Genomic DNA, 60,948 nt, shown 5'->3' with positions numbered 1-60,948 from the left:
TAGCCACAAAGCAGCTGCAGTGCTACCTGCAGCCCCACTTGAGGGCGGATGTGTGAAAATGCCACCCAATGACAGCTGAGCTCCATTTCCTCTCATGCTCAAGCACAGCAGTTATATGCATGCAGACCTAGTGCAATCTTCTAAGTGGCATAAAATGGCAGTGCATTAAGAAACTCTGATGCATTGAGAGCCACAGTAGCTAATTAAATAGAAAAGGTCTCTCTAAGTCTAACAACCATAAAAGATTTGCCAGAACTTCTAGCTGGTGAAAATCAATGGCAAATCAATGTCCTTCTCAAATTATATGCATGTAAAATACTTTCTCAGCTAACAAACTTAGCAAAACAAATGTTGAAGGAGCAGATCAAATAAAAAAAAAAAAGTACTAACCCTCAAGTCAAACATGTGCACTTTCTACCATGGAACTTTTTCAGTACAATGAAAGTCAGTAATGTTTTATTCATACAGGTTTAGAAAATGAGTATAAGTGAACAATGACAGAAATGTCTTTTTATTTTTTTTAAAGCTAAAGGTTGCAAAGAACTTTCTTTTACAAACTTTCAGTCTATGAGTCAAGGCTATTCACAGAAAAAAAAAGAAAAATCTATGGCATGATAAATTATTAAAAAGACTATCAGTTTCTTCATGGTCGGTTTTCTCAGTAACCATGGCAAGACCACATGCATAATTAACATGTACAGGAACACTGGTGGCGAAGCTGATGGTAACTCGCAGATCGACCTCTTTCCGGGTCTGTTCGCCGTGCATGGGCTCCAGGGGAATCATGGAGCAAAACCGGGGCTAAATATTTCCATCCACCGATGATACTGAGGGATTAAAATCACCTTTTCATTTTTGGACCATGTAAGTCGACACAATGGAGGAGGCTTTGTTGACACCGGAGGACGGAAAGAGGCAGAAGAGGGTGAGATTCCGGGTGGCCTCGGGGAACAGCGGGCGGGTTTTAAAAGAGATGTTTAAGGATGAAGGGCCGTCGGATTCCCTGGATTCAGACTGCACCAGCAGCTCCGAGGCGGACCGGGCCAGCACTCCATCCACCAGCGGGGAGGTGAACGGACACCTGTGTGGATTCTTGGGCTCGGAGTTGGATGACAGTGGAAGTGAGCCTGACGACTTGCTGATGTTTGCAGGAGGAAGAGACAAGGTGTTGAGTACCAAACGAGTGAACATCCTCAGCAAAAATGGGACGGTTCGAGGAGTCAAGCACAAAGTCAGTGCTGGCCAAATACGCTTTGATAACTTGGCTAAAAACAATGGGGTAAGTCTGAGTGTCAGTTTTTTCATCTAAAATCTTGTCAGTGGTTGACAATATTTTCAGACTTTCTTTAATATTGACAGCTGCTCAGAAGCTTTGTGTCCTTAACAGGGTCAGAGCCTCTTTCCTCAGCCGCTATTGGTTACAGAGCATGTTCTCTTCTCTCAGGCTTTGGCCAGACAAATGAGCTGTCCCGCTGAGCAAGATCACTGTACGATTAAAGATTAATGATGCATTTCTTTAAGTGTTTTGGCTAAGCTAATCATCTTAATGTATTCCCAGGACCTCTGCTTTGTAGTTGAGCACGGGAAAAGTTGCTGACAGCTTTTGTCTGATATCAGATGTAATTCTATACCTTTTTTAACAGAGGGTAAATAGGGATTAGACGGACCAATAAAAGCTACTACATATAAGGTCATTATTTAAATAATGTAATACATGATGTCTGTCAAACAACTACAGAGCCCATAATGGGCAAGGAGACTGAGACAGGAGGAATAATTATATTTCAATGCTTTGCATTCATGCGGACAACTTGCAAATGCAAAGCGAATGCAAAGTTTCATCTTCGAAACACAAATTAAGATATTTTTGATGATATCCGAGAGCTTTCTGACCCTGCATAGACAGCAACACAACTACCATGTTCAAGGTACAGAAAGATAGTAAGGACATTGTTAAAATAGTCCATATGACATCAGTGGTTCAACCGTTTTTTTATGATGCTACGAGAATACTTTTTGTGCACAAAGAAAACAAAAACAACTTTATTTAAAGCCCCCCTGTAGTTTTTTTACTACGTCACAAACTTAAGTAACCAATCACATCAAAGGATAGATTCCTTTCATTAGCATGCAAAATATACTAATAGGATTATTAGCACAAAACCAAATATTAAATAAAGCATTTAATAGAGTATATAGAGCATTAAATAGAGCACAACCGCTAGGCGCTAACCGCTAACCTGAAAAAGTAACAGTATAACGGTGCAAAATTTGCTAATTTGCATATTCATAGTTCCGCGTATAGTAAATGAGGCAGGGGGTGGAGTTACATTCAAGCTTTCTAAGGCATTAGAAAATTATTTTCACAAGAAAAAAACATTTAAATATGTCATTTTGATGTTCAGATATCAGTTTTAAGGGATAACAATTTTGACTACAGGGGGTCTTTAACAATTTCTTCTCCTTCATGTCTAATGCACACGAGAGTTTCACGATGTATGCGTGTGATGCTGCTGACGCAGGAGCCAGTGTTCTGGCGTAGAACCTCCGTTTCTCTTAGGGGCCGTTTACACTACAAAGTTTTCATCCAGAAACTGTAAACTATTTATGCTTTTGCCTGTCCGTTTACACGACAACAGCGTTTTGGGGACAGAAGTTGGGGACAGCAAGTTTTTGAAAACGTCACTGTTGTCGTTTCCACGTAAACACCCAGTATGGGAAGTTTTGAAAATGGTGATGTTATGTGTGTGCGTAGTAAGTGTTAGGTATGTAGACATGAGCAGTACGTGTAGATTTTAAAGGCAAGCGCGAACAAACAGTGCGCCAACTACTGGCTCGGCATATGCAATACAGTGTTTTTGGCAGTTTTCGCAGATGTGTGTAAACGCGAATAATTTAATATGTTGTAGTGTATACTTGGAACCTTTTTTAAAAAGGAAGGGAAAAATTCTGTTTTTGTTAAAAAAAATTGCAAGTCACGCTCTCTGTCGAAATCTTCAGACATGTTTACGAAGACTTTTATGTACACCACCTGTCTTACACTGCTTGTAAACAAGGCGCATCCGGGTTCTCCTGTACGTCAGAACACCGGCTCCTGCGTCAGCAGGATCACGGTACTCTTGTGAACATGCGTTGAAGGCTGACACAGGAGAGAAAAAATTGTTGAATTAAGTCATTATTTTTGTTTTCTTTGAGCACAAAAAGTATTCTCGTTGCTTCATGACATTCTGGTTGAACCGCTGAAGTCACATGGACTATTTTAACAATGTACTTGAACATACTTCCATTGCTGTCTATGGAGGGTCAGAAAGCTCTCGGATTTCATCAAAAATGTCTTAATTTGTGTTCCAAAGGTGAACAAAGGTAATTAATGACTGAATTTTCATTTTTGGGTCAACTATCCCTTTAAAAAATCATTTGACTAACACCAAATGAAGCACTTCTGAAAAAACATTCCATGACTGATTATAAACAACATTTTTGTGCTAACATTTTGAGAACATTATTAAAGACCAAAAGTTCTATCTGCTTGTTAACCCATGACATAACAGATGCTGTTTCCGGGTCCAAGCCCCTACTCATTTCACTGAAGTATACTACTCAACAGCTGTTTATGAGCACTATTTATTCATATTACACATTTAAGCTAAACATTTACAAACCCTACGGTGTACACTACAGTCTCCGTGCTCACAGCATCTCACCCTGCTGAAAAAAAAAACGCTAAAACCAACCTAAGCTGGTTGGCTGGTCTTAGTTGGTTTAAACTGGAAGTAGCTGGTTTTAGATGGTCTCCCAGCCTGGCTAGGCTGGTTTTAGCTGGTTGTTCCAGCTGGTCTCCTAGCCTGACCAGCTAAGGAAGTGGCCAAAACCCCTCTAAAACCAGCCTGCTGACCAGACACAAATATTTTAACGATTTATAAAAGATGAGTCATTGTCTGGCCATCTGGGATTTTGATATAGAGACAAATGTTAAAATTATAATTTTTTGGTAGTATTATATTATATGTGACCCTGGACTACAAAACCAGTCATTAGGGTGATTTATACATCCCCTAAAAGCTGAAAGCTTTCCATTGATTTATCGCTTGTTAGGATAGGATAATATTTGTCCGAGATACAACTTTTTGAAAATTAGGAATCTGAGGGTGCAAAAAAAAAAAAATCAAAATATTGAGAAAAGCTGTCCAAAAGAAGTTCTTATTAGCAATGCATATTACTAATTTATATATTTATGGTCGGAAATGGTATGGATCATGGAACATGGAATCTTATGATTTTTGGCATTAAAGAAAAATACCTGTGATGGGAGAATTTTGCCAGATTGTTAGTGAAAATCTCTGTAATCACCATTACCTGCTGAGTGGGTATCTGCAAAGGTGTCAGTTCTGAGATTGGTTCTAGCATTATTTTTTTTTTCTGAAGATGACACTTTTAGTTTGACATTTTGTTATCTAATGCAATGACATCCAAATGGTCCCAAAATGTCTCTCCAACGCCCTGTATTTTGTGCTCCTACAGTACTGAATGAGTTGTTTATCCAACGATGGCTAAACAGAACAAGCCATCACCACCTTTTGTCAGCATGGTTCAGTATGTCAATATAGGAATATATAAACTTTTTATGAGCTGATGTCAGGTGAAACTCATGAGTCTGGCAATAAGTGCACCATAACTGCATTACTGCAGGTTTTATTGGCGCTTCATAGTATAATCTTAACAGCTGACTCATGTTAATGTCTGACTTACAATGCTACAGTATTTGCACTAGACTTGCAGTTGTATTCTTACTGGAATTTGAAGATTAGTACAATTTTGCTTGTAAGACTGAATCAACCAAACCATAATGTTGCATTAGACAGTTCCAAGTCCATCCTCTAGTCTCACATCAAAATGTGTGAAGGTTGAGTCTATTTTTGTTCTTTGCAAAGAGAAACACCTTCACACTTCATGAGCGCTGCTCTTCTAAGAAAGGGTGCTGAAGGTCAAGCTCAAGAACAGTGACTCATAAAATCAATAGATGCTGCCTGCTGCCTCATGTTACCTGCGAAAGCTGCTGCAAACACAGACTTGGAAAGCTAAAATAGTTTTATTTTGCTTTTCAGTTACAGTTCAAACCATGAAGGATACTGAACTGATTTATTATTTTATTTTGTTGCCAGTTCCTTAGCTTACCCTTGGAAGCAAGCAAGATGTGTCATGGTTAGATTGAATACTGTGAAAAAGAGCCTCTCTCATCTAATGCCAGACTTCTATGTTTTCTTTGGCCCTCTCAGCCAGAACTGACTCTAGAGTTTGGGCGAATTGTAATCTACACCACCAGTTTTCGAGTGGTCAGGACTACATTTGAGCGATGTGAGTTGGTCCGGAAGATCTTTCAGAACCACAGGGTGAAGTTCATAGAGAAGAACATTGCTTTGGATAGTGAATATGGGAAGGAACTGGAGACACGCTGCAAACGAGTGTGTGAACCTCCCTCACTGCCAGTGGTCTTCATTGATGGACACTACCTAGGGGTCAGTGTTTACACTAATGCTCGACATCTGTTTTCAAAATTCATGCCATATTGAACGTTGTTATGATAATGCTTGAACTATCAATAATGATTTGCATGTTTTGCTCATTCAGGGTGCAGAGAAAATACTCGCAATGAATGAACTAGGGGAGCTTCAGGATCTCCTCACCAAAATAGAGGTAAATATTGATATTTTACACTAAAATAAAAATCCAAAGCTGGTTTTTGCAGCAGTGCCATAGAAGAACAATTCTGAGTGAACATTTCTTTAAGGAGAAGTCCACTTCCAAAACATAGATTCTCATATAATGTACTCACCCCCTTGTCATCCAAGATGTTCATGTCTTTCTTTCTTCAGTCGTAAAGAAATTATGTTTTTTGAGGAAAACATTTCTGCATTTTTCTCCATATAATGGACTGGTATGGTGCCCTGATTTTGATTTGCTTCAAACGATCCCAGCCAAAAACTTTTTAATAAAAATAATACAATTTATATACTTTTTAATGCCAAATGCTCGTCTCGTCTTACTCTGCCTGGTATGTCGAAAAACTCCCATCTCATGTTCTCCCTCAACTTCAAAGTCGCCCTATATCACTGTTTTACTTTTTTTGTTAAGTGTGTTTGATTTTCTTTGCATGTTCACTTTGCTAAGACCGGGGCAGTACTTCTACAGCAATGTAGGATGATTTTGAAATGATTTCTGAAGTTGAGGGAGAAAATACATTTACGTTTGGGATTGTTTACAACCGCATTTGGGATCGTTTGAAGCCGCATTTAAACTGCCTTTTGGAAGTTCAAAATTGGGGCACCATAGCAGCTCATTATATGGGGAAAAATGCAAAAATGTTTTCCTCAAAAAAACATAATTTCTTTACGACTGAAGAAAGAAAGACATGCACATCTTGGATGACAAGGGGGTGAGTACATTATATGAGAATCTTTGCTTTGGAAGTGGACTTCTCCTTTAAGCATTGTAGTTTATTTTTTGGTTCCAACTTCTCAAGTCAAAGTCAAATCTGGTTTATTGTCATAGTTTATTCTGTAAAAGAAAACAGAACCACTAATGAGAAGAAAGGTTTATTATTACAGTTCATTTTAGTTCTTCACACATGGACTACATTAAATTTCAGTGATTAATATTATTTACATTACATTTATGCATTTTCACACTTTGCTATACAGTGGTTTCTCATAGTGAATGTCACCAATTTCAACACAATTTAATGGCAAATTTGTAATTGTTTTATGTTTGGCAAATTCATATAAATTCATACAATCTCAAATGGTTAGAGGTGGACCTTCATACATGTTTTTCCTTAAAATCACTTTTGTACGATTCACATTGTATACCTTCATACTAAGTGTGACCCTGGACCACAAAACCAGTCATAAGCAGCACGGATGTATTTGTAGCAACAGCCAAAAATACATTGTATTGGTCAAAATTATCAAATTTTCTTTTATGCCAAAAATCATTAGGATATTAAGTAAAGATCATGTTCCATTAAGATATTTTGTAAATTTCCTACCATAAATATATCAAAACTTAATTTCTGATTAGTAATATGCATTGCTAAAACCTTCATTTGGACAACTTTAAAGGTGATTTTCTCAGTATTTTAATTTTTTTTGCACCCTCAGATTCCAGATATTCAAATATTTGTATCTCTGCCAAATATTGTTCTATTCTAACAAACTATCAATGGAAAGCCTATTTATTCAGCTTTCATATGATGTATAAATCTCAATTTAAAAAAATTGACCCTCATGACTGGTTTTGTGGTCCAGAGTTACAAATCACCACTTTGTAAAATAGTTACGTCTTCCTGTGAGACAGGGTTAACAATTTACAGATTGGGTCCCATCAATAATTGCAAATGCTTAAAATAAATAAATGTAATTTACATAACATTACATAAACAGTGTGCAGAACAGCCCAAAATAACAAAGTCAAGCTTGCATTTGTCTTTTTTATTACATAAATAAAGCATCACTCAGATTGTATATCAAAAAGAATGTGCACACAGGTAAGGTATTTCATTCAAATCCACTCACATTTCTCCTTCTCTCTCTCTCTGTCTGACGGTAGAGAGTTCAGCACCCCGACACATGCCAGACGTGTGGGGGATTTGCCTTTGTCCCGTGCCCTATGTGCCATGGCAGCAAAATGTCTGTGTTTCGCAACTGCTTCACCGACTCCTTCAAAGCCCTGAAGTGCACAGCGTGCAACGAGAACGGTCTCCAGCCCTGCTCCAGCTGTTCTCACTAAGGTCCTCTTCAAGTGCCTGCAAAACCCTTCTCAGCACCACCACCCCCATAAGCCATGTATAAAACAAAAGACGCAGAAACAACTGCTATTTGTGAATAAACCATTTTTTTTAAAAAAACTCAATTACATGTCTACAGTAGTTTGTCCCATATTTGCTATGTAACAGCAATCATTTATTACACCATTCAGCTTTTTGTCACATGCCAACAGATGTCTGGCAACATTACCCAATCGGACAGCATGGAGGCTGTCTGTCACTGTAAATAAATATAGCAATTAAGTAAATTAACTAGTAGTTCAGAGAGACATATCATCTTTCTGAACCCTGTGATCTCAGCATGAGACGAAATTCAAAGCATTATCTGGCAAACATCAAAACGGGTGACCTACCAAGAAGACTGTAGTATAAACCTCAAACAACTCATAATTTTAATATAAATAATAATAATAATACTAGATATTATGGTTGTTTATATATATAATACAACATTCAATTAATGTTTTTTTTCAAGAGTTTTATTATTTTCTACCCAGTTAAGGATTTCGTACGTACTAGTATATTTAATTATTCAAAACTTATGCTGGAATCAAATCGCTTGACATTGAAGGAAGATGACCTAATGTCTGTACACGAATGATATCCCTTTCAGTTCAATTACAGGGTTGATTAAACAAAGCTTCAATCGATTAATAATTAAAAGAAGTGTAAATCAAGTGCATGGATACAAAATAATCACATAAATATACTTGAGGCTGACAGGAATCCTTCACAAACAGCCCGGCTGATATGGAAGTGTGTCTCTGTGCTTTCATAGCCCTGTACAATGCTGCTTGATTTTGGGTCTACAAGGCAGCATTGTAAAGAGGCTCAAAGCTCAGAGTAAATCATCTGTACATGATGTCTACTGAGGGTACATAATAACACCACTGGCTGTCTCTCAAAATCTAGCGAGCAGCATTTTTGGACATCGTTGTTAATGCTGTCTAGGTAGGCAGCTCGTTAGGTTTTCCAGACGCAGCCAGTGTCACATTATGGTTAGATAAACGACAATGTTGAAAGGTAAAATAACAGATAAATTTAGCATGCTTCCATTATTACTGAATTAATAGAGGTGGAGGACGTGGCCATCAAGACAAGGCCGATAGCGCCCCCTATTGGTGTGTTTGCCATGACAAACATCAATAACAATAGGAAAATTCACACGAATATCAAATATCGACAGTCGATAAACAATTGAAATTGGCTAACATTCAGACACGGGATATATTACGGTTAAACTCAAGCAAACAAAACAACACTGACAGAATATTTAGGTATTTTAGATAACACCCTACATTAAATATCTGATATATTGTGAGCAAAGCTCAAATTTATCGTGTGTTTGTATTTTTACAAACAAAATGCTAATTTAAAAAAGTCCGCGATGTATAAAATCGAACGATTTCATTGAAACTCGCGGGTGAATGAGTGATTTATTTTGATATATAAGCGTCTCAACGACAATGTCCATTTCTGTACACTCTCTCGAGTAAATATTAATCATCAAACCAAAAGAAAAACCCCACTATACCTTCACAGAGAGATCAAACCGTCTGCCGTGAGAGGAATCCGATGTTCAGCCGCGGCGTCTCTACCTTTCTTCATGATCACCATCACAGATGCGCCACACGTTTCTCATGTCCCTCTGCGGCGGTGTCTCAAACCCTTGTGTGCTTCCTACCTAGAAAGCGTTTTGGAAAACGTAGGGCGCAATCGAGTTAAAAGCGCACAAGCGCTCAGAAAGCGTTTTCTACGTAGGCTGCTCACTAGGATTTGACACACAGCCTATGTACAATGTCCCTGCTGCCGCAGATGCATCCTGTACACCGCAATCTGAAATCACTGCTGCCTTTGACCATATAGAATCCTATATGATGCTACATATTAGGCGTGCTAAGTCTATATGGTCCCATTATCTTGAGAAACCCTTTTATGTTTGTAGACTGCAGCTCTAATGTCCAGAAATACATCTGAGCCAATCAACATAAAAGACTAAGATTATTGATATGTGCACTAGCCAATGACATTGACATTTTTGAAGAGCGATGTTAAATAAGAACCGTCGTAAAAGAATATATAAATATAAAAGATTTTTAAACGTGTTTGAAAAAGTCTAATGCTCACCAAGACTGCATGCATTTGATCAAAAAGTGAAATAATATTATTAAATATTATAAAATTACTAGAAAATAACACTAATATATTGATAATGTTTAATTAAAACTATATATAAAATATAAATGTTTTTAAGAATATATTTTTTAAAAAAAAGAAGCTTCCAAAGAACTGCATTTATTTGAAACAGAAATGTTTTTTAATTTTACATGTAATGTCAAATCGATTAATCGCTATTAATCGCATTCGAAATAAGTTTTACAAAATAAAAAAATGTGTGTGCTGTGTATATTTATGTATATATAAATAGACAAATGTACATGTATATATTAAAAAAATATGTATACATATATGATTTATATTGTATATATATATATATATATATATATATATAACATTTATTTCTTAAATAAATACATGTGTGTATATTTCTATATAAATATACACATCACATGTATTTATGTTATGCAAACACAACATTTTATTTTTGGTTGCGATTAATCAGTTTGGCAGCATTAATTTAATGTAACTTTTGATAATGCATCATCAAAAAAGAGAGAAAAATCTTATATATACTTTTCTTAACAAAACAAAACAAATAAAAAAAAACAGTAAAAAAGACAAATATGCAGCGATTTAATAAATGAATTGCAATTTATTAATACTCTTTCTTCAATAGCTCCAAACAGCTCAAAGACTCTCATTTTGGATGCGATTAATCGCAAATAATCAATGCAACAGCACTAACTTAATGTAACTTTTGATTAATGTATCATCAAAATAAGAAAAAAATATTATATTCTTTTCTTCACAAGAAAACAAGAGTAAAAATTTACAAGTACCCAATGTTTTAATAAAATAATTGCAATTTATTCATTCTTTCTTCAGTAGCTCCAAACAGCTCAAATACTTTTATTTTGGATGCGATTAATCGTAATTAATTGATTTGACAGCACTAATTTAATGTAACTTTTGATTAACGCATCATCAAAAAAAAAAAAAAAAAAAATCTTACATTAGTTTTTCTTCACAAAAAAAAAAAAAAAAAAAAAAAGTAGTACTTAGTGTTTTAATAATTTAATTGCATTTTATTAATACTCTTTCTTCAGTAGCTCCAATCAGCTCAAAGACTTTCATTTTGGATGCGATTAATCGCAAATAATCGATTCAACAGCACTAACTGAATGTAACTTTTGATTAATGCATCATCAAAAAAACAGAAAAATCTCATATTATTTTTTCTTCACAACAAAACAAAACAGTAAAAAAAACACAAGTACTCAGTGGTTTAATAAATTAATTGCAATTTATTCATCCTTTTTCTTCAGTAGCTCCAAACAGCTCAAAGATCTAACCAAATAGCAATCTGTCAAATAAACATATTTAAAATATATATAGTCTTAAAGCCTTTTCCAAAACTAATTTTTAAACTTCATCCTTGGACTAACCTTAAACGTGTTCATCCAACCCGCATTAGATGTCTGACAGTTCCTAAGGGGAAACTTCTGAAGCTCTGACTAAATTACAATGTTTAAAAACATTACACAGGCTAGACTTCAGCACAAGAGAGTATGCAACTACCACAAAATTTACTGTTTGCATGGATACTGAGGGTATTTAAATGAACTGAATGCTTCTTTTTCGGATATCAAAATCAAGAGTGTTGCATTTTCACAGTCAGGAATTATTTACAATGGAAAAACACTTGGGCTAGTGTTCACAAACAAGGTTGGCAACACAACAATGCCACCAGTGACAACTGTTTTTGGACATCTACAATTGCTTTCTTCATTCAGTCACACAAAATTACAGCGTAAACAGATGAACAGTCCCAAAAGCAGCATAATGACGTTAGTACTTTTAGTATAGGAAAGATGTGAAGATCTGAGTAGTCTTCATTATTTGAGGGGTCTGAAGTGGGCCGTGGATACCCTGTACTAAATTTAGATTTTACAGTTCTCTTATTACTGATAAATGTGGATATAAATGTAATTTAAAATGCATTTTGTTATTAGTACTAAATCTATTTTAAATCAGTGTAAATTCTGAAAGAATCTGATTTTTTTAAAAAAACTGATTCAAACATCAATTTAAACTGGATTTTTTCCCAAAGTAGATTACAATTGCTCATTTTTGTGACTCATCTCTGTGCATCTGAATAAACAATGGAGTAACATGGGAAACTTTTTGAACTTTGTAAGCAGTGTGAATGCTTTACCATTCAAGCTAACTATTTATGGTAAAATATGAGTGTTTATGCTGCTTTGCATGCATTTTGTAAAATGAAATAAGACTGGTCCTTTTACAATCCATAAACATGATTTCAAAGCTCTGATGGTACAAACTACCACAGATCTGAAAGCCAATGTCTGTATAATTATCATTTCTCAGCCATGTCTCTATCTAGTTGGAGTCTTTTCTGTACTGGCTAAGGTTTTGATATTTTAACAGCTACTGAAACCATGTACAGGTTAGTGGTTGGTTGATGTGGGATAGGTGCAACATAAGACCTCAGCTGATTGGCTGGTTGGAGAGATTGGGGCGCTCAGGGTCATTCGAGGTTTGATTAGTCTTCCTTCCGCTCAATCCTGATCCCCATTCTGCAACGTGTCACGACATTATAAAATCTCCAGATCCACATGTCGCACCTCAGGATTACGTTGCTGTTGGAGATACAAAGCAGGAAAAATGAGTACTAATTTGTTATTAAAAACATTCAATTTGATATTTGATTTGGAAACAAATCTCGTTTTTGCACATAAATTGAAAAGCAAAAAGAACATTGCAATTTCCACACAAAAATTGCATTCAACCTTCTCCTCATCTGCTGATACAGTGTGCAAAAAGCAATTACAGTGTTGTTCTCTGTGAAACATCACATTTGATTTTCCAAAATTAAACACTGGAGAGTGAAACTGGAAGGTTTCACTTTGATTTATTTGAATAGTGGTGGCCAAATAGCTGAACTGATTTCCTTTTTGTGCAGCTTCAAACAGTCATGAGTGTGGTGTCTGCAGAATGTAGTGCTGAATTACTCTGACAGCTAACTATACATCATGTAGGTCAGTTTCACTGAAGGACTGAAGGATCTGAATAATACAATCTTAAAAATAAAGGCTCCAAAAGGGGGTTTTCACAGCAAAGCCATAGAAGACACATCATGGTTTGCCAAAGAACCTCTCAGTGAACAGTTCTTAAAAAAACATTGTTTTCCAGTTGTAAAATAGAAAGATTCCATGTTTGTTAAAGGTTCTTCATAGAATCATGGACACCAATTAAAAGGATAGTTCACCCAAAATGATAATTCTGTCATTAATTACTCACCCTCAAGTCATTCCAAACCTGTAAGACCTTTGTACATTTTCTGAACACAAATGAATATATTTTTGATGAAATCCTAGGGTTTTCTGACCCTGCATAGACAGCAAGGACATTGTTAAAATAGTCCATGTGACATCAGGTTCAACCATGATGTTATGAAGCTATAAGAATACTTTCTGTGCACAAAGTAAAAAAACAACAACAACAACAACAACAAAAAAAACAAAACTTTATTCAACATTTTTTCTTTTTCGTGTCAGTCTTTGGTACGCATTCACAACGTTGATGTCCTTACTACATTGCTAAGCCTTGAACGTGGTAGTTGTGTCTCTGTCTATTGAGGGTCAGAAAGCGCTCGGATTTCATCAAAAATATCTTAATTTGTGTTCTGAAGATGAACGAAGGTCTTCAGGGCTCTATGCTTACTTTTAAAAAAAATTTAGAAGCACCTTTTGATCAATAATCAAAATTTCTGATCAAAAATTAGCTTTCCCATTATGTGACATTTGAATCCTTAAAGTGATTTAAAGGGGCTTTTTTGTAACCTTTGTAATGGCATTTTTCTATTTTTATTTAAAGTATGTCATCTTGTCAAATTCAAAAAAAATTATATTTATAAGCTTTTTCTAATTAAAACAAGGAAAATAAGAATAAGTTAACAATCAAATGAAATCGGTATTAGCAAAATTAATTTGTACTACAGAGGTGGTGCAGAGAAACAAACGTGGCTCGTAGGTGCATTTTCAGATGTTTAACGAGGTTCAGAGGTGGAATGAGTGCAATTAAATTCATAAAGTTGAGATTAATGTTTTAAATATACATTTTTTTATATAGAAATATTAAATGATTTAAATAACTGAAATGATTATACTTTAAAAAATGAACTAAAACTGCCAGTGGGTGGCGGCAAGTAACTTGATTTTATAACTGAATCATTCATTCAATTGATTCGTTCGAATGACTGAATCATTCACGAATGAAGCAAGTGACTTTATGAATGCGTAATTGAATCATTGACTCAACAGATTCGTTTAAAACCATGCACCGCTGTGCTTTCAGAGATGCACAAAATCAGACAATAGTGTTAGAGTCAGACAATTTAAATCACTTAATATTAACTACTTTACTGAAGAATTTTTTTGCAAACTCCTTTAAAGGATTAGTTCACTTCCAGTACAAAAATTTATAGATAATTTACTCACCCCCTTGTCATCCAAGATGTTCATGTCTTTATTTCTTGAGTCATAAAGAAATTATGTTTTTGAGGAAAACATTTCAGGAATTTCCTCCATATAGAGGACTTCTATGATGACCACGAGTTTATGCAGTTTAAATGCAGCTTCAAAGGGCTCTAAGGAAGAAGGGTCTTATCTAGCATAACGATCGGTTATACACTTCTTAACTTTTTAACGCAAATGCTTGTCTTGTCTAGCTCTGCGACATGCATGTGTCCGGTTCAAGACAGTTAGGATATGTCAAAAAACTAATTTTCTCCTCCAACTTCAAAACTGTTCAGAAGTACCAACCCAGTGTTTACAAAATGAACATGCAAAGAAGACCAAATGCCCTTTAAAGAAAAAAAAGTTTTCAGTTGCGACTGAAATGGTCACACTATAGAGTCCTGGTCTTACGGGTTTGGACCGACATGAGGGTGAGTAATTAATGACAGAATATTCTTTTTTTGAGTGAACTATCACTTTAAGAACTTTTTAAGAGTGTGGTTTTATTAAAAACCTTAAGTTCTTTCTCCAGACGGTCCACCTCTGCTCCTAAGGTGTCAATGATGTTCTCCCCATGCTTCAACATAAAGTTCTCCAGCTCTTCTGGTGTCCTCACTTGCTGAATGTCCTGCAGGCCAAACGAAGCACACATAGTTACACTATTAATACGCAGAGCTCACAAATAGATGATTCTTCATCAAAAACTATGCTAATAGTGCTTATAGATTAGTAACTTCCAAGCAACCATTTATAGACTTGAAACAAACACTAGTGTCACATCAGATGATCTACATCACAGCAGAAGCCTCGTCTCTCAGCACGTACGTTGAGGATCTGTTCAATGTCTTGCTTCTCCAGGTATGAGCGCGTCACCACCCGTCCATCAAAGTCCACCTCCGCCTTGAAGCGCACTTTGCTCAGCCCCATATCTGTGGCTTTGACATCATGAATCGCCCTGGAGACAAAATGACCTGAAGTGAGGACATCAAATCTAATTTCATCAAAGCAAGAACGTGCACTCATGTAACTCTGTCTGAGCAAGCTTACATTTCAAGATGTTATGCTTGCCTGAATTTGAAAAGCATTTGAAGCAGGTTGCTTCTGTCTGCTTGTTAAAGTACTGTTATGACTTGAAAGATGGTAGCTTGTTTGCTGATGAAGCTGTTATTATGCAGACTGTGGGTACACATAGAGGACACATACAGAGAGAGAGGACTGACCTGACAGCAGGGTCGCTTTCCAGAAACTCTGTGAGCATCTGCACATGCTCGGCCTGGATGGAGCGACCCAGCAGAGCCTCTGTGTTAGTGTAGATGAGGAATGCAGACACCGTTCCTAACAGGGTGCCTACACCCAGAGAACCCAGACTGTCATAGTAAGGGTTACCTATGAAGGTGGAGAAATGCAAGGTCATGTATAGTAAATAGTATGTGAGACTAATACCAACATAAAATGTTAACTTAATTCAAAATTTTGACAAAGCGTATATGTGAATTTGTAAACATGTCTTTAATGGCACAATAGAGACCTCTAGTGGTACAAAAAAGTGCTATTTCTTTCTTTTAAAGCCCTGCTATGTAAAATAACACTGCTGTTAGTTTCATGGTTGATTACACTTCAATAACATACAACTGTAGTGAGCACCAGATAATAAACTGAGCTGAAACTGCCATCAGGGCTGTTCTCAAGCATGAAAGCAGGTTTACTGAATAGAGCATTATCCAGATCTCTACACAAATTTTCCACAAAGGCATGAAAACCACAGGGCAAGAGGGACAAGCTTCTGGGCAGCTGTAGGTGTTGACTTTGTGTGAGCACAGAAGTGCGTTTAGAGCTGAATTTACAAAGCTTAAAAAGAACATCAACTGCTCTTTACAAAGGGGATAAAGCTCAGTCCCATATGCTTATTAAACCTGACCCTGTGGTAGAAACCACAGGAACAGGAGGGTAAGGAACTATTCTTGAGTTGATTTTAAATACCTGTAAGAGACGTTAGTCCCATACATCCAGCTGCCAGAATCACCCCGAGAACAGCAGCAGCGTCCTCCAACAGGACCACGTTAGTGCTGGGGTCTCGACTTTGCATCACTGCCATACACAAACAAACAAGAATTATCCAACTGATCATCTCCAAACTGTGTCAAAATTATAGTCATATTCAAATAAAATAAAAGTCTAATAAAAGAGTTAACCAAAGGTACATACCGTACTCATAAAAGGACAAGCCCTGTTTATGTGCACTCTTCTTGATCTCATTAATGGCCACCAACAGTGTAGCTTTAAGGGAAATCAGCAGACAGATGATATTAAAATAGTGAAGCTGTTAGACCTTTCTGAATGTTACTGAAAATATGGAAGAGGAAACCACATCTCACCTCCTTCAGATACCAGAGATCCTGCTAAAATACAGTAAGCCTGCAAAAGACAATTAAAAAACTGTATCACGCTAAAAAGATTTCTATTTCAAATAAATTTCCATACAAAATATCAACCAGCACAGCTGTTTTCAAAAATGACATTAAGATGTTTTGAAGCAGATAGCTTAAGATAGCATATCAAAAATATAGCTGCAAGCAGCGATTACCAGGGTTCAAGCGGATTAAGGCATTTAAGCACATATAAAAAAAATACATTATTCAGCTAACCTGTAACCACCTAAATCATTGATTTAAAAAGCATATTTGTCAAATCCAGGTAATTTATCATAGAAATCTTATGTTTTTTAACGTTTATGACTGTTATAGTGTCAGATGTGGTCCGATCTCCTTAAAACTTTGCATGCTTGTTTAGAATCACCTTTCGTACGTGCTCAGCAGGTTTTGTGAAGTTTTTGAATGTTCCTTTAGGCTTTATAGGATTTGGGGTGAATTTAGACAGGCCCCTTTTCTGAACGACCACGTTATACCTTCCCAAAGGGTAAATTTAAACATTTTTGATAATTATTGATCCAGAGAGTCCAGACAATTGTACTGAAATGTTTTTTTTTACAGAAAACCTAGGACTAGGTCATAAAAAAGTAGGTTTTTGACATCTTCTCAATCATTTAACAAATTATTTGATTGACAGCAGTGGTTCTAGAGGCAAAGTTGTTTGGAATGAGGAGTTCTATTGTATGATATGAACATCATGTGTATGTGCAAAAACCGTGCGATGTACAACAGTTTACACCCTTGAAAAATGCTATATTGCTCCCCACTGGCCGATTTCTTTCACATTTCTCTCAGACCTTTGGGGCCATTTTGTTCCAATCAGCCTCCATTTGTCTAATAGGTACTTAAAATTCATCGACCAATGGTGGCCATGTTTTTTTGAGATATGCAAGACACTTGTGGCACTCTGGACCAAGATCGTGCACACTGATTTCCATTTTGAAAGGGCAAATGGTTAAGCAGTTACAGCCATTTTTATGACTTCCCCTCTAATAGCGCCACCAAGTGGCCAAACTCAGCGATTTTTTTTCCTGTGACCTGCAATTGAGCTCTTACATAAGCGTTCTGAGTTTGGTAAAGATATCTCATTCTGTTCAGGAGTTACAGACATTTTACTAAAAGTGGCCCTGCACCTTTTGAAAGTTTTGGTGTCCCTTTTCAACGGTGAGTCAAAAGTTCAACTTTTTTTTTGATAATTATTGATATTCCAGAGAATCTTTCTGCACTGGTTTGGTTCCAGTTGGGTGAAAAACCTAGGACTATGTTGTAGGTTTTTTTTTAAAAAAAAAAGAAAAAAAGAAAAAGTGAAATACTTGAAAATTTTGCCAAAATGAGCCAAGTATTCCAACGACATAAGACACCTGAGTCTGCGACTGATGGTTTAGGAGTTATGAGCGATTTCGTACTTTTGTTTGCTGTAGCGCCCCCATCAGGCTGATTGGGAGTGTGAATACTACCATCCCTCTAAGTTTCAAGTCTCTGTGACTTACGGTTTGGTCTGCACGATCAGTTTTACGTGGACATTACGCACTTGAACCAACTAATGATTTCTGAAGGATCACATGACAGCTTTGTCATCACAGGAATAAATTACGTTTTAAAACATATTCAAATAGAAACAGTACTATAAAATTGTAATATTTCACAATATTAAGATTTTTAGCCTTAAAAATCTTAAGAACACCAAACTTTAAAACGATAATGTAACATCACAGACTTCATATAATTTTGTACATCTGCAAGTTCTAACTCAACGCCACTAACCCAGAGCAGTGATTCTATTGGCTGAGGGTGCAGGAGTCCCATAATGCCGTGATACCAAGACAAGCCAGCACCCATCATGAAGATGCCGACACCGCTGATGAGAGAGGCGATGTAACGCATGTTGGAAAAGCCATACCTTTAATAACAGAGAACAGTTGGCTTAGACATGACCAGAGGACAACATAGACGAATCAGTCTGTATGAGCTGTACGTACGGATGGACGGCATCTGGGTTCCGGACAGACTGGCTGATGCCTAGTGCAAGAAGAGCCTGTAAAGGAGAGAATATAAAAGATGAATTTAAAGAACGAACAAGTATATATGTCTATATGATATATTTTCAAATCATACACCATCTTCTGCAGGCATGTCAAGGAGGTCAAAGGTGGTAACATGGACATGAACTTACCTGATTGCAGGTATCAGCCAGTGAGTGGATGGCTTCTGAAAACATACTGGCAGATCCCGTATAAACCCATGCCAACAGCTTGAAGAAAAAATTCAGTCCATTTCTGCAGTTTAAAACAAACAAACAAACATTAAATTAGACATATATATCTTCACTTGATGCACAAATAGACTGATGTTCAAAACAGTAATACTTTTATTCAGCAAGGACTGAATCTAGACACAGATTTCACTGTTTTAAAGCTAACAGTCAGTGCGTGTCAGACCTCATGTGAAAGCACGTGTCTTTAACTCAATATTCTTAATCTAATAGCAAGATAGTATGGGGTTGGGAAAACGTACATGCATATAGCCACCATCACCACTTTTCCTGGCCCTTGTAGAAATGTCACTCTCTTCCTAGACCGAGGCTATTGGAGATATAAAAAATGATCAAAAACAGTTAGCTAAAAGCACATTATATTCATTGTTATGCTTTGAGGTTGAAATAAGAGCAGCATGAAGATATGAATATGGAACAAAAATGTCAAAAAAAGGGATGATGGAGAAAAAAAAAGAGAATCTGAGAAACATTGTGAATCATAAGAACTGGCTACACCCAGGCATTAGTACCAGAACATAAAAATCACAGTGACAGGCTTGAACTTGTTTTTACCTTTGTGTTCCCCCAGAAGTCTTTGTACTCCTTTAACAGCTTCTGATTTCTAAATATGTCTTATTAGTGAGAAAGAGAAAGGAAAACTGGTTATTTAGACAGCAGACGTCATGAAAACATCATATTGCAGATCATGCAGTAAATGAAGAAAGAATGACATACTTTCCTGGTACTCCCTTTCCACCTCTTTCCTGACATTCCTCTCTCTAGCAAGTGCCTCTTGACTTCCCCATACATCCAGCGCTCTACATTAAGACACCCAAACATGCTAATTGATCTCTCTAACTCATCATTTCAGATCCTGGTACCAAATCCTTAAAAGCATATACAGCACACTACAATTGAAAAGGTTGAGGTCAGTACGATTTTATACTGCTTATACTTAAGGCTGCAATTATTTGATCAAAAACACATTATTTTTGAAAAATAAAAAGTTCAGAAGAACAGCATTTATTTGAAAGTGAATTTTTAGTAATTAAAACTTTCAAATGGTAGTATAAGATGACAAGTGTACATACTTTGCCTCAACATCCGATCGCAGGAAAACAGTGAAGGCTTCTGTGTCATCATGAGGACTACGTCGACGGATTTTCCTAAGCTGTTCCAGGTCACTGTGAACACACAAAAATGCATAGATTCTCATGTAAACATGATAGAAGGGCAGCAAACTGGATTACACCAAAGTAAACTACAAAGTTCCACTCCCTAAAGGTACCTAGGTTTGAGGCAGAACTCATTCATAGCTCTAACTGCGGTGATGAAATTATTCTGGGTGTATTTGGTGCCATATTCCCTTTTTTTCAGGACAGCCCGAACTGAAAACACAAGAAAGATAATTAAAACACACAGAATCGTGATATACATTCTAATAGGATGAAAAGGTAAAAAGTGTCTGTGTGTAAAACAAGGCTCCACTACCTTTCACTTGAATGCTCTCTGCTTTCGTCAGACCTTGAGGTTTGGAACCTCAAATGCAAAAAGAAAAAAATACAAATTGATAATATATAAATATAATATATAAAACACTAGGTTTTTTTTTAACTAGTGGGTGCAGGACACCATACTGAATAAATAAGCTTTCCATTGATGTATGGTTTGTAAGGATAGGAAACTGGAATCTGAAGGTAAAAAAAAATCTAAATATTGAGAAAATCGCCTTTAAAGTTGTCCAAATGAAGGTCTTAGCAATGCATATTACTAATCAAAAATTAAGTTGAGATATATTTACAGTAGGAAATTTACAAAATATCTTCATGGAACATGATCTTTACATAACATCCTAATGATTTTTGGCATAAAAGAAAAATTGATCATTTTGACCCATACAAAGCATTTTTGGCTACTGCTACAGATATACCTGTGGTAGTTAAGACTGGCTTTGTGGTCCAGGGTCTCATTTATGTAAGTGAGGACAGCAAAATAAAGTAAACTGTGACATATTATAGCCAAAAATTCTTCATACAGTGGACTACCAGTAAAACTGATAAAAATTTGGGACCAACAATTATTCAGACACTTCGACCTGACCATGTTTTGCTTAAGTGTTTTTTGTTTAATTGCTAATGCAACCTTTTTACACCACAGACTGAACAAAGTATTGATAGTTGTGTCAAAAGCTGTTTGAATTTCTGGTTAACTGCAATCCATTACATACCTTTCTAAAGTTATCTGACATCATCAAGACAAATTTGTTCACACTGACACCGTTTAACTCTGAGTTCTTGTCCTATTTTATTATCATTAAAAATTACCATAAACTATAGCGAATAAACTTTTTAATGTGATAAATGTTGAAGGTGTCTGAAATTTTTTTGGTTTGGACTGTAAAACACTATGTATTTACATTTACTTACAAAAACCTAAGAAATGAACAAAAAGTAGCACATTTTTAGACCTGTGAACAAACATAAAATAGTGCAGAAATCATTACCAGCTGCTTTTGCAGATGCCTGGGCAGCTTGTTCTTTCTCAGTGGGCTTTGGCTCTACAGGTCCTGCTGGAGATCCGTCTTTATCACCGCCTGATGTGGAACAGTACTGGACCTGTGTCCACGTTAAGGACGTGACTCTAGAATCGGGAAGCTAAACCAGAGTTTGTGCACCCCTCCTCCACTTTTCCAACCTATTGAGAATCACAAGTTGCGTGATCAGAATAATTTCTGGATATAGTCTGTAAATTGTTGAAACTACCAATGTTGAATGACAAGATATAAAGCAGAATTTAATTAACATCCTCTCTCAGTTCTTACGTTAACAGAACATGCAAATAACTGTGGTGCTCTTACCAAAACATGGCTTTGCTATTTTAGAGGGTCTCTGAGATAAAGGAGCTCGTTGTTGCATGTAGACCCGGCAGAGGACTTGCCATGGTCTGTGGGCCAGACAGGGGAACATCCTCTCTGTGGCAAGTCCAGGAGACACACACTGAATCCTGCTGGACATTTACATTACATAATGTTACTAGATGCATGTGATAATCGAACAACACTGAAACATATCAATAGTGAAAAAGGGAGTGTGGGCTGGTCTACAAACTTCAGATTAACCCTATTAGAGAAACGTGATTGATCATATGACCATCCACATGAAAACTCAACACAGAACAACAGAACCTGTATAAATAAATGTTGTCCACATTCATAGTGACAGTTCTATCTATTTATACTAATCTAACTACCATCCTGAACACTTCGTCAGCCAATTAGCTACATGTGACAGTGAGTTCCATAGAGTTCTTGATCATACAGTTACATTCAACCTTTGCAGTTCAGTAAAAGTCAAAATTAGGAAACATTTAAAACAAGCCCTGACAGTATACACACTTGGATGCTTTCTAGATCAACATACGCTTAGAATTAGCATTCAATGATATCAGTACCTGGCTAGATATCCCGTCAAATCGTCCCTGAGCCAAGCAGCAGATGTCTGAACAAGCGACTGCTTTAATTTCTATCAGATTAAGTGAAGACTACCGCTCTGACAACAACACACACTGCTAACTGAATCTGACTGCAGCCGGTGCCTTTCAGTTAGCTTAGCATGACAACTACTTCTTAGCAAGAGCTACAGTTGCTGAGGTAATAGACCCATTATACACAGAAGTTGAAATAATAGACACTCCGGTAAGTATTGTTTACCTTTTTATAGCTCAGTCCATTATTTACTAGTGGTGGGCTAACTCAACACCATAACCAATAGTACCAACACAAAAAACAGAAGACGGAGAGATCGCGAGATCGTGAGTCATTCAACGAGAGAGCGTTTTAGTTTTGAAACTGCGCCTGCAGGCTCGCAGAGCGGTCTGACAGTGGAGGAGCCCACCACTGGAGCAGTGCTGTTACGATATCTGTTTGTTTAGTTTTAAACTAACCTAATTATATAGCTTCTGCTGGTTTATTTTAAACCTTTTAAAAATGTAAGTACATAAACAAAACAGTTTAAAGATGAGAAACATATCCATCTTATTCTTTAACGTGGAAGTAAGCCTATGGGTGAGACTTCCGGTTCATTAGCAGCTATTAGGAAATAACGAGATGAATAAGTGTGCAGTATGGTAAAAGTGTTTGCACTACAAACCAATGTGTGCATAATTAAGATAATACATTAAAATAATATTGTAAGACATCAATTTGTAATATCAAGCAGCAAAACGAGCTGTTTTGTACAGTTAAATATAGCTTGACGCAGATGAGACCGGAAGCCAGACCTATAAAACTGATAAACAGCCACGCCCACTTTTACGGGAAGAAAAAGGTGGATATGGTATGTCCAGAATATATATTTAACACAAAAATTAGGATACTTTCCTTGTGAATTTTAATGTAGCCTATAAAATAAATAAGCAAAAATAAAATGCATACTATTAAATTACAAAAAGGCTGTATCTTGAAAACAAAGTAGCAATTGAATATACAAGGAAATATAAAGGAAAAAAATATTTTTCAAAATGTCTTGAAGACATGGGCAAAGCAACAACTGAAAAGACAATCTCAACTCTATTTTCCTCAGTCCCATTCAGAAAAGTTTTCAAGCTCTTGAAGCCACTGTTTCTCCACCTTCACAAAGAGAGATAACAAAACAGTTAGGATATGCACTGTACTGTATAGACATCTTTTTATGATTGTTTCTTCTGAGCTACATATCAGGTTAAATAAGTGGCATACAGTATTCCCAATAATTTTGGAGTTATCCACCTGTTCATTCCTCAGTGCTGAGGGTTTGGCTGTGATCATTCTGTTTTGATGACTTTGAGGAAGCTGTATTGGGGACAGGGAATTTCTCTGGATGTTTGCCGCCTCAAAGACATTGTTCATGAAGGTATCTGAATTCTCAGAGAACATCTCTGAACATTGTCTCTTCTTAGGGATAATGCTTGAGGAATGAATATCAGAGTGAATCCTCTTAGAAGACAGTTCTGTTGGATTTTCAAACTCTAAAAAAGAATGAATCAAACTTTTTTAAAATATAACAATCTCAGCCAACTCTATTAATGATTTCTGTGATGCTTCAAAATCAATAACCCCCAAAAGACGTGAAATGTGAACAATTACACTACCAGTCAAAATATTTTTAATGTTTTTTAAAGAAGTCTTCTGCTCACCAAGCCTGCATTTATTTAATCCAAAATACAGCAAAAGCAGTAATATAGTGAAATATTTTTACTATATAAAATAACTGCTTTCTATTTGAATATATTTTAAAATGTACATTATTCCTGTGATGGCAAAGCAAAATTTTCAGCATCATTACTCCAGTTTTCATAGTCTTCTGTTTAAAAATCATTCTAATATGTTGATTTGCTATTCAAGAAACATATTTATTATTATTATCAATATTTAAAACTGTTAAGTAGATTTTTTCAGGATTCTTTGATGAATATGAAAAGTCAAAGATCCAAAAAATTTCAATAAAATAATAATAAAAAATGTTTTTTTGAGCAGCAAATCAGAATATTAGAATGATTTTTGAAGGATCATGTGACTAGAGTAATGATACTAAAAATGCAGCTTTTCAAATCACAGGAATAAATTACATTTTAAAATATATATATGTAAAAAAGCAGTTATTTTGAAATAGTAAAAATATTTCAAAATTTTACTGTTTTTTGGTTCAAATAAATGCACTTCTTTAAAAAACATTAAAAATCTTACTGTTCAAAAACTTCTGACTGGTAGTGTATAATGACAAAATACTCAGTATCACTTCTAGTTCTAGGAAGAATTATTGTATGAAAACTATTAAACATACCTTCCTCCAAGCTGTGAAGACTACTCTGTTCAGAGCTAACAGCTTCCACCACCTTGTAAGAACATTAAAATCATGAACGTTCAAAGGCAAAATCATGAATGCAGAAATGAAATCATCTGAAATAAGTTTTGTAAAACCACCTTTTTGTTACTACACATGCGCCTTGAAGCAAAGCGCCCATCCACAATGCTTTGAAGAGACTGCTGTAGTGAGGCAAGCAACTCGCTGGTGCTCTTGACCTAAAACAAACCCAGTTTTAAAAGATTTTATACAACTTTCACAAGTTAAAGAAGTAAAAGAAGTGAAATGACACATAAAATAGGGTGTTTTGGGAACCAGTACAAATTATAGCCATATATTATACCCTCATGGTATCAAAACAGACACTTCGAAACTCTCCACTGCTGCTGCTGGCAATTATACTGTTCATTGAGCTTAACACTATGGGTATAGCAGAATCCAACCTCCGCCTGGTCTGAAGTACACACAAAAAAGAAGTATGGTTCAGTGGTGGTAAAACAATGACTAATGGCTATAGTGTCACATTTGTTCCTTGTAGACCTCTGTTTAAAAGTTTGGCATTGCTAAAATTTTTAAAAGAATAGATTACCCAAAAATGAAAATTCTGTTGTTAATTACTCACCCTCATGTTGTTCCAAACCTGTAAGACCTTTGTTCATCTTTAGAACTATATTTTAGATATACTTTAGATATTTTTGATGAAATCCAAAAGCCAAATAAAAGAAAAAAAGCCAAATCAAATAAAAGGCAGCCTTTGTGACCATATGAGACATCTTTGAAAAACATTTAAAGGGATAGTTCACCTAAAAATGAAAATTCTGTCATTAATTACTTACCCTCATGTTGTTTCAAAGGCCTTTGTTCATCTTCGGAATGCAAATTAAGATCATTTTTTATGAAATCCGAGAGCTTTCTGGCCCCCTCACAGATAGGAACGCAACTGACACATTCAAGGCAGAGAAAGGTAGCAAGGTCATAATTATAATAGTCCATGTGACATCAGTGGTTCAGCCTTAATTTTATGAAGCTACAAAAATATTTTTTGTGTGCATTGGTTGAGCCACTGTCACATGGACTATTTTAACGATGTCCTTACTACCTTTCTGTGCCTTGAACATGTCTGTTGCGTTGCTGTCTATGCAGGTTCAGAAAGCTCTCGGATTTCATCAAAAATGATCTTAATTTGTGTTCCGAAGATGAACAAAGGCCTTTGGAACAACATGAGGGTGAGTAATTAATAACAGAATTTTCATTTTTAGGTGAACTATCCCTTTAAATATTTTTCAAAGATGTCTCATATGGTTACAAAGGCTGCCTTTATTTGATAAAACAACATTAAAAAAAAAGTAAGTTTGTTAACTGAATATCTTACTGACTCCCAAACTTTTGAACGATATTTAAAGGAGAAGTCCACTTCCAAAACAAAGATTTACATATAATGTACTCACCCCCTTGTCATCCAAGATGTTCATGTCTTTCTTTCTTCCGTCGTAAAGAAATTATGTTTTTTGAGGAAAACATTTCAGCATTTTTTTTCATATAATGGACTGCTATGGTGCCCAGATTTTGAACTTTCAAAATGCAGTTTAAATGCGGCTTCAAACGATCCCAAATGCGGTTGTAAATGATCCCAGCTGAGGAAGAAGGGTCTTATCTAGCAAAACGATCGGTTATTTTCATTAAAAAAAAATACAATTGAAATACTTTTTAATCTCAAACGCTCGTCTTGCCTTTCTCTCCATGAACTCTGTGTGTCGAAAAAACTCCAATCGTATTTTCTCCCTCCCTGATTTCCCTTTTTGAGGAAATGTTTTCCTCAAAAAAATAATTTCTTTACGACTGAAGAAAGAAAGACATGAAAATCTTGGATGACAAGGGGGTGAGTACATTATTTGTAAATTGTTGTTCTGGAAGTGGACTTCTCCTTTAAGTAAACTTCATTTAAAAATAAAGTTAACAAACTAATCTTACAGCATGTCTTTGTTGAAATGCTTTCAGAGCATTTTTCATGGTAGACTGTAGAGTCGCCCTCACTTGATCTCCATTGTACCAAAGAACTGCATCCAAGTGTCTCTCGAAAACCTCCTCACTGCCTGACACATTCAAAAGCAGAATTTCAAAAGATTATGACCTATTTTAAGATGTCTTTATGATAGAGAAAGCAAATGTGCCTCACTGATGAAGTCGGAGATCTGGGAGCTGAAGGGGTCAGTGTACTGAGTGAAAATGAAGACAGTCAGAGTTTGTTCTACAGCATGGCTCCATTCGGACTCAAGGTTCTGCTGAACAGCACTACATCTTGTTTCCTGCCTGTAGTCAGTCTCAACAGAGAATTCTACATCAGAACACAGAGATCCTGTAAAGAGAAAAGCCAGAATTAAATAATATATAGACATGCTGGAAAACTGTCTGGACAACTCTAGCCTCACAGCCAATAGTGATTTGTAGCACAGTGCCCTTGGTGCTTTGCAGCGAGGCTTCCATCCATAAAAATATAACACAGCGAGGAAATTTGCTCTCAGTATCCCCAATTTTCTTCTCATTTAGTCCTGTAATTTACCCTGAATGTTTTGTGTTTCCATACAAGAGACTCTAGAAAGGCCGAGATCTGCCCAGGAGGGTGAAGCAGCCAAACTCTGGAGGAAACTTGTCTGTGTTTGTTGCATTAAAGGCATGCCACATGGACTGTACACTAACATGTGTAATAAATGTTAAGGCTTTTAACAAAATATCTATTTTGCTCATAAATATGAATTAGAAACATCATCAATTTCTTAACCAAATAAGAGAGAGCAAGTAAGCCCTGAAAAAATCATATGCATGCTTTTAAATTTTAATAACGCTATTTATGTGAACATTACAAAGGATATCCGTATGCATGAGAGTCGAGTGGGCCAGTTGGCATACTGATCCATACAGGGTGCAAGTGTTGCCATGGTAACCATGCTCATTTCCCCACACAATCCAGCCTCTATTGTGTCAGTGGGAAGCACACAGCTCAGTGTGTCTCCCAATACTGGGTGCATTTGTTGGCAGGATGGGAAACACCATCCAGAGAATGGACTCCTTGATAATAAAATCACAACAATAAAATGTGCAAAGACATACAAAATGCAAGTACAGATATTTAGGATGTTAAAACTGAATGACCAATCTGGGGTGTTGATCCTGCTTGCTAGTTAATTGTTCTATTTAATAAAAATGTGCAGGAACTGACTGTCCGTATGCGGCAGTGTCCATAGTAATGCTGTGATCCATCACTGAAACTTTACTTCCTGTCTCTCCACTATAAAAGAGCAAATATGGACAATTTATCCCAAAACATTTTTAAAAAATAAAAAGAGTGGGTTTAATGAGTAGATGTAACACATCATTACTTGCAGAGAAGAATAAGAGCAACAAAAATATAAAAACAAGCTTTTTTAATTTTTTTAATTATTATCATCTACGCTACCGTTCAAACGTTTGGGGTCAGTAAGTTTTTTAATGCTTTTGAAAGAAGTCTCTTATGCTCACAAACAGTAATACTGCTAAATATTATTACCATTTTTTAGACAATATATTTTCAAATATCATCCATTGTGCCTTCTTTCTTACTTTTCTTACTGTTATCAATCTTGAAAACAGTTGTGCTGCTTAATAATTTATTTTTTATTTTTATAAACCATTATACATTTTTGTTCAGGACTCTTTGATGAACAGAACGTCTAAAGGAACAGTATTTATTTGAAATAGCAATCTTCTGTAGCTTTTTAAAAATGTCTTCACAATTTAAGGTATTCTTTCTGAATAGAAGTATTCATTTCCCCAAACTTTTGAATAGTAGTGTACATATGTATTTAGACAACCTGAACATTTGCTTGTGCGTCGTTGAATCTGTCCTAATCTCAAAGATGATTTTCACCTAGAATAGATAAAAGGGCAGAACCAGACCTTCACTTGAGGAGAGAGAATAATAGCTTCACTCACAGTTAATGAAAAATTCTAAATATGCAACAGTATTATCACAAACATATTCAGTGCCTTGCGAAAGTATTCAAACCCCTTCATTTTTTATGAATGTTTAATGTTGCTGCCTTATGTTAAACTGCTTTAAATTACTTTTTTCCACATCTACACTCCATACACTATAATGACAAAGCAAAAACAGAATTGACACAACTTCGTAAATTTAATAAAAATAAAAATACTGAAATTAGTACATTGCATAAGTATTCATACCCTTAACTCAGTACTTAGTTGAAGCATCTTTACAGCCTCAGATCTTTTTGGTATGGTGTGACAAGCTTTGCACATCAGCATTTGGCAATTATCTGCCATTCTTCTCCTCATCTCTTCACCTCTCAAGCGCTGTCAGTTTGGATGGGCACAGACGTACATTTTCAGGTTTCTCCAGAAATATTTGATTGGGTTCAAACCCAGACTGTGGCTGGGCCACTCAAGGACATTCACAGAGTTTAGTCTATATCTTGTTGTGTGCTTTGGCTCCTTGTACTGTTGAAAGGTGAACTTCTGCCTAGTCTGAGGTTCTGAATGCTCTGGACTGGATTTTCATTAAAGCTATTTAAATATTTCTTCTACTCTGACGAGTCCCTCAGTCCCTGCCACTGAAAAACAGCCCCACAGCATGAGGCTGCTACCACCACACTTTTGGGATGGTACTCTGCAGGTGATGAGCAGTGCCTGGTTTCCTCTATACATGATGCTTGAAACTGAGGTTCATCAGACCAAAGAACCTGAGGGTCCTTTAAGTTTTTTTTTTTCCTTTTTTTTTTGCAAATTCCAAGCGTGTTTTCAGGTATCTTCACTGAGGAGAGAAATGAGTTTGGCCATACTGCCATAAACACCAGATCTGTGGAGTGTTGCAGTGATGTTTGTTCTTCTGTAGGTTTCTTCCATCTCCACATATGATCATGGAGCTCAACTGGAGTGACCATTAGGTTTCTGGTCACCACTCTAACCAAGGCCCTTCTCCATCAATTGCTCATTTTGGCCAGGAGGCTCGCTCTAGGAAGAGTTCTGGTTGTTTCAAACTTCTTCCATTATGGATAATGAAGGCTACATGCTTCTGTGAACCTTCAATGCAACAGAATGTTTTCTGAAATCTTACCCAGATGTGTGGCTTAATGCACCCTGTTTCTGAGCTCTACAGGCAGTTTTATAAACCCCAGGGCTTGGTTTTTGCTCTCATATGCATTTTCAGCCATTCAGACCTTTAATTAAGACGTGTGCCTTTCCAAAACACACCTATTCAGTTGAATTTGCCACAGATTAACTCCACTCAATGTGTAATAACATCTAGGCCTACAAGCAATATGAATCTTTCTGAGCTAAATTTCAACGGTCCCAGATAAGGGTATGAATACTTATGCAATGGAATCATTTAATTTTTTATTTTTTTTAATTTAAAACAGTTTAACATAAAAAAAAAAAACATGAAAAGGGGTCTGAATGCTTTCGCAAGGCACTGTACATAAAACATATACATTACTCACCTTAAATGGTCAATGTTTTGGTTTATTTCTATGCAATGTCAGGAGGTTATCAGTGTTGTCACAATAATTTGTAATATGCACTGCAATGGTCTCACCTGTGCATGAACCAGACTGAGTCTGTGCAGAAATTTTTCGATCTTTGACTGTTGAGCCTCCACTGACTGACTAGTAGCCCTTCCAACCTTTTAGAAAGTATACATAATATGTGAAAACATACTGAAATGAAACCTAGCACAATATCAGAATAAAACATAACTGATTTTTTTGTTTGTTTACTGAATATTTCCTGGTTGATTGTTCAGTCAGGAGGCACTCACATGAAAAGAATAGGTAAAAAACAAAGACCCCAAGTTGTCAGTAAACCTCTGAAGCTCTTCCTGATGAACACACTCACAAGTTGGGACCTCTAAAGAAAGTCTGTCCACAGCCTCTAAAACAGAAACACAAGAAACAACGTTGATCAATTGTGACCATATTCACAATTATAATGAATAGTATTTACACTAGTAACGTTACACTCACCTTTCAAAGCAGATTTAGACATTTTTTTACACCAAGCACCAGCAGCAGATACTGTGAATGACATTTGTCATGATGAATGAAATATACACAAAGCATAAAGCCAGTCGTTTATCAAGCTTACAGAATTAAATAACGTTAACGTTAACGACTAGTAAGTCAGCACTAGTTTACTCTGTTCGTGTTTTACCGGTTAAAATCGCGGGAGATTGAGACAGCGCTCTAACGACAACCATCAGACCTCCTGACCGTTTACATTCACCATACTGATGAACTAAAGCCAACAAACACCTCAAAACCTGCAGTTAAATAAAGTTAAAACAGTCATACAAAAGAGACATTGTCTAATGAAGTACCATTGTAGCTGTCAAACTCAAATACAGATAAATGAAACGCTGCGTAAACCCTGAGTAAAATACATTTCAATAAAATAATAAAAAATAAATAAATGTACCTTTCGTAATTTACAGTACATTTTTAATCCTAATTAAAGTTTCGTCCCTCAGAAAAACGAGCAATTTTGCTGTCCATCCGCTCCACTAGATGGCGCGAAAGCCTGCTGAAAGAAACACTTTTCCACTGTCACGTATTTGTAGTGCTACCACATGTAAATAGGGAAGCTTATGTGGATTTCTGCTGTTATAATTTCGTTGTGATATATATTAGATTCGTTTAACGATTACTTGTGCAGGATGAGCGCGCAGCAGATGTTGAAAGTGTTCGTCACCAGACGCATTCCGCAGGAGGGCATGAAAATACTCCAAAAAGCCGGGATGTACGAAACTTAATTTAATCTTGTATGGAAGCATTATAAGCGAATTTTGCGTGTATAAAATGTCTGAGATGCTTTACCTGTAATGTTAATGAGATTAAGCAGCTTGTTTCAAAACTACGGTTTCCACGGTATTCATTAACAGCATGTGTGAACCTCAAGGAACTTGAGGAAGATACAGTTTGGCCTCACTCCTGCCATTTAAAGTTTCACTAGTGACCACTGTTAGGTCACAAGCTTTATTGCATGCTTTAATAGTTTACAACTAATGTAGTAGAATAAAGGTGAAATGTTTGGGAACAACTTGCACATATTCTATAAGCAGTTATTGTTATGTCTCTGTTGTTATCCATTATGTGCAGGTGTAATTTGTCAGTGTGGGACTCTGATGAGCCTGTGCCCCGGGCTGAGCTCCTGAAGGGGGTGGCAGGCGCTCATGGGCTTCTCTGTTTACTCTCAGACAAAATTGATGTTGAGGTCTTGGATGCAGCTGGTAAGGCAAACCTCTAATTACACTTTAGAACAACTGCAGGTAAAGATACTTACTTAGTAATAATAATAACACATTTGATTAAATCTTCTCAGGACCCAACTTGAAAGTAATCAGCACTCTCTCTGTGGGATTTGACCATCTTGCCATAGATGAGATAAAGAAACGGTAAGTTTGTGTTTCGGTAAGCCGTTAGATTTGACCCCAGAAAGTGAGAAAATGGACAGCGGATCGATTATGATGGATCGCTGTAAGGATGTTTATACAATTTAAAAGCATGTACTATCTTTGCTCGTCCCAGAGGGATAAGAGTAGGCTACACTCCTGATGTTTTGACGGATGCTACTGCCGAGCTGACAGTGGCTCTGCTCTTGGCCACTGCCCGACGTCTTCCCGAGGGTGTAGAGGAAGTGAAAAAGTCAGTCCGACACCTTTTCTAATACGCTATGTCATATATCACAACTTTGTCGGAAACGATTCCAAATGTTCAAAAATCTTAAAGTGATAGTCCATACAAAAATGAACATTCTGTCATCATTTGAAACATAAGGAGCACCTTAAGGAACCATTTGGTAACTAAACAGTTTTGGTTCCTTTTGACTTCCATTATTAGGACAAAACATAAAATTTAAATCAATGGGAACTGAAACAGTTTGGTTGCCAGTGATCCTTAGAGGAAAAACAGACATAAGATGACAGAATGTCATTTTTGGGGACTATCCCTTTAATGTTCAATACCCCTGTAATATCTCAGTTTTTGGCATATTTCCCATCTCTCTCAGTGGTGGCTGGAGTACATGGAAGCCTCTGTGGCTCTGTGGCTATGGTCTTTCGGGCAGTACTGTTGGGGTGATTGGTTTGGGCCGCATAGGTACAGTTTGAATTATTCATATTCATTTTTCCTCTATCATAAATAAGCTACCTATGCATCTGCTGTATTATGTACACCATCTGTTCTTTTAATAAAGTGACAAATTCAGTGGGAATCAGAGTGAAAACAAGTCACTTTACACATAAGCAGCTTGTTACCATTAGCGTGATCTCTCTGGATAATTGAAGATGTCGCCCAATTTGTGTTGTTAAAAAAATATGGTGAATACTTTAGACATTATCATTATAGGGTGAATTACATAGGCTTTAATAGATTTAATTGGTGAATTGTAGGTATGGCCATTGCAAGGCGACTAAAGCCCTTTGGAGTGAAGAGACTGCTGTATACAGGCAGACAACCAAAACCTCAGGCCCAAGAGGTTGATGGGGAATATGGTAAGAAAAGACAAGAAATTGCTTGATGCAACTCTATATACAGTCAAAAGTTTACATACACCTTGCAAAATGATAATTATTTTACCAAAATAAGAGGGATCATACAAAATGCCTGTTATTTTTTTATTTAGTACTGACCTGAATAAGATATTTCACATAAAAGATGTTTACATATAGTCCACAAGAGAAAATAATAGTTGAATTTATATAAAAAAAGACCCCGTTCAGAACAGCTATATATATATTTTTTTAATCTCAGTTTATTCAGTGATAGTTGTTCATGAGTCACTTGTTTGTCCTAAACAGTTAAACTTCCTGCTGTTCTTCAGAAAAATCTTTCAGATGTGTATTTTAACCTTTTCCAACAATGACTGTATGATTTTGAGATCCATCTTTTCAAACTGAGGACAACTGAGGGACTCATATGCAACTATTACAGAAGGTTCAAATGCTCACTGATGTTCCAGAAGGAAAAACGACGCAATAAGAGCTGGGGGGTGAAAACTTTTTGAATTTGAAGATCAGGATAAATTTGACTTATTTTGTTTTCTGGGAGACATATAAGTATCTTCTGTAGCTTCTGAAGGGCAGTACTAAATGACAAAAATGTGATATTTAGGCAAAATAAGAAAAATGTACACATCTTCATTCTGTTCAAAAGTTTTCACCCCCCGGGTCTTAAAGCATTGTTTTTCCTTCTAGAGCATCAGTGAGCATTTAAACCTTCTGTAATAGCTGCATATGAGTCCCTCAGCTGTCCTTAGTTTGAAAGGATAGATCTCAAAATTATACAGTCACTGTTGGAAAGCATTTAAATACACAAAAAATGCTGAAAAAGCAAAGAATTTGTGGGACCTGAAGGATTTTTCTAAAGAACAGCAGATAGTTTAACTTCAGGACAAAGATAACATGCATTTCTATGATCCCTCTTATTTTGGCAAAATAATCAGCAGATTCTGCAAGGTGTATGCAAACTTTTGCCTTTAATTGTATGAATACAAATGGAATAAAACTATTTAGAGGGGATATGAAGATTGTTTTTTTAATCTTTACTCAGTGCCTTTAGACACTCTGGTGAGTGAGAGTGATTTTGTGGTGGTGTCCTGTTCGTTGACTCCTGACACTCAGGGCCTTTGTGACAAAACCTTCTTCAGCAAGATGAAGAAAACATCAGTCTTTATCAACACCAGCAGGTAAAACACTAGTAAAAGCAGAGCAGCAAAAGAACATGTTTGAGTCTTTACTGCTATATTTGACCCAGCTGAATTGCCTTTAGATATTTGGTAGACAGTTCTTCTGTTGACGGGCTCTTCCCTTTTTCTTTTAAGGTACTCTACAGTTAACAATGGTTTCACAAATCAATACTACCCTGAAAAACACGGTATTCTCTTTTTTTTTCTAGAGGAGCGGTTGTGAATCAAGAGGACTTGTTTGAAGCCCTCAGCAGTGGTCAGATTGCAGCAGCAGGGCTTGATGTTACAACCCCTGAACCTCTGCCCACCAACCACCCACTGCTGACCCTTAAAAACTGTGGTGAGTGAAAAGCAGCTTTTAAATCTCAGTAGTGCTCTTGTACATTGTAAATCCACTTCAGTACTTTTATTTTTTTTTCCAATGAAAAGCCATGTAAAAGTAAAAAAACCTTGTTTAACTCAATCTTACTTTGTCTTACAGTGGTTCTCCCTCATATTGGCAGTGCCACCTACTCCACACGTGGTATCATGAGTGAACTGACAGCAAACAACTTGCTGGCAGGCCTGACAGGCTCTAAAATGCCCAGTGAGCTGAAACTGTAGTGCTCTGGAGTGTAGATGTCATCACAATAATGAGAAAGCCAGTACTGTACATCCAACCATTAAATGCACTGCATTAACTACATGAGATTAGAAGGGATAACACATGTACTAGAATCATCTCACATGGATAATCTTGATCATGATTGAAATAAGATGACATGATATGCTAAAAATGCACATTTGTTGTATTGTGATATTGTACATTCAAAGTCAACACTCAAAAGTCCTTATACACTCCAAACTAAAGTAGAATAAATGTTATAGGTATTTCATTTGTAACAATAAAGCATTTATTGAAACACCTGTATATGACATCTCTTGGACAATCACATTTTTAAGGAAATATCTGAACAATTTGAATGTCATAGCCATTACACTGATATGATGAAAACTTCCTTAGCATGTTTAGTTTTTACCCTCATAATACAATTATAATGAATCCAAATGTGTAAATGGAGACTACTGGGATTTTAAATTTACTTTAAAGCAAAGTAAATGTTATAAATCAAATCCAAGTTTAATTCTTGACAACTGTCACTGGGAATAACTGATGAAAGATTTATTGCTTAGACTATCGTGATCATGACAACATTCTGGTAGACATCTCTTGTTTGCCATAGTTTTCAACGGAGATCAGATGAGAAGAAACCAAGTACATTCAATTGGATCCAGTAAAAAAAAAAACATTAAATAAACTAAATGACACAAATTTATGCCATCTCTTCATTAACTGCCGTTTCAGGTGACTCTCCGCAGCATCATCTGCGTCCTGCATGCTCATCTGTCAGGGAATGTTTCTATCCATGGTGAAGTTTCATATGCTGTCCAGCTTCTTCAATACATAAGGTGCTGAAAAACAAAAAGCCACTTATTTCAACCAAAATACAGGTTTTGACTGACATTAAAGGAGAAGTCCACTTCCAGGACAACAATTTACAAATAATTTACTCACCCCCTTGTCATCCAAAATGTTCATGTCTTTTTTGTCTTCAGTCGTAAAGAAATTATGGTTTTTGAGGAAAGCATTTCAGGATTTTTCTCCATATAATGGACTGATACGGTTCCCCAATTTTGAACTTCCAAAATGTAGTTTAAATGCAGCTTCAAAGGGCTCTAAACGATTCCAGCCGAGGAAGAAGGGTCTTATCTAGCGAACCAATCTGTCATTTTTTTTTTTTTTTTTTCAGAAAATAAAAATTTGTATACTTTAAGCACAAAAACTTGTGTAGCACAGACTCTGGGATGTGCATCCACGATGCTGCAAATTAGTAATGGGTTGTTCTTGAACGATTCATTCATTTTGAACGAATCTTTAATGTGAAGAAACGAGTCGTCGCAGGGAGTGATTTGTTCAGTCGTGCATGCGCAACATCCTATTAGGTTCTGTACTGGAATTACTTAACCTGTTTAGAGTCTTTTGGTTTTTCGCGTCGTTCGTTCATCTTATGGGGCTGTCCCGTGATGAACAAACGCCTCAAACCGAAAACTTGTCAGATAAGAGGTGAGGTGAGTTTATCATAGACTGAAGACCCAGGTAAACAATGAATTAGTCTTTTCTGTTTCTTATAGCATTATAGTTTTGTCTTATTTGTAGTATGATCAACGTTTGTGTAAGCAGTAGATGTGTTAGGGAAGTAACACGTAACATTTTAATTATATTTGCTAAAATGAACGAAATGACTCAAAAAAAGATTTTGCTGAACGAGACTCATAGGTCCGAGTCGGTAAAATGATCCGAACTTCCCATCACTACTACGAATCACATGGAAGTTCATCATCTGTGTACTGAGTATGGCAAAAAACTCCATCTACAACCTACAACTTGAGAGGTGGACATCGTTGTACCTTTTTGTTTGTAAACAGCATTTACAAACTTACTTGCACTTCTTGGTCTTTGGGCGTTTGCTTTGTAAACACTGGGTCTGTAGTTCTGCCTATGTCCCGCATGATCTTTCGATGTGATTCAATAGTATGTAGCGTCGTGAACGCGCATCCCAGAACATGTGCTACACAAGCTTTTGTGCTTAAAAAGTATATATATATAAAAATATATATATATTTTCCAAGAAAAAGACCGATCGGGGCACCAATTAAGTCCATTATATGGAGAAAAATCCTGAAATGCTTTCCTTTAAAAAAACCATAATTTCTTCACGACTGAAGACAGAAAGACATGAACATTTTGGATGATAAGGGGGTGAGTAAATTATTTGTGAATTGTTGTTCTGGAAGTGGACTTCTCCTTTAAGAGACGTTGTTCTGTTTGACACAGCTGAATAAACTCTTAACTATATGCTCTCTGACTATAATGTAAGTTTAAAGGTGACCTCTATCATTCAAAGCCATAGAGACCCCACTGGATTGAATAGATGATCAGTCAACACATGTCGCACTGTCCCTCAAGAATCTCATTACGAAAACAGGACATAATTAAGCTTTTTAAACGATCACACGTGCACATATAATATAACCTACTACATGCATGAAGCGTCTGGATACTCACTGACTCGCAGAAGCGCAACATAAATCAGAAAGTTGCGAACAGACGTTATGACATCCTCCCGCATTTTTTTCTTCATCTCCTCCGGGTCCATCTTCGGCCCAAGTCCCTCGATTTTAAACATGTTTAGGCTGGAATCAAAGATTATATGTGGCTCAGAAGATCGCCCCAAGACACATTTAATCTAGAAGGCATGCGAAAAGGGAAATACGTCACGTAGGACGTGCTTCTAGGACCCCCGGTATTAGCCTACTACATCGTGCCTGATAGTAAGTCGGGTTTTGTCAAGATCAGCACATGATCAAAAATAATGCTTTCCTTATATAATAAGATTTTATCATATTTAAAAGAGCATATGTGCTACGAATATGTAATATGTGTTTTAGAAAAGGCATTCAAAATGTCATTTTAGTAAGGCGATATTAAAAAGATCATTTCTTGACACTGCTCATTGTTTTGATTTTTCTTGGGCGCTTGTTGTGAATCGCCTCTACCTGGGTGTGCGCTACCAAACTAATATCTTTATTGATTATTTGTTCATTTTAATGATTTTATACAGGCGTTATCATAGATATCCTGAGGCTGTGAATCATTTTTAAACGCACTAAGACTATAGCTGCATGTAAATTACATTACAATAAGTCCACATTAGTGTTTAGTGAATCATGGACCACAATGGACTTCTGTCCAGTAACGCTTGTCAGACACATCTGAAATGGGGTAATGGATTCACAGAGACGTCACCTATTTGTTTACCCAATAAACGTAAACGAAACGATGTCAATACAGTAAACGGACACGAAGAAAATGGTCCTAAGGGGTTTCCCTCCAAAGAGAACTTGAGGAAACGTAAGTATGGCTCTTGGTTCAGGACAGTCACAATCTATAGGTTTAGAATAGGTTGCAGAATTGAATGCAAATCAGATTTTGAACTCAGGTCTCAATAAGTAATAAATATTAAATGTAAATGTACTAATTAAAAATAATAAAACAAAATAACAATTTAACATATGTCTATTCTTATATACATTCCTTGCATAACTGCACCTGCAGATAGACATTATCTGTAGAGTTATTGTATTATTGTACACTAGCCGGATTTTTAATGTTTTTTAAATAAGTCTCTTCTGCTCACCAAGCCTGCATTTATTTGATCCAAAATACATCAAAAGCAGAAATATGTTGTGAAATATTTTTACTATTTAAAATAACTGCTTTCTATTTGAATATATTTTAACATTTATGTTATTCCTGTGATTAAAGCTAAATTTTCAGCATCATTACTCCAATTTTCAGTGTCACATGATCCTTCAGAAATTATTCAGAAATCATTCTAATTTTTTTCAGGATTCTTTGATGAATAGAAAGATCCAAAGATCAGCATTTATCTAAAATAAAAAGGTTTTGTAACATTATACACTATACCATTCAAAAGCTTGGAATCAGTACGGGAATATATTGTAGAAATGAATGCTTTTACTTATTAAGGATGCTATAAATTATTCAAATGTGATGATAGAGTCATTTAGAGTCATTAAGATTTCTATTTCAGATAAATGCTGTATTTCTGAACTTTCTATTCATCAAAGATACCTGAAAAAAATTTGCTCAATAATAATAGATGTTTTTTGAGCAGCAAATTTGAATATTAGAATGATTTCTGAAGGATCATGTGACTGGAGTAATGATGCTAAAAATTAAGCGTTGAAATTCAAGGAATTAATTGCATTTTAAAATATATGGCAATAATTTTTTTTACATTTTGTAAAATTTTTACATTTTAAATAGTAAAAATATTTCAAAATCTTACTGTTTTTGCTGTATTTTGGATTAAATAAATGCACGCTCGGTGAGCAGAAGAGCGTTAAAAAAACTTTTGACTGGTAGTGTATATTCATTTTATTTTTGTAGTTTTTTACTTGTAGTAGAAGCTACATAGAAGCTAAAACAAATTCCTTGTGTATAACTAATAGTTTAGTAATGCCTTTTATTTTATCTGGATAGGGATTATTTTGTCATAGATTATTTAAAACAACTAATTTGTCTTTGTACTGGAATCTACACTACAACAAATTCCCTGTTTGTGTGTGTGTATACTTTGAAATAAATCTCATTTTGATCTTCTACAATTACTAATACAATATGCATGAAGCATTTTCAATTATTTAACCTAAACCAACATCAATCTGTCATTTAGCAATTCCAGTTGCCTTGTTTATGGCTACAGTGTTAAGCATTAAGATGGATTCTGTCAGGATTTACTATATTGATAACATTTGTATTAGGACCTCCATTTGACTCCTGTGAATTACTTCTAGGTGGTTTTGTCTTGATTGATGGCCAGAAAGGTGTGTTCTACTCTGAGAGCTGGGAGCCCAATGGCAGCACTTTATACCTGCCTGTAAATGGCACTTTGTTAGCCAACATCGAAAAATATGATCAGATCAGCTTTGAGCAGGGCTGCTTCTGCATTGGCAATGCAGCAGGTGGATTTCAACAGAAAGTCCAAGGTAGGCCTCATTAGCTTGTCTGAATTAGTAGTAGCCTGTTCATTTCAAGTCTCCATTTCCTGCAGGCATCTTTTCTAGTAATCAGGAAATTAACATTTCTAATAAGGAAACCTCTTTTTGATTTTGCAGGTCAAGTGATCCATTGCTGGCGATATAGTGAACGTGAACGAAAGCTCTTCATTGCACTTTCTTACTTGTTCACAAACTTACAAGTGAGTTAAATAATATAAACATACACTACCATTCAAAAGTTTTTGAACAGTAAGATTTTTAATGTTTTTAAATAAGTCTTCTGCTCAGCAAGCCTGCATTCATTTGATCCAAAGTACAGCAAAACCAGTAAAATTTTGAAATATTTTTACTGTTTAAAATAACTGTTTTCTGTTTGAATATGTGTAATTTACTCCCGTGATCAAAGCTAAATTTATTTTCATCAATATTTAAAACAGTCGAGTACATTTTTTAGGATTCTTTGATGAATAAAAGATCCGAAGATCAGCATTTTTCTGAAATAAAAAGCTTTTGTAAACATATACACTATACCATTCAAAAGCCTGGAGTCAGTAAATTATTATTTTTTTTTTTAAGAGGTAAAGAAATGATAGAAATTAAGACTTTTATTTAGCAAGGGTGCTTTAAATTAATTAAAAATGATGATAAAGATATTTATACTATTACAGAAGATTTCAGTTTCATCAAAGAAACCGGATAAAAAATTATGTTTTCAACATAATATTTAACAATAATAAATGTTTTTGAGCAGCAAGAATATTAGAATGATTTCTGAAGGATCATGTTGCTGAAGTAATGATGCTGAAAATTCAGTGTTGAAATTACCAAAATAAATTGCATTTTAAAATATATGAAAATAGAAAACAGTAAAAAATAGTAAAACTATTTCAAAATGTTACCCTTTTTGCTGTACTTTGGATCAAATAAATGCAGGCTTGGTGAGCAGAAGAGACTATTTTAAAAAACACTAAAAATATTACTGTTCAAATACTTTTGAACAGTAATAGTATATTTCCATGCATTAAGGTATGGCAGTTTGTGTCTCATCATCATCAAATTGTTTTTTCCTTTCTCATTCTATAGGTGTTCCAAGAAGTTGTCAGCACTCTTGATTGTCTCTGAGGATTCTGAGTACACACAGTGCCATCTAAACTAAAAAGCACAGTGTAGCCTAGACATTTCTGTTTCTTGTCTTTTTTAAACAGCATTTTACATATTGTGTTATCACTTAAAACATATGTGCCTTTTTGACATATCAGTTTATTTCTGTTCTGTGCTGTTACAGCGAATCTCAAGTGGCTTTCAGAGTGAGTCAACCATGAAAGATATCAGCCGTATTTGATATCTAAAAAAGTGTATTTAGTTAATGCCATTATGTTTCATTAATGTGCATACTGATTTTTTTGCATCACTATTGTAAGCAATCCTGCAGCTTCGCTTTTTGCTGTGAACCAAAACGTGACATTAAAATACTGTATTTTAGATGCCTGTCAAGCTTGTTGCTGATTTTGTGCACTATATTTGTACTCTAAAATTGTTTGTACTGCTGCATTGCTGCTGTATACGTTTAAACTTTGCTTTTGATGATTTTTTAAATATTTTTTTACAATAAAAATGAAGACTAAAAACTATAAATCCATTCAATATGTTGCCATTTCTTTAAAAATGAATTGGGTTGATATGTTTTGTAGGGTTGTGTACCTGAGTTTAAAGCAATAGTTCACCCAAAATGAACATTGCTAAAAATGCACTCACCCTCAGGCCATCCAAGATGTAAATGAGTTTGTTTCTTCACCAGAACAGATATGGAGAAATTCAGCACTACATCACTTGCTCACCAATCCTCTGCAGCCAAACGACTGATAAAAATATCACAATAATTCACAAATAATCCACACGACTCATAATTTAATTTACTGTGAAGTGAAAAGCTGTTTGTATAAAATAAATTCATCATAAGTACATTTTTAACTTCAAACACCATTGCCTCAGACTAAAATATGAGTCCTCTATCCATAATATTGCATATCTCTTCTGAATCAAGGGAAGAAATATGCACAAATCAAGCAAAATGTATTTAAACAAATACAGTTGAGGTCAAAAGTTTACATACACTTTGCAGGATCTGCAAAATGTTCATTAAAATGCATGTTATGTTATATTTATTACTGACCTGAATAAGATATTTCACATAAAAGGCAATTACATTTACAGCATTTTTGTGTATTTCAACCTTTTCCAACACTGATTGTATGATTTTGAGATCCATCTTTTCACACTGAAGACTACTCAGGGACTCACATGCACCAATTACAGAAGGTTTAAACGCTCACTGATGCTCCAGAAGGAAACACGATGCATTAAGAACCGGGGGGTGAAAACTTTTGGAATTTGAAGATTAGGGTAAATTTAACTTATTTTGGCACCTGGGAAACTATCTTATCTTCTGTAGCTTCTGAAGGGCAGTACTTAAATAAATAAAATGTGATATTTAGGCAAAATAAAATGTACACATCTTCATTCTGTTCAAAAGTTTTCACCCCCCGGGTCTTAATGCATTGTGTTTCCTTTTGGAGCATCAGTGAGTGTTTGAACCTTCTGTAATAGTTGCATATGAGTCTCTCAGTTGTCCTTAGTGTGAAAAGCAGGATCTCAAAATTCTACTGTCATTGTTGGAGGGGTTCAAATACTGTATACAAAAATGCTGAAAAACCCAAGAATTTGTGGGACCTGAAGGATTTTTCTAAAGAAGAGTGTGCAGTTTCAACTGTTCAGGACAAACAAGGAACTCATGAACAACTATCACTCAAAAAAAAAAAAATATATATATATACAGCTGTGGATAACTCAGGTAAGAACACAGTATTAAGAATCAAATGTATGTAAACTTTTGAACGGGGTCAGTTTTATAAATTCTAAACTAAACTATTATTTTCTCTTGTAAACATCTTTATGTGAAATCTTATTCAGATCAGTACTAAATAAAAAACAACATGCATTTTGTACGATCCCCCTTTTTTGGGTATCATTTTGGAGATCCTGCAAGGTGTATGTAATTTGTTCCTTACAAACATGCAGCTTTTCACTTCATAAGACATTAATTGATATCATTTTGTGTATAATTTGATATTTTTATCGGCTGTTTGGACTCTCCTCATTCTGACGGCACCCATTGACTGCAGAGGACCTTGGTGAGCAAGTGATTAAAAACAAAATTTCAAATCTGTTCCAATGAAAAAACAAACTCCACTTGCTCATCTTGTACGGCCTGAGGGTGAGTATATTTTAAGCAATTTTATATTTTTGAACTAGTCCATTGCGTATCATTTTCTGATCCTATATTTTTCCTCTGTATCCTTTCCCTTCTTCTCATCTGTCACTGTTTATACATCGAAAAATTGTGAAATGTTACAGAGTGAATTTGAAATTGAAAAGGGCAAGTGGCTAATATCATTGTTCCCTTACTCTCAGAATTGCTCGCCCTTGGTAAAGTTTCCTTGAGTATAGACTTGAGTTCAGTTATAGAGGCTGTTCACACTCCCCCTCCTCCATCAGTCTCAGCGGGTAGCTCTCCATAGATCATTCATTACGTAGATCCTGTGTGAGTCAGAGGCCTGCTGTCAGACTGGTGAAATAAGATGGAGTGGAGAAACTGGTTGCAGTTTATTTGCTCTTCATGACTTTTTTTTATGAGGTGAATGTCATATCTTATGCAAGGCAGATTATAAGCTATTATTCCTTTTTCAAAAAGAAGTAAATGAAGGCTTCACGACTCAAAAAGCCATTCAAAATCGTATCATACAAATTATACAGTGCGTCCAACAGCTATTAATGTTTTAAACGAGTCTTTTAACAGAACTCAGCTTTAATGGTAATTTTGAGAGTACAGTAACTCTATTTGTGTTAAAAGCAGCTGGCTGATGGTGAATGTTTCAGTTATTATGGCTCACAGAGAGGTTATAAACACAGCTGGCAGCCAAGATTCACTTGCAGTTTGGTGCAAAGAGATCTTATTGGCACCAGTCCAAAAGATTTATTACTTTTAGAGCTAAGAACGTAAGTGAAAACAGCACAATTAATGCAAAAAATAAGCTTAAATCTTTGACATAAAGTTAACTTTTAATTTAATACAGAACTAACAATAATAACTGAAATAATTTTCAATCACTTATTAAATCTAAAATGTCCAGCGCATGTGTAAATGTCATCATAGTCTGTTAATCTTTTAACAATGTAATATAATAATAATTAGAGATTCTCTTATAAATAATTATTTCTAAATAATGCAAATAATTAGAATTTTATCCAGTACATTGACGAAGAAAATGAGAGAACTGTTTACACATGCAAACTCTAAAGCTTTCAGAATACTTGCATCAACATTATGGTCTAAAACAGGTGTAGTTCATCTTTTTGAACACTAGACTGCAGCATAACACAAGCCATTTCCCATGATGCTTCAACAGAGCGGTTAACCTAAACATGAAATTCAGTCTGGATATCAAACTACACGTGTGGAACACACAGTAGTGCACCCTGCGCTATATAAATATAAGACAAAAACACCTTCACAGTGTTATTGTTTTGTGAGGAGACTCTCCACACATATGTCTAATGTTATCAAGCTTGACCTTTTTTTTTACTTCACTTTTTATGTTTACCCCCTACTGAAACCCAGCATCCTCTCAGGTGGGACTGAAAGCAGTATGCACGCTTCATTGAAGACAGCAGACACCTGTGTGCCTCCTGAGGACAGAGTATTTAGCTTTCTGTCACAGACAGCTAGAGCTCTCTCATCCTCTGTTTCATCCAGCAAGGGACATTGGACAGCCCTAACCCACGAGTTTCTTCCCTTCTTACTGAGAATCTGATTAAATGAGGCCTGGTTGGCTCTGACAGATACTGAGTGCTGGTGTGGTGATGAGAAAATGAGCTCTTTATCACCGCCTGAGAGAGTGAGTCAGCATGTTTAGTGGGGATAAGATTTGCTCATTTCAAAAGCTTCTACGCAGGGACCGACCAAACTCCGATTCTGCACTTAAACATTCGATGAGGGTAGTTAGATTGAGATGTAAATCACTTTGAATTGAACTCTGCCTATTTATCGCGTTAATACGCCATTAAAGAGGATATTGCTATTGGGATAATGGCAATTATTATGATAATGGCTTATATGTCTATGGGAACATGCGTTTATGGTTTCTCGCACTTCGGTTAGTTGCACATAAGGGAATACAATCAGTTTCTGTTTTTCTTTGTCCTTAACTTGAACTCAGTGATAAAAAGCAGTGTATGAACTAATGTATGGTAGTCATATGAACATGTTTCTTCAATCCACAAATTTGTAATTTAAAGGTTAATTCAGAATTGCTTACTAGTGTACTGTACTTCTTTTAAAGTTGGCATTAAATAAAAATTGTTAGATATTTTTATAAGTTCACGTTATTGTGAATGATTCATGTGTGCGTGTTTTTAACATAAAAAAGAAACTTTTAATTACATTTTTTTTTTAGTCATCAATTTTTAGTCATCTCATTTTAGATAATCTGTTTGACTCACATGTTCGTCACTCACGATATGGAAAATGTCAAGTCTTTTCAAATCAAGTTAATTTTGTTTGTATAACACTTACGTATACACATGGTTTCAAAGAAGCTTTACAGAAAATCACAGTGTTAATTATTGTAATATCTTAATAGTCACATTTAGCAGATTAGCTCTGGGTGATAATACTGTTTACATTTACAACAATACAAGCAAGCAATCAGTTGGGATTTGCTATACAGAATATATCATTTTGCATGGGTATACTGTTTGCATATACAAAGTCCAAAATTTATATAGAGAGCTGTGTGGTAATATAGCACATTTTTGGACAATTTGCTATATGCAACTTTAAAGGGATAGTTCAACCAAAATGAAAATTATCATTAATTACTCACCCTCATGTCATTCCAAACCTGTAAGACCTTCATTTATCTTCAAAACACAAATTAAGATATTTCTGATGAAACCCGAAAGCTTTCTGACCCTGCACAGACATCAATGCAACTACCAAGTTCAAGGCCAAGAAAGGCAGTAAGGATATCCGATCTGTGTTTCTGAGCGTGCACATGCAAGTGAGGGAAAGCGCGTCTTTTTTTTAATGAGAGTAAAGAGAATCCACCTGTGAGAGAAGAGATTTGTGCTTCCGCATTACAATAATGTGCTCTAGACATTTGTCATTAAAGTAACGCCATAGAAAACGCCTCAAATGAAGTATTAAAATAAGAAGAAAGTCGCGTCTGATAGCCGCATCTGCATTTGAATGGAGAATATTGTGTTTTTCCGTGTGCGTTCGACCATTTCCGTCACTTGATGAGGTCCGCAAATCCTTTGAAAATCCTTGTCCGCAGAAACCATGCCGCAAAAAGAATAAATAAAAAGCTTTCTTAAAAAGGCAAAAGAACGCATAGATGTTTTCTTAATATGATCGTTAAAAATCAACAGACTGATGAAAATGCGGGACATTTTCTCAATATGCGACGTGCGGGACAAGGGGTAAAAATGCTGTGCGGTACAACACGAAGTGGGACGGGTGGTCACCCTAAGAGGAAGATGCAGGCTGTACAGAAAAATGTCACGAATTCAGTCCATGGCTTTCCATCCGTTCGCCACCAGACAAACTGTTGCATGTCACCCCCCGACTACATTTCCCATCATCCATTGCACTGATTACACACACAGCTGTAGCCAATCACACACACTATTTAACAGAGATTTTCTTACTGTAGGGAGATGAGAGGGTCTGTATTTTTTACTGTTGGAGAATAGTAAATCGCTCTCGTCTTGTCGTTTGGACTCCTGATCTGGATTTATCGCCTGTTCGTTGGATACCCATTTGCCTTGCCCCCTGGATTACGTTCGCTGTTGTTTTACCCACGCCCGTCTCGGGATTACTCTTTTGTTTAGATCTATAAATACCTGTTTGCCAATGTTCGACCCTGCCTGTGCATGACCATGTCTTTCAATAAAGCTATGCAGTTGGATCCGCTCATCTCTCGCCTTCACTCCGTAACGAAAACAGTCTCCATGAACACATCTGTGGTCTTTTAGAGAGGATGACTTGCAATTTTTTTGCCCAGCCTTATTTAAAGGTGACCTATTATGCCCGTTTTTACAAGATGTAAAATAAGTCTTTGATGTCCCCAGAGTGTGTAAATGAAGATATAGCTCAAAATAATGTACAGATATTTTTTATAGCTTGCTAAATTTGCCACTTTTAAGGTATGAGCCAAAACGCACCGTTTTTGTGTTTGTCCCTTTAAATGCAAATGAGCTGGTGTTCCTGGAGAAGAAGGCGGAGCTTTGAGAGCTCATGCTCCTGTGCTGGCTTTTGCAAATAAAGATTCCACTATTAGTACAAGCCTGTTATTTTTACGGAAAACGTGCTTGGTTTAAAAGTCAGTCACCTGATTGATTTTTATTACTTACGCACGGCGCGATAAAAATAATGTTGATGCTATCACAAACTTTATAAGCCCCACTTGTGATTATGAGCTTGACAAATTCAAGTGGTCGACTTCACATTGCTTTCATATGCAATTTTTAACTACATCATTCCTATTTACGATCATTCTGGTAGCACGTGAAGACAGCATCAGTGAAAACAGGCAGAGACAATGATAGATTTAGCAACAATAAACTTACAGAGTTCCAAGAAGTGCTTTCAGAAAGCAGGGTTCCTACACATTTTCCATTTCAAAATTCCATGCTTTTCCAGACTAAAATTCCCAAACCTCTCAGTAGTTTTTCAGACCATATTCAACATAAATGATTCATTAAGCATTATTTTCAGCTTTATATTTGGTATATAGTAGAGTCATCTGTAAATATAAAAATGTTTTACTGGATATTTTTAATATATATATTTTGTTATTTTTTATTTAATATTTTAATGATTTTCTCAAAGTGACAACATACAGAGCACCCAAAATAACAAATAATAATAAAAAAACAAACAACAACAACAAAAAACCCCACAGACTTTTACATGCACACAAGAAACTTTCTTGTGCCCTCGAGAAACTATTAACATGCGCATGGGAATTTTTTTGCATGCTTACGCATTAAAATTTCTAGTTTTATATAACCTATTTCCTTTGCGCGTCACTGCCATCTTACAAAAAACAAGAGCATGAATGCACATGAATTAACAAAGATTTGCTTGCTCAAAATTTGCCTTTTCTTATTTTAGTACCTCTAATATCAAGGCCTAATGTCCAATTTAACACATCCTCTGTGGCGGTGGAGAGACCATGACATGAAATGGGCTGATTGCATAAAATTTGCCAAGTTTAAGGGTCTATAAAAAAGACTGGTACTGTAAAAAAGTGTTTAAAATTTGGCTTTCGTTAGGGCAGTATACCATATTTCAAGACCTTAGGGACTCTATTTTAACAATCTAAAGGGGCATGTCTGAATCCACTTTTGCTATTTTAAGGGCGGGAAAATGTTTGCCGTGCCTGGCGCATGGTCTAAAAATGTTGTCCCTATTCTCTTAATGAGTCATGGGTTTATTTTGGACGTAATGTGCATTAAACCAATTAGAGTCTCATCTCCCATTCCCTTTAAGAGCCAGTTGCGATAGCGCCATGGCAGATTCACTATTTACACGGCAGAATTTGCTAGAACAAAGACTGAATGCTTCTCCAGAGAGCAGGGCAGGCGCCAAGGGAGGGCATTTATGGGCCAAGCCCCTTCAAATGTGTTACTGTGCACCCCCTTTCCATCCTCTCCCCTCCTTGCTGAACATGCACGTTTTTGAAAGTGAAACCGAAACCAAAAAAACAGCTCGCATAAGAAAGCAATTGACTATCCATTATGACATGTAGGCATTTTTATATTTGTGTACACGATAATAATCTTTTACATCATAATCCTTTCATTTTTAATATTTGGCATGTTTGTGTGCTGCTGCCCGTCCCTGTGTGTGTAATAAGCAGAGTGTATGTGCATTGTGCACCTACCTATAGGCGCATATTACTAACGCTTACTATTATTATTACTAACGCTTACTATTATTATTATTAACGCTTACTATTACTGACTTTAGACCAGGTTTTAGCTGGTCAATGGCGCAGTCTATTTTAGTTGCCTCAAAATAGCAACGTGCCAACAATGCACCTGAACACACCTCATCTCTTTAATGCATAGTCTGTGGTGGCCAAGAAACCACACTGCAAAATGGGCTGATGGCGCAATAGGTGGATCAGTGCGCATTGTCCTATATGCTAAGTTGTGTGCACATAAAAGTCTGTTTATTTTTTATTTTTGCTGCACTAATGGTCTGATGCTTTTCAGGGCTGTGTCTTTGCTAATAGGCCAGAGATTGTCACAAATGGGTGGGACTTTTCCCTACGATGACCTGTATGTAGGGAGAATCTGAAATTGCTTGTTCTAAAAGACTGTTTATGATTTATTGGGATTACAGAAAAATGAGAGGGTGGATTTTTACCATTATAGGCTGCTTGTTTTCACACTGCAGCCACACAACTGTGTTCAAACACCTTACAAAAGTGATTTTTGCATAATGGGTCCCCTTTAATATAAAGACGATGAACTAAAACAGATAGACATTCTACGTCTGAACGCCAGCATGTGGTACTCTCATGAACATGCGTCAAAGACAGAGAAGAAATTGTTGAATAAAATCATTATTTTTGTTTTCTTTCCACACAAAAAGTATTCCTGTAGCTTCATAATATTCCAGTTCAACCACTCATATCACATGCACTATTTTAACAATGTCCTTACTACCATTCTGGGTCAAAAATATTCAATCAAAAATATCTTACGAATGAATGAATGAATCTTAATGACAGAATTTTCATTTTTTGGTGAACTATCACTATAAATTTATCCCTGAGTGATATTATAGATCCACTCTCTCCCTCTGCGATTGGTTAGACAAACAGATAACCCCGCCCCAAACTCACCCTGACTGAGGCGTTGTTGCTATGTCAGGCTGGTCGGGATTATCAAACAAACACAGCAATGTTTTCCACAGAGCCACAGTGGGGAAACAACATACAGATGGTATATAGTCATCTCTGCATATTAAAAAGGTACTTTAACCTTTTAACTTAGCATGTGAGTTTTATATAGCACTTCACACAGGAATTGATGGAGGCAACATAAAACTTATTTAAAGATAAATTATCTAAAAGCCATCCTATCTATGATGGAGGTGTTATGCAGTTGAGTTAATGTCCGAAATTAGCTCCACATCGATGCAGAGGCCAGCTGTAAGAGCTTCAGTCTGATGTGACATCAGATCAGTGCTTACAGGCATCTGTGCTTGTCTAGTCAAAGCCAGCTGTCCTGTGCTATGATTGAGATCACACCGGCACCTCGTCTGTGCCAGACTAGCGTTGTTTGGCACTCACCATCAGCCATTATCCAAGACCCTGCAGCTCCTCCATGCACTGCTGCACAAATGCAGTGTAACTGCCATCTGCTGAAAATCCTGTCACAGTCAGAATCTTTTAACCAGTCAGTGCATTAGCCAGGGAATGGATTGCTACATGGTTAGAGCTGGATGGTAGTGGATGATGATTATGGTTGGGAATGAAAGGGCAAAGGGGTGGGGCTAATCTAGACATATAATTACGGAACAGCAAGACTTTACTTTGAAAAGCACTAGCATTTCAAGCTCAAAACTGTTGAAGATTAAACTATTTTACAGTTGCTCCTTTGAAAAATCAGTTAGCTACACTACAAACAACTAATAAAAAGCAGATACATTAACACTGTATTTATTAGAATTTAAAAGTTTGGGATCTGTAAGATTTGTTAATGTTTTTGAAAGAAATCTCATATGCTCACCAGGGCTGCATCACTGAATCAAATATTTAGTAAGAAGAATAATATTGTGAAATATTATTACAATTTAAAATAAGCGTTTTATAATTCAATATATTTTAAAACCTAATTTATTCATGTTATGCTCACCAAGGCTGCATTTACGAAATTTAGTAAGAAGAGCAATATTGTGAAATATTGTCACAATATAAAATGAAATCTAATTTATTTATGTTATGGAAAAGCTGAATTTTAAGCAGCCATTACTTCAAAAATTATTCTAATATGTTTATTTGGTGAAAACAGCTGCTTAATATTTTTGTGGAAACTTTTTTGGGGTTAGTTTTTTTTTTTTTTAATAAGTAGAAAGTTATAATAGAAAGAACATTGGATATTTTTTGTATTTTTAATGTAGGGCTGTCACTAATGATTGTTTTAATAATTGAGTAATCTGCTGATTATTCTGACGATTAATCGAGTATTGTATAATTATAATTAATTTTTGAACAACAGCCTTTAAAATTACTTAAAATACATATATAATAGCAATGAGGCAATAATAATTAGTTCAAATAAAGTATCAGAAGCAAGTAATCATAGTTTTACTGAACAAACTGTTAAAATACATTATAATATTATAAACAATAGAGCTAATGTACTTACGCATTATAACAAATGCCTGCAGAGGGCGCCAACAGCCTGACAATTGTTTTTACACTTTACTGTGCGATTTAATCCTTGTTTAATATTGACTCAACAACATTTAATTCAAATGTTCACTTAATCTTTAATATTTGGCCATTTCTTTATAATAGAAAAGCTCCAACCACTGTAATTTCTTGAACATGTGGACATCAAAACGTGTAAACTTAGAGTGAGGGTTTAAACTTTTATTTTTAAATCGCTAGAACCATTATCCTGTGTTTGTGTAGGTTTATAGAATGATATACCTTACAAATCTGACACCTTATAAATCGTTGCAGCCCTAATTTAATTCTTGAATAACAACAAATACATACTGACCCCAAAGCTTTCAATGACATTATTACTATCTTAATTAAGGTGAAAACTTGAACAGATAAATTAGTTTACATGAACCATCTGATTCACTTGAATGAAACAGAGTTATTAGTGGAACATATGAGAAGGTAAAAATGCCAGTTTATTGCCTTCGTTTACTGAATTGTAAATGTGCATGTGCATTACAATGTGCACTGAAAAATAGCACACCTATTGTCACGTTACACAAAAAATGCTTTTAAGCAACTACCATTGCTGTAAGTTTGTTTTGATACTCTCAGAACTGGTTTGTACATATTCACTTGTATTCTTAGCACATTTGAGGCAGCTTGTCGCATATGATAACGGTTATCGTACATATCCAAAGGCTTCCCAAAGGTGGGTGTGACACAAAAAGAGATACTTTCTGCATGATTGTGTGAGTATCTCGGAAAGCCTTGTGGAAATTTTCCCCAGGGAAGGCATTTTCACCCTCAATAAGTCATAATTCAGACATTAAGTCCCTTCAGTGATGATAAGACTATATGAGCCATGTCAACAGGGGGTTCAAAGAGCCCTCGGTCACACGCTCACCTGGCTCCATATAAATACCCATGCCTTGACAGGAGGAAGATAGGGGTCGTGATAACCGGTTGTATGAATCAACACGGGCTTCTGAAAGAGCCAGCAGCCTGCGGACGTGTTTATGCAAAAATATCACGAGAGGAAACAACATGGTGTGACTAGTGCGCGTTTACTTCTCTGTAGGTTAGGGAAAGGTTTTGCCGTGCCCTGTGGCTAACTGTCATATTCAAACGTTTCCCAAAAGATTTGAGAAAAAAATCCTGCGTGCACAGTGCTTTCTCCTGACAGCTGTCTCTAAGTTTTGCTCTCATTGTGCCACAGGATATTCCACTCGACACTTAAAAGAGACACACTAACACAAAAAAAGACAGTATTAGCCCTCTCTTTCATAGGAATATTTTGAGTTTAGTACTAGGTAAACTTTTACATTCATGGGGTAATGCTTATTAACACAAAAATTAACTTCACCTTGTCCTTCCTTCTCCTTTAAAAATGAAGCAAAGATTTGGGTACTGAGAGGCATTTACAACTGAAAAGAATTGGACCAATTTCTAAATGTTAAAATACTCATCATTTTAAATGAATAATGTGTGGTAAGTACTGCCACTCCATAGTAATTCCCTTACAAAAATAACCATGGTTTTATTATAGTAAAAGTGTAATAACCATGTTTTGGGACATTGATTACCATTTGTATAACCACAGTTTTACCATAATAATTTTACAAATATTATGGTTAAACTATAGTTCGTGTAGCAAGACCATGGTTAAATTTGTGGTTACCATAGTTTAAATAGAGTAATCATGTTTTTTTGGTTTTATTTGTAGTAAAACAATGGTTAATTAAGTGTGATCATGAATCTCGAAAGTGAAAGTAAAAAGCGAGCACGCATTTAAAAGCGTTTTCAGCGACCCTCATATTAATAGCGGCTCCACACTAAAACATATTGTTTCGTCCTGTCTTGTATTTATTCCCTTTAGGGTTTCCGCAGTACACATAATTTCCTTTCCGAACACAGTATTTGGATTCGGGCGCATCCCTATTCAATAGTATCTATCCACCAAAGCCACTAGAAGGCAAGCCTGCAACCATTAGCTGAAAAAGCTCAACGGCTAATGCTAACGCTTTGGTCTGGTAGTACATGGGAAAGGAGACCAGAGGTCGTTTTTTTTGTAATGGATGTCAATGGAGGAGAGGCTTTATTACGCTAAATAAACAGCTTTTTTGAGGAAACAGCTTATCATTTGACAGCTGAATTGACAGCCTGTCTGCTAATCTTCAACATGTTTTACACTAAGTACTTTTGGATTGAACTATTTTTAGAGTTTACCACAAAAAAGGCCATTGATTTTTTGCGACAGGTGTGGTTCTGGTCTCTGACTGAAATTCAATGAAGTCAAGGCTGTAATGTGAATGGTTATTAAAGGGGTCATCGGATGCCCATTTTCCACAAGTTGATATGATTCTTTTGGGTCTTAATGAAAAGTCTATTATATAATTTGGTTAAAAATTCTCATTGGTAGTGTAAAACAAAACCTTTTTTACCTTGCCAAAATCAGCTCTGAAAAAATCATCTCATTCTGGTCGAGGCTGCTTTAAATGCAAATGAGCTCTGCTCGCCCCGCCCCTCTCTTCTCTCTGTGGAGTGACGAGCATGTTTACTTTAGCCGCATTTAGCCACATTTAGCCGCTAAACTTGCTAACTAGTGATTGCAAAGATTTATAAAAAAACCCTTATACTCACTTCTGCTATAAGTGAAGCTGGATCAGGAATGATACGCGCAAACATAGACAGACATATGTAGACCGGGAGGCGCATTCCCTTCACAAACAAACGTAATCTACTGCATCTTCAGCAGCTCAGATGTCAGGAGTAAATGATGACCACTATGTTCATTATTACATCCAGCAACACAACACCTCAGTCGCTCAATTCTTGTCTAACTTACATCCCTGTTCCGGCATCAAAACATGTAGGTTGGACGGTTATAACTGATCTTAGGTAAGACACTCATGTCAATCAACTATCGTGGTAGCGGCCTCCGTCGGTGTGACGCCAGGCGTCTGAGAATAGCTCGATTTGAAAAAGGAAATATTATTTTTACAGATTAATTAAAAACCACTGCATGGATTTTTATCATTATAGGGTAGATTTGTACATACACTGCCAACACACATTAATGTACAAACAACATGTAAAAGTGAACTTAGCATCCGATGACCCCTTTATGGGTCACGTGATCCAAGTTGACCGTCACGTAGGGTGACAATACGTCCTCTTTTCCTCAGACATGTCCTCTTTTTGGACCTAAAAAAATGCGTCTGGCCAGGATTTCTAAATTTCTAAAAAAAGTTCATTGTGTGCATTTTTGTATTTAAAGCCTTGCGCATGACTGCTTTCTTAATCCCGCTCTCGCAAACATTCTAATACTGAATATAATCTTCGCACATCAGGGAGTCAATATCATATGAAGAGTATTTAAAGCGCTTTGGATGCAGCTCGTATTGGATGTAGGGTTGCCATATCTGCATTTTTTCCACGAAATTGGGATGATTTTAAACTGTTGTGGCTGCACCATCCTGCCCTGTCCTCTTTTTTGAAAACAAAAATATGGTCAGACAGATAGTAAGACAATCTCTGGTATCCATCTTTCCCGTAAGAATGGGCGCAGGCATTTGTAAATTTTATGGGTCTTTTCCGGTCTCATCTGCGTCCAGCTATTTTTAGCTGTACAAAACATCTTGTTTTGCTGCTTGATATTGGAAATTGGTGTGTCTTACCATGTTATTTTAATGTATTATCTAAGATATGATTACACTGGTTTGTAATGCAAACAGGTTTACTGTTTACTGCATGCTGTTATTCTTCTGGTCATTTCCCTATAGCGGATAATGAACCAAAGTCTCATCCATAGGCTTACTTCTGCATTGAAGAAAAAGGTGGACAGCCACAAGTTGAAAACAATATGCATGTTAATATGATTTTTGTGTGAAAAATAACTTTCTTACCTTATAAGTGTTAAGTTATTTAATTTGACAACTTAATCACAGTAATGAAAGGGTCATAAACTCTAAAATGACTCAAAAAATACACCAATTTAACAGAAGAATTAAAGTGCTTTTATAAAATTATATTCTTCACATTTCTGCTTTTAAAACTCTAATTTGCCCTATTTACTTCGAATGTTAGTGCCTCAAATTTTTGCTTTTTTAAGGAAAATGAATGTAAGATGAATCTAAATTATTTTCTGTCATAATCAACAATAATGCCACAAATGCTTGAGCTTAATTTGTACCGAACCCGGAATGTTCCTTTAATCTAACATCTATCATCGACCGAGTCAAGCATGTACACAAGATGAAAATTGGAGAATAATAAAGAATAATGACATGACACATTAAGTTGTCTGTCTCCTGATTATGTCCATTTCTCTGTGATAGGCCAATTGTGGCTCACTGTCAATTTGTGGAAGATTAGCAAAACTCTACTCATCTTTCTGATAAACTCTCGCTTTTTCCCTTCCTCACCCCCTCTTTTTTTCCATCTCTCCTCTTGTCATTAATTATGCCGAGGCTCTTCTGAGTGGTAACAGCCAGTGGAGATATAATAAAGAACTCTTATCACTTTTTCATTATGTTCCAAATCAGCCCTCCCGGTCACCGGCTGCGGGATAACAGATTGGACGGTGTAATATTAGGCCATGGCTGTGGACAGATAGTGGCCTGGGGTTGGATCTGATACACTATAGGTTATCAGAATGATAAGGTTAGAGCTGCTAGATTGGTCACTCAATAGCACGAATGCTGGTTCACCAAGGGTATCGCGTCAACAGCAATTATAGTCAGAGAGGTGCTGCGCATCGTTTGGCTTTAGCAAGACAGAACATATAGACATTTGTGACATCTTCTGTCCATTGACATCCATCAGTCCACTCATCAGCAACATATAAAGTTTTGGTCAAGTGAGCATGTCCAATATCCTGTGAAAATGTAGGCTTTTAGACTACATTGAAAAGAGCAAAAATTAGTTTTACTTCTGATGTTTGCAAAACATTCTTCTGTTTTGACATTACACATTAAGACTATAATACAGCTTCTTATCGCAAAGCGAGAACATCAAGGCCAATGACAGTCTTGATGACAAATATTAACATTAAGCTGAATAAAATTGTGATTAAGAAGCTGTTTGATGTCACCTTCTACTTCCTTTAAAGTACGTCCTCAGAAATCTTTTGATGAGTCATCGTCATAATAATTCTGTCATACATAGCTTTTTTGCTCAGTGGGCTTCTTGAAAGATCTAAAGACGCACACACATGTCTTTTATATTGCCATGGCAATGTGTGTATTCAGAAACCATTCCTGTGTGCTCAAGCTCATTCACATCATAGACATTTTCAAAAGTCCTTGTTCTACAGAACCCCGGGAAGATTGTTACTTTGCAGATTGCCAAGACACTAATCGTAAGGATGAAAGACCTAAAGAAACATTACCATCTGTATCAGCATGGCGACGGAGTCTACTTCACAGAACGACAGACAAATTAAACTGTGGCTTCTAGCTTTCTCCGACTCGCTGGCTAACAACACATAATACGTGCTTGTAAATAACAGATGCTGCATTAGTTATAGTCAGTGTGCTTGAGCATATGGATGATCTGGAAAATGGAGTGCCTGTCAGTTATTGTAGATAAGTGCATATGCTGTTAACAACGTCTCTTTTATGCTACGTCTGCAGCTGTCTTTGTCCATTTACAGGAAATCAAAAAAGAATCTTCTTTAAATTAGCATACTCAAAACTTTAGCGAGGAAAACAGCTACGTAATGTCAGAGATTTTACACGGGGAAAAATACTTTTTACTTAGGGAAAGAAAAACAGGAAGAAGACTAAAAAATAACAAATCCTTAAATTGCCCATTATGCTTCAGCCAAGAGTGGTGCTGAGATGCCAGCTTGTTTCAAGTTATCGATCCAGGATATCAAAGTCCTATTGTAGCTCTGCTTTTCTCCTGGAAAAGCTCTCTGTTTTTTTCCCCCTCTCACCTGGTTTTTCATTTTCACTTCATTTCAACTAACATTATGATAAGTGCTGCGATTTTGCCTTTGAGAAAGATTTGTGTTTGTGTGCATGTACAGATGCAATTTGGTTAACGGTTAGCAGGTGATTTTTTATTCAAAAACAAGTGCTTTTGTTACATCCACATATGCCACTGTTCAAAGGCTGCACTGATTTGATCAAAAATACAGTCAAATCTGGAATATGTTGTTAAAAACATTTCTTATTATCAGTGTTGAAAACAGTTGTGCTGCTTAACATTTTTGTGAACACTGTGACACTTTTTTCAGGATTCTTTGATGAATAGAAAGTTAAAAAGAACAGCATTTATTAGAAAATGTCTTTACTGTCAGTTTTGATTCATTTAATGCTTCCTTGCTGAAAAAAAAAAACATTTACACGTGAGGTCAAAAGTTTACACCCCCCTTTCAGAATCATTAAAAATGTTAATTATTTTACCAAAATATGAGAGATCATACAAAATGCATGTTATCGTTTATTCAGTACTGACCTGAATAAGATATTTCACATAACAGATGTTTACATATAGTACACAAAAGAAAATAATGGTTGAACCCCGTTCAAAAGTTTACATCCACTTGATTCTTAATACTGTGTTGTATCTTGAACTTGAACCCTTTCCAACAACGACTGTATGATTTTGAGATTCATCTTTTCACACTGAGGACCACTGAGGCACTCATTTGCAACTATTATAGAAGGTTCAAATGCTCACTGATACTCCAGAAGAAAAAACATGCATTAAGAGCTGGGGTGTAAAAGCTGGGGTGTAAAAAGTTTTTGAATTTTAAGATCAGGGTAAATGTAACTTATTTTGTCTTCTGTGAAACATGTAACTATTTTCTGTAGCCCCTGAAGGGCAGTACTAAATGAAAAAATATGATATTAAGTCATAATAAGAAAAAGGTACACATCTCCTTTCAGTTCAAAAGTTTGTACCCCCGGCTCTTAATGCATGGTTTTTCCTTCTGGAGCATCAGTGAGCATTTGAACCTACTGTAATAGTTGTATATGAGTCTCGCAGTTGTCCACAGTGTAAAAAGATTGTTGGATAGGGTTCAAATACACAACAATGTGGGAATTTGTGGGACATTAAGTATTTTTGTTAAATACAGCACTCAGTTTAACTGTTCAGGACAAACAAGGGACTCATGAACAGCTATGAGACTGAAACGCTACAGATCCTTAACTGTTTGGCTACCTCTTCTTTTGTGTCATGCTAAGTTGAGTATCACACTTAAAACAGTGTGGGCCAGGTCTTGTCTGTCTCAGTTTTGATGATTACCACATTGTACATTTGACTGTGAGCTGCAGGGTCTCAGTTAGAGTTTAATGGCATTTTTAAGCTGAGCTTGAATGAAAACACAGCAAATATTTTCCCACTCTTAAGGCGTATGGACTTACATCCACTGCCTGTTTTCAAGTTCAATTACTTCTCTATTGTGAAATAGCTTGTCAAATACAAAGAAGCTTCAAAAGGTTAAGCTGAGGTCTAGGAAGAGTAGAGGAGTTCTCTATCAATAAAACTGTACGTAGCTGTACTATATATAGTTCATTAAAAACATCTACAGGAAAACTCTGAAATTAAGTTCATACAACTACAATAGATCTCCTAGACTAGAAAAGGAATGTTTTACTAAACAAATTTCGTGACATAAACACTATTACAAAGTAACATTTTTCTTAAACCTTTATGTTACACCTCAAATGACAAGCGAATTTACAGTAATGTAGTTTGACTTAAAACGTAAAGTAAAAACACGTTTTAATTTCAACAACTAATTCATTTTATGTTAAATACACTAGGTGTGTATTCCAAATAACTAATTTTTTCAGGCTGAGCTAACTAATGTATGTAATGTTTCTCAGTTGTAGGGGAGAGTGGGGTAAGACAAGCCATTTTTTACTTATGTGGTCCTCAAGATAAGGGAAAATGCGGTGGAAGTACACTGAAAGTATCTAAAGTAATTTCAGAATGTTTCCTATCATTTTAAAATATGTATCAGACAAAGGGTTCTAAAATTATGGATTCATATAAGAAAGTACTCCTGTGGCTCAATTTGCCCCAGGTTAGGGGTAAGTTGACACGAGTCAGTGGGTAAGATGAACCATCTGGGTGTGTAAATTGACCTGATCTGACGGAATCTGATTCAAACCCATGTGAAATTTTAAAGATAATTTACCTCTTTTAAAAACTAACTTAATAATCAAATTTTATTTTACAGTCATATTTCTTTTCTTTAAGATAACTTAAACAAAATAAAACTGATCAGTTTAATTAATTTAATTTTTGAAGTTTAATTTTCAATCTTTAATTGTTTGTATTTCTGAAATAATATGTGAAACACCAGAGTTGTAACCTTCCCAAAAACAGACTAAACAGAGAGTTTGTTGATTAAAATTCAATAAAAACTGAATTAGAATAAAGGAATAAATCTCACTGAAACTAATAAACATTTTGGTCAAAAGATTCTTCCCATGGTAGTTTTTCTGCAGTGTCGAACAGACCATTAGGGACTACAGGCGGAAAGATATATTTGATTACAATGTGATGAAAAGCATCTTCTGGTTCTCAGAGAAGGATTCGTTGCACCTGTACATTGTCCCTGTCAAATAAACAACAACAATATATATATATATGAAAACTAAACCAGTTGCGTAATATCACATTAAAATACCAGTTTATCCTTCAGAGATTTAACTTAACTACAGTGCCTTATGGTGTGAAAAGTTAAAGTGTTGACTCAACTTACCCCACAGCATTTGGCTCACTTTGCCCCATAGCTGGCATTTTGTAAAAAACCTAGCTAGCTTACCAATTCAGGCTAATATTTAGCTAAATTATATATTTATATGCTTAATATGTTGCTAAATCACCTATATGCATCATAAATATTTTTAGACCTGGATAAATTTGCTTTGATGTAACAGCCATTTCATGTTATGCTACAATTTTACTTTGACAAGCCAAAAACAGTTTTAAAGTAAATGGGTGCCTTCCACTCCTCTCATGTATTTCTCCTTTTCACAGTCTGGCAGAAATGATGTGTGATTCCAAATACAGGGGGTGGGTCAACTTAC

General features: G+C 36.0%; 6 protein-coding genes across 6 annotated transcripts; 3 read left to right on the top strand and 3 right to left on the bottom strand.

The window, feature by feature from the left end:
- The first annotated feature begins 730 nt into the window (after positions 1-730).
- Positions 731-7,785, top strand: grxcr1a (glutaredoxin and cysteine rich domain containing 1 a). Its single transcript, XM_051126992.1, has 4 exons — positions 731-1,279; positions 5,277-5,516; positions 5,629-5,694; positions 7,606-7,785. The coding sequence occupies exons 1-4, from the start codon at positions 878-880 to the stop codon at positions 7,783-7,785; spliced, it is 888 nt and encodes a 295-aa protein (XP_050982949.1). The 5' UTR covers positions 731-877.
- A 4,368-nt stretch (positions 7,786-12,153) lies between these two features.
- Positions 12,154-27,696, bottom strand: slc30a9 (solute carrier family 30 member 9). The gene is given in 26 exon segments (XM_051127551.1): positions 12,154-12,603; positions 14,996-15,109; positions 15,307-15,436; positions 15,702-15,867; positions 16,462-16,569; positions 16,687-16,758; positions 16,857-16,896; positions 18,675-18,810; positions 18,890-18,945; positions 19,084-19,186; positions 19,425-19,492; positions 19,738-19,796; positions 19,900-19,982; positions 20,256-20,348; positions 20,453-20,552; positions 20,656-20,703; positions 21,668-21,817; positions 21,820-21,903; positions 21,906-21,969; positions 23,930-24,168; positions 24,984-25,035; positions 25,124-25,222; positions 25,348-25,458; positions 26,976-27,097; positions 27,181-27,360; positions 27,565-27,696. Coding segments are annotated over 26 exon segments (2,637 nt in total). The 5' UTR covers positions 27,680-27,696; the 3' UTR covers positions 12,154-12,558.
- A 154-nt stretch (positions 27,697-27,850) lies between these two features.
- Positions 27,851-31,517, bottom strand: zgc:195212 (DUF4554 domain-containing protein). Its single transcript, XM_051126991.1, has 7 exons — positions 31,473-31,517; positions 31,209-31,317; positions 31,022-31,072; positions 30,817-30,929; positions 30,595-30,681; positions 28,853-28,908; positions 27,851-28,070 (listed from the first exon to the last, which is right to left on the bottom strand). Exons 1-7 carry the CDS (start codon positions 31,491-31,493, stop codon positions 27,851-27,853), a joined length of 657 nt encoding a protein of 218 aa, XP_050982948.1. The 5' UTR covers positions 31,494-31,517.
- A 58-nt stretch (positions 31,518-31,575) lies between these two features.
- On the top strand, positions 31,576-35,442 carry grhpra (glyoxylate reductase/hydroxypyruvate reductase a). Its single transcript, XM_051127546.1, has 9 exons — positions 31,576-31,793; positions 32,153-32,283; positions 32,376-32,448; positions 32,582-32,698; positions 33,063-33,151; positions 33,445-33,546; positions 34,604-34,739; positions 34,949-35,079; positions 35,221-35,442. Exons 1-9 carry the CDS (start codon positions 31,711-31,713, stop codon positions 35,340-35,342), a joined length of 984 nt encoding a protein of 327 aa, XP_050983503.1. The 5' UTR covers positions 31,576-31,710; the 3' UTR covers positions 35,343-35,442.
- A 572-nt stretch (positions 35,443-36,014) lies between these two features.
- On the bottom strand, positions 36,015-38,064 carry tomm5 (translocase of outer mitochondrial membrane 5 homolog (yeast)). Its single transcript, XM_051127548.1, has 2 exons — positions 37,846-38,064; positions 36,015-36,191 (listed from the first exon to the last, which is right to left on the bottom strand). The coding sequence occupies exons 1-2, from the start codon at positions 37,964-37,966 to the stop codon at positions 36,157-36,159; spliced, it is 156 nt and encodes a 51-aa protein (XP_050983505.1). The 5' UTR covers positions 37,967-38,064; the 3' UTR covers positions 36,015-36,156.
- Positions 38,065-38,168: 104 nt separating this feature from the next.
- si:dkey-109l4.3 (uncharacterized protein LOC559137 homolog) lies at positions 38,169-41,987 on the top strand. Its single transcript, XM_051127547.1, has 4 exons — positions 38,169-38,691; positions 40,161-40,352; positions 40,482-40,564; positions 41,448-41,987. Exons 1-4 carry the CDS (start codon positions 38,508-38,510, stop codon positions 41,484-41,486), a joined length of 498 nt encoding a protein of 165 aa, XP_050983504.1. The 5' UTR covers positions 38,169-38,507; the 3' UTR covers positions 41,487-41,987.
- The last annotated feature ends 18,961 nt before the right edge of the window (positions 41,988-60,948 follow it).

Source organism: Labeo rohita, chromosome 14 (genome assembly GCF_022985175.1).
Source record: "Labeo rohita strain BAU-BD-2019 chromosome 14, IGBB_LRoh.1.0, whole genome shotgun sequence".
Taxonomy (NCBI): domain Eukaryota; kingdom Metazoa; phylum Chordata; class Actinopteri; order Cypriniformes; family Cyprinidae; genus Labeo; species Labeo rohita.
This window is presented reverse-complemented; position numbering and strand designations above follow the sequence as displayed.

Coding starts and splice junctions, on each gene's coding strand:
- grxcr1a (XM_051126992.1), top strand. CDS start 878: ATGGAGGAGGCTTTGTTGACACCGGAGGACGGAAAGAGGCAGAAGAGG. Junction 1,280..5,276: donor ACTTGGCTAAAAACAATGGG/GTAAGTCTGAGT, acceptor TGGCCCTCTCAG/CCAGAACTGACTCTAGAGTT. Junction 5,517..5,628: donor TTGATGGACACTACCTAGGG/GTCAGTGTTTAC, acceptor TTGCTCATTCAG/GGTGCAGAGAAAATACTCGC.
- zgc:195212 (XM_051126991.1), bottom strand. CDS start 31,493: ATGTACTGTAAATTACGAAAG. Junction 30,682..30,816: donor TTTTTACCTATTCTTTTCAT/GTGAGTGCCTCC, acceptor ACTTTCTAAAAG/GTTGGAAGGGCTACTAGTCA. Junction 28,071..28,852: donor ACGCACAAGCAAATGTTCAG/GTTGTCTAAATA, acceptor TTTATTATCAAG/GAGTCCATTCTCTGGATGGT.
- grhpra (XM_051127546.1), top strand. CDS start 31,711: ATGAGCGCGCAGCAGATGTTGAAAGTGTTCGTCACCAGACGCATTCCG. Junction 31,794..32,152: donor ATACTCCAAAAAGCCGGGAT/GTACGAAACTTA, acceptor CATTATGTGCAG/GTGTAATTTGTCAGTGTGGG. Junction 34,740..34,948: donor GTCTTTATCAACACCAGCAG/GTAAAACACTAG, acceptor TTTTTTTTCTAG/AGGAGCGGTTGTGAATCAAG.
- tomm5 (XM_051127548.1), bottom strand. CDS start 37,966: ATGTTTAAAATCGAGGGACTTGGGCCGAAGATGGACCCGGAGGAGATG. Junction 36,192..37,845: donor TGTTGCGCTTCTGCGAGTCA/GTGAGTATCCAG, acceptor TTTGTTTTTCAG/CACCTTATGTATTGAAGAAG.
- si:dkey-109l4.3 (XM_051127547.1), top strand. CDS start 38,508: ATGGACCACAATGGACTTCTGTCCAGTAACGCTTGTCAGACACATCTG. Junction 40,353..40,481: donor ATTTCAACAGAAAGTCCAAG/GTAGGCCTCATT, acceptor TTGATTTTGCAG/GTCAAGTGATCCATTGCTGG. Junction 40,565..41,447: donor ACTTGTTCACAAACTTACAA/GTGAGTTAAATA, acceptor CTCATTCTATAG/GTGTTCCAAGAAGTTGTCAG.